This window comes from Porites lutea, chromosome 14 (genome assembly GCF_958299795.1).
Source record: "Porites lutea chromosome 14, jaPorLute2.1, whole genome shotgun sequence".
Taxonomy (NCBI): Eukaryota; Metazoa; Cnidaria; class Anthozoa; order Scleractinia; family Poritidae; genus Porites; species Porites lutea.
Window position 1 is genome coordinate 4,678,827 of NC_133214.1, and position 72,089 is coordinate 4,750,915.

General features: G+C 38.9%; 2 protein-coding genes and 1 long non-coding RNA gene across 4 annotated transcripts; all 3 read left to right on the top strand.

Moving 5' to 3' along the window:
• Positions 1-7,875: 7,875 nt before the first annotated feature.
• LOC140924798 (uncharacterized) lies at positions 7,876-15,281 on the top strand. 2 transcript variants are annotated; one of them, XM_073374804.1, is made up of 3 exons: positions 7,876-8,252; positions 8,652-8,833; positions 13,735-15,281. In XM_073374804.1, the coding sequence occupies exons 1-3, from the start codon at positions 8,126-8,128 to the stop codon at positions 14,047-14,049; spliced, it is 624 nt and encodes a 207-aa protein (XP_073230905.1). In that variant the 5' UTR covers positions 7,876-8,125; the 3' UTR covers positions 14,050-15,281. The 2 variants fall into 2 exon arrangements, 1 of the variants encoding a protein (XP_073230905.1); XR_012164347.1 differs by lacking the exons at positions 7,876-8,252; positions 8,652-8,833 and adding an exon at positions 9,558-9,920 and having other exon boundaries at positions 13,735-13,874.
• Positions 15,282-22,042: 6,761 nt separating this feature from the next.
• LOC140924616 (uncharacterized) lies at positions 22,043-28,491 on the top strand. The gene is made up of 7 exons (XM_073374636.1): positions 22,043-22,148; positions 23,097-23,177; positions 23,295-23,328; positions 24,566-24,703; positions 25,884-26,021; positions 27,202-27,342; positions 28,306-28,491. Exons 2-7 carry the CDS (start codon positions 23,106-23,108, stop codon positions 28,314-28,316), a joined length of 534 nt encoding a protein of 177 aa, XP_073230737.1. The 5' UTR covers positions 22,043-22,148; positions 23,097-23,105; the 3' UTR covers positions 28,317-28,491.
• Positions 28,492-62,481: 33,990 nt separating this feature from the next.
• LOC140924122 (uncharacterized) lies at positions 62,482-67,413 on the top strand. The gene is made up of 3 exons (XR_012164200.1): positions 62,482-62,616; positions 63,777-63,920; positions 67,215-67,413. It is a non-coding gene; the product is annotated as an uncharacterized lncRNA (long non-coding RNA).
• The last annotated feature ends 4,676 nt before the right edge of the window (positions 67,414-72,089 follow it).

Sequence of the window (72,089 nt, forward strand, 5' to 3'; positions counted from 1 at the left end):
GTTATAACAGCAACTTAAACAGCAGCTCGTAGGAATACAATCATGATTCTCTCTTTGACGGACACCTCTATAAGACAGACAACGAACACTTTTGAAACGGTCAAGAATTGCTTTATGTAGTGAAAAATACCACAAAACGGAAATGTAGGTACTCTACATGACAGTAAATTGCAAAATGTTTGATATTTTGTAGTCTAGCTCCAGTTTGCAGAGTGTATACTCTTACGCTTGTATACCCCATTGCCATGAACGTATGATGAACCGGTTTGATTGCACAACAGGAAAATAATTCCACTTTTCGGTTACAATGTTCCAAGGTAGGCTGAACAAGTTCAACAGACGTGTATTCATTGCGAATAGGTTCAGCTTTAAAATTACAGTACTTGTGTCACGTTACCTCGACTCTCTATAAGCCGGACACCTTTCTAAGACGGGTTACAGTCAGGGCGGGTTCAGAAAGTGTACGTCGTAGAGAGAGTTGTCTGTAAAATTAATAAAATAACTCGATATACTTCGGGAGCTTCGCATCGTTCCAAAATCCTGCAAGGTGACAAAGGTTTTTCCGTCTTCTTCTTCTCCTCAGGCATGAGACGGTTAAAATGGGGAGCTCCTCCATTTTTTTTTTTTGATGAGCTTAATAAAACATCCCCACGAAAGCTTTTTTAATAGTCGATAAAGCTAGCCGATATGAACAAGGTCGAACAACTCTGACGGGATCATGGCTGTCTTCGAGACCCCCGAGCTAGAACTAATTAATGGCAAAAATAAAATTGACTTTAGCTTAGCAACAAACAAAGAAACTGATTTGTAAAGTACTTTATTTGATTTACTTGAGTATCTATATAGAGTATTAAAATTGTTCACTAAAAATTGGCAATCCAATTTGGCAAGAAATAATTACCAGTCAAATAAATTACCATGATTTCCTTTTCTATTTCATTCCTCTCGGCACTCAGGTTGTTAACCTGTCCCGGCTGCTCTCCCAGGCTGTTATAACACGATTAGTAGTTTTGTCAGGTTATCTACCGCTCGCTGGGTTGATACCAGTCATGCATGGTGTATATAAAATGTGACGCAAGAGGCACGCGAGAGGAAGTTTGATATTTTTGCGCGTGCATTCCTTAATTACTTGATTTGGCCAGAGAGGTGAAAAATGGAGTCTGGCGTTCTGGTTAATAATGTCGCATTGCCGGGGAGGTACACAAATCGGTTACGGTAAGCAGCATAATTTCCCGGATTCTCAAGCCAAAAGTAGTTGCCAAAACAATCAAACCCAAGTTCTTAATAATTTACTACAGTGGAACCTCGATTTAACGAAGGCCAAGAGGCTGACAACACTTGTTCGCTATAACGAGGTTTCGTAGTATCGAGGTTCTTTTTCATATATTTTACTATCATCAAGGGGTCAAGAGAGAATGAATGATTCTCTCTTGCAGGGGTCAAGAAAATCGTTCGTTACATCGAGGTTCCATGGTAGTGACCAAATAAAATGATTAAACAGCAGCCTAAATAAAGGGGAGCGTAAGGTGCAGTTCCAGTTTGATAAGTACATTCCGTTAACTTGTTTGCGAGTCCTAAAATTAAGACCGGTCTCAACTAAAGACTTGCGTCGCTCAGAGTCGGGTCAGCCATAAAACAAAACAAGTCTTTGGTTCAAGCCTTGGGCATGCGGGCTAGTTTTATCTCTTTGTAAAAAATATTGATATCCTAAATTGGTTGCTATTTCCAAACGTCGTACTTTGCTGCATCAAAATTGAAATCCCTATGGAGGTTGACCTCGGAGCTTGAATATTGTAACGGCATCTTATTCTTAGTCAACATTTCTATACGTAAAACCTCTACAAAGGAAGGACGTGTTTGACTGATAACTTGAGCAATAAACTGATTGGTTTTACGCCTCCTTTAGGAGCCTGAGCAATGCAAAGCCGTGTGGTTCTAACAAAGTTTTGAGATTGGTCAGTACAATCTCAGAATTAAAACCGAACAGTTGCTGTGATTCTTCTTAACAATTGAGGTAGTGCCGGCCAGTCATTGGATAAGAATGTGTGAAATAGCAAGTGGTTACCCATTTCTTGTGGCACGGTACATACTTCCATGGGCTACGGGGTACTTTACAGCTAAAGAAAAGCTTGTACCCAAATGTAAACTCATGCAGCATACGCGGATTACGACCACAGGAGTTTAGACTGGTTTCCAATTATTAAACATTTGTTGGACCCCTAGAATACCTGAAATACTGAAACGTTCAACAATCTTAACAATTACAGTTTTCATGGAAACAACTGTTTACTGTGAATCGTGGAGACAATCAATGACTGACTAAAGTTCAAGTTTAAAACTCGTTTCCCGACTAAAATCGCATACCTTCACTACCGAAAGTTCAAATTGCTGGCAGGAGTATTTTTCAGCATCCGGCTGTGCGATATCATGGCGACCATACCGAAACCAGGCTTTACAAGTAGAGTGAAAACCCGCGAATAAGAACCCAACTTTTAAGAACCCCCTTTTCAAGAACCTGTTTAGCCTAAAATTTGAAACGAGTTATTATTTTCTAAAATCTACAAAAAATTCTTTACACCTGGGCAAATAAACTAAGTCAACATTCACCATCCTCTTTGCAGACATAGCTGCCTCATTACTCCACCTGCGATTGTATTAATGGTAAACAAGTTTTACCTAAGAAGAAATGAGCTGAATACCTCCTAATTAACACTCTTAGCCACAATGTACCTTTTCTTCAGAAAATAAGAACCTATTTTAAAAGAACCTAAATAGCCTAAATTTGTTCTAATGTAAGAGCCAGTTGAGGGTAACTTGGGAAAACGCAGGTTCTTATAGTAGTGGCGGGTGTTTACTGTAATTGTTAAGCAGTCTTCTCATGTCTTCTGCTGGCACGTCTCAACGTGGTGTACAAGTTGTTCCTAGAGATCACGACGTCACACACTGCTCAGGAGCCTAAGTAAAAGCTTTTTACTAGGCTGATCTTTCTCATACTCCACAAGGTAAAATTCTAGTGTTCTCTGGATAGCATCTGAAGAATGACCATGAATATGTGTAAAGACCTATTCTGCCTATTTTTACCTACAAAACAGTTTAACCGACTTTAACAAAAATGAAAATCGGGTGCTGTTAAACAGAAACTAAAATACTAACTTTTGCATAGGGCATGAGTTAGTCTAACTTTTAAACTTTGTTTCTACTATGCTAAATTTGCAGTCGATGAAATTAGTAAAACTGCGTTTATGAAGGAACAATTTTAAACCGTTATATATCATATGTAGTCTGATATTCTATAACGTAAAAAACCCGTGCGACGGGTGCGCTCGCACAGCCACCCCCCCCCCCCTCCCCCACCCCCTCACAGGCCCAGGAGGTACACTATTTTGGTGACCAACGAATTTTAAAACAAAGAAGTGAATTACTTAGATTTTTCAATTCTTATTCATTAATTGTGTAGCAAACTTGAATCACAAAACGTCTTTCAGCTTTCGTCAAAAAGTATAAGAAAGGGGATTTGGTATGCCTACAAGGCATACCCCTTGCTAATACGTCGCTTACTTCTACAAATTTAAGTCTGTTTTGGAGGATTCGTAGTGCAGATTGAGCAAATGTTTTCTTGCCTCTTTTCTTTTACTGGGAGGTCATGTGGTCTTTTACTGTTTAGCGGTTGCCTGTGGTTTCTTATCTTTGCTCCATCAGGCTAGCTGAAGGTGTTAGTTTTTTTCCTTTCTGTTTTTCAAAAGTGGCTAATAACCTTAAGGGTTTGTTTCCACAGTTTCCTGAGAGCTGGATCTGAATTATTATTTTTACAGTAAGAAGAGGTTCCCTGGTAGAGATTTGACACGCTGGACCCAGCTCTTTCACGTTACTTGCAGGATATTGAAACTCCTATATTGAAAGCTACCCTGCAACTCGGTCAACAGAGTTGCTTGTACCAATCAACTCCAACCCCTTTCATGTAAATTTGAACAAGCACGTCCTTAGACTGGAGCGCGATGATGTTATCATAATTTCTCCCTTTGCGGTTATTGTGACATTTGCTCGCTCAGGGGCAACATTATTTTGTTTTTGTTGGGAGAGCAGCACAACCGTTCCGACTGGCTTCAATGCTGACCTTAACTGAGGGCCTCATCGAGGATGTCAGACCACTAATGGGCTCCGGTCAATTACAAGGGGTGGGTCTGGATCCTTTTTTTTTTTTTTTGAAGGAGATAAAGGTATACATTGTTCCTTCTTGTGTGGCCCTTTATCTTTGAGGATAGCTTAAAATATCCGCTGTTTTCTTTGGCCAAAAAGCAGTATTTGCGGCACAAGGGAGGCTCTCTTAGCTGACTGTAATACATATCCACCTCTAATGAACGCTGAAGAAGTCTTTGATTGATCTGTTTCTAAGGTACACCCAGAGAAGCTTGAGCTTGACACACGAATGAAAGATCATGATGCAAAGATCATGCATCAAACCTAGCGAATAATACGGATTTACAACTTACTTTCTATTTTTTTTCTTTTTAATTTAAATAGTTACATCCCACATTGCCATTCTAAAAAACTGTAAAGTAATGTGCTCTTTACTTTTGAAGATAAAAAGTTTGAGAAATAACTAACCGCTCGAAATGCAGTCTCAGACAAGCTAACCCCCCTCCCCCGGCCTTGTTCGGTCCATCTTCTCGTTGGATCGCACCTCCCCGTAAAAAATCCTGGCTACGGGCCTAGGCTATAACCTCAGTTCTTGTAGCCCCTTTACGAGTTAACCAAACTGAATAGTTCTCGCCACTTTTTATCATGTTTTTCAGATGGAAAGCTCACTTTATCGTGGCCTTTTCGTTACCGCCGTAAAAGACCTTAACCTTGAGAAAGAATCAATGTCTGATAATCAGAGCTGATGTACCGCACTGATTTATGATTTCACGTATCATCATTTGCTTTCCGGGTTGATCTCAAAAATGTTATATCATAACAAACGGTTTCGATTATTAAAAATAAGGCAATAAAAATAGAAATTTGAGAGTCACCGACATGACGGCCAAATTATTTGCTTTTTTAAATATCACCCTGTTTTTATTGTCTAGAAAAAGTGTCTGAGCTCTTTCTTTTCAAAGTAAGTTAAAAGGTTTGCGGTTATGATTTTTGCGGGTACGGGTCATAGATTATCGTACTTCAAGCAAACCTCCGCTCCTTGAATCCTTCACATCCCTTTAGAACCTTTTGTTCCATTCAAGTTTTTGTCAAATCGGAACTAAAAGGGCGCTGAAGTTCCTTCCCGATTTTAAATTAGCTTGATATCGTATCTTCCGCGGCTGCTCAAACTGTTTCGTGGAGGATGAATTTGCAGTGATATCTTCTATACAAAATTGAACGTTTCTGATATCACGGCCAACATCTGCACTGGGACTCCAATGTAGTTACCAATTGATGGAGTATAATTACAATTCAACAGTCACTTGTATTATTCCATCCACAGCCAGGAGCCTCTATGTTTACTGCACTACACGCGATCTTGCCTTGCGTATAAACCGAAGAGGTGTTAACCACAACACAAAGCGCTACCCATTGTGTTCTTGTATCTTTCATCAAGCCAAATTTGCATTCACTAAAAAATAATTTGGTAGAGTAACAAGTTAACCACAAAAAGTCATTTTTTTTTTTACTAGAAAGATTGTTCGTTAAATTATTGTCACGGCTCCCATTTCATCTACTTTAAGCTAAGGGAACCCACATAATGAGGCAAATATCATCCAGCAAGCAAAATTCTGCTTAATGTTTTATGGGTGTCGGTTTTGAATATTAATATTTGCATGTCGGCTATCTTATATGTCTCAGAAATCGCCAACCTTACAGCAAAGTAACCACCTATTGATCAGAATATTATAAGTATAAAAAAATCTTCACACTTATTTTAGTTAAATAAACTTAAACCTTCCAGCCAAAAATTATACGGAACAACCGTTTTTGTATCGCTCTCCTACAAGTCGCATACTGTATCAGCAAAATAACAAATTTGAATAGTGCACATGTATTGGTTTGCTTCGATTTCCTGGGATTTGAGAAAAGAAAACCTTAAGTTATCAATTAAACAAAAAGATACAAAAAGAACACCTGAATTCTGAAACCTGCCCGCCCGTCCATTATCATAGTGTCCGCGGCTTGCAATGGACATCGCTTTACCCACGTTTTGTGTTGAAGTCAGTCTTGAGGCCGGGGAAACGGCAGATTGGCTTCAACTCAGTCCTCAGTAGTGAAACAAAACTACTGTGAGTTTCAATAACAAGCTTTCAGACGTAACGAAGTTGAGAATCTCCTCTCTCGTAGACAAAAGTTTATAAGATTCAAGACAACGCCTCGCAACATATGGTTATATGATGTTATGATGGGCAAACTTTTCATATAGACGCAACATTCCAAAAAATAACTGATTTAAAACCTTGTGTTCACTCTGAGGTTAGGATGAGAGGTAGCTGGTGTTGGACATATATCAAACGACTCCCCTGAAAGTTCCTCCATGTATTATCAAAAGCAGAGAATATTTTGCCACTCGGCAATACAGTAATAGACAACTCAATAAAGATGACCTAAAAATGATGGCGGGGGGGGGGGGGGGGGGGGGGGCATTTTAATTTGAAACGTAGCATATAGCAGAGCATATCTGGAAAGAACTAGCGATATTAAACTTGAAGAAAAGTGTTGTGGAGTGTTGGCAGATAAAAACAAACACAAGAAACTTCACTACACTAACAAAGACAAAGAATAAATGTATATTAAGCCCCGGACAAACAGGCACGTGTAAATATACCCCCTTAAAGAGGCATGAAATCAGAAAAACAAAGAACGTTATTAAACCAACATAACGTATTCGAGTTCCCCCACGTTGAAGGACAACAGAACTTTAAGAATTTAATAAAAAGTGCCGAATTACTGACAAGGAAACTAATGCATTTCTATGGTAATGTAATTTCACGTTTAATCAACTTAATTGAGGTTACTTTATTTCGTAATGAGAACATTTGAACATAGGGCAAGGGTTTATTTTCAGAGTGTAAAGTTCCTAAAATGGTTAAAGTACCGGAGACAGAATAAAGACAAAGGTAATTACAAAGACAATTAAGTAATTACACGTCAATTTATTTTCCTCGCCGAGTTTGCAGATTACAGCGAAAGTAACCGCCAAGAGATATAACAAAACCAACAAACTGTCACACGACGCGGTAGCACGTTTTACAAATCCCTTAATTTTGCGCAAAAATACAAGCCACTGGGCTTGAAATAGCCACAAATCAATTAGCTTGTACGAGCAAATCTTTTCACACAAATATGAACCCCTGGGCTTTTCAACGAGTCGACGAGAAAAACATAAGGTCACAGTGAGTAGCATGCTTAACTGTAGATATGCGGCTTGTGTAACTCTAGCTCGACAAGAGGTACTCTCGATACCTTGCTTAATGCGAATACGTTGACACTTTGCACGCACGATTAAGCCCCCGTATACATTTCAACTGTCGGAGAATGCTCCCCACAATTCAAGAGAATGTTTATCAAGGACAAAAGGGTTCAACCTAAGGTTAAGTCAAGGGTTGGACATGCTATTCACTGCAAGGATCTTGTAAACGTAAAATAACAAAGGATCAGTAAGTGCTACCGCCCGCGCTCCTTAAACTTCTAAATCGCTGGGGCGGGGCTTAGTAAGCTAGAGGTGTCAATCATGTCAGCGATGCCTAAGAGATTTGCGAATTACAGTAGCAGCGTTTACTAAAGAGACGTGACACCGTCAATAAACGGCATTACCTTCACACAATTTCGAGCTAATTGACTCGGCTCCCTGTGTTATTTTAATCAAAATTCAATTATCGATCTCGCGTGTGATTGGCTGATTCGTAATGATCCGTCCCCGGTTTCGGACTGGTTGCTGGCCGCTGACAAACACCTCTTGTGACGTAACGAATTAACACTGTAAGTAATTCGTAAATCCTTTTTGGATACAAAGCGCGTCGTATATTGGTCCCATTAGTCAGTCAGTGCGATTCAGTGACCCCGTTCGAGCGCTCCTCTTCCGGCTGTTTTGTCTAGCAAGCAGCGTTTTAAGTGCAGCGTTTAACGATTTTCTGTGGTGACTAATTCGGGTCAAAGGATTATGTCCGCCTCCTTCTCGTCCTCCTTTACGATAGAGAGCATTCTTTCACGGCCGACCCATCAACGATGCATGCCGTATTCAATTCCCCACCCGTACCCAATTATGCCCTTGGCACAGGGTTATATAGGTACAGTACTTTTGTGTCTTCACATTGCGACGCGTCTCAACAAGTAGATAGTTTTTCTCCCTTTTCACAGCAACCGATACCTGCAGATGTTGGACAGCTGTCGATCTAAGCCAGCTCTGTTGCAGATTATGGAAGGATACCTTCCTTCACGTGGTGCCATTTGAGAGACCATCAACACATCAAGGACTTTAACGACTTACAACTCTCACAATCTCGCTAACACCTTAATTCCTTCTACTCTTGATACTCTTACACCCACAGATTAAGGTTTCAAAAGCTTAGCGTACTCTCATAACAGATGCTTACTGTAACTGCAGGGCAACTACGTGAAGACAAACAGACTAAGTTATCCTTCCTCTCCGTTCTAATTTTTAATGTCTGCGTCAATCGAATTTTCAGGATTTCCACGCTTTGGCGATCTTCTACGCACGCAGCCGAAGCGTAAGAGAAGGCATCGAACGATATTTACAGAAGAACAACTCGACCTGCTGGAGGGTACCTTCCAGAAAACGCACTATCCTGATGTTCTCCTCCGAGAAGAATTAGCGATGAAGGTCGAGTTGAAAGAAGAACGCGTCGAGGTGAGTCAACTTCACTCCTAGCGAAAATTATGACCATAAGTAACGCTGATCTAACTTTAAAGTCCGTAAACGAAATCCTAAGGTATAGCCATTCACAAGAAACCTCTCCTAATGCACTTTCACAAGGTACTATAAAATAAATCTTTTATCCTAAGGGTTATACAAGTCGAAGTATTTAGTGCGTTTTGACTTCGGCTTTAATTATCATCACAAGAAACTCTAGGCCCGTGCGTGGTTATGAAGGCGTTTGTTTAAGCACTGCAAACAGGTTTTATTATTAAATATTGCTCAACCACTTAATCCTCGACTTCAAAAGGTAAAGAGGGTCAGCAAGTTAGTTTTTGTTATCATATAACGACTGCAATTTTTTAGTGAAGTGTTTGAGCTTAATAGGCACAGATCGCGGAAAACAGGTCACAAATGCCGTTTGAGGCACTCGCCGCCTTAAGCGGAGGAAACCCAAATATGTTCAAGAATATCTGTATAGAACTTGTAAAAAATAACATTAATATCAACAGATCTATATTTCCCCAGCACCGGCTAAGAATAAACATTTATAAATTATTACGATAACTCAGAATAGTTTTATTTTTCTCTATCTCTCTCTCAAAGAATACTTGGGCAGAGTTTTTGCACCCCGCCAAACTCAAAATAGTTCAGTTCAATGCCTACACGTTGTCAAATGTATCTCACATTACTCGATTCTATTGCCGGACTCGCTAAAAACACGCCGCGGCCTAATCTTAATAATTGTGGGGTAAATATGATAGCATATCGCTGTCAAACTGCAGAAGATTAATGATTTCAGGTGAACGCCACTAGCATCGCGGCCTGTCCAGAATTTTGAGTGACATGTATGTCCAAGCTTTGCTAAACACGCCCGTTATGGAATAGTTTTCCTACGTGGTACAGCCTTTTCATTTTCAACACGAAAATGTTGAAGTAAAGACGGCATCAATGGTCTTTAAAATGGCATTTGATAAATAATCAAGGCTTAAGCGAGAGTTGGTGCTTTTCAGTCTAAAAAGTGTTACCTCACACCATCTTGTGAAAACAATCTTGGAGCTGAAGCGTTTGAAGATAACAGGTATTTTTAAGTTATCAATTAAATCATTCTAACATTCTACTAAAATTAAGATTATATTTTTCACAATTTTCCATCAGTTTTAGGAGACCTGCTCTGCCTTTGCAAAAATAAGCCGAAAAGATTTTGAAAGAAAGGACCTGTCGCCGCCAAGATGGCACGCCATTTTGCGTTCGTAGAGTTACACCCTTTCTCGGCGCTAGCCTTGAACATAAACAGTTTCCTAGTACTGTTCGCCAAGGCCCATCGAAGCAATCTTTAATTTCAGAACGCCGTAGAAGGACATTGTGTTTTAAAACAAATCTGAGGTTTGAGATTAACACATTTACAGCCTTCGTGGTGTGATAAACGGATTTACACTAGTGGCGACCAGAAGTCTTGAAGAAGTGTGAATTCTCGCGCTTTATAAACCATAGGTATTAAGCATTTAATTTAATCATGAAAACCATACTTCGTGTTTGGCACTTCAAAGTCAACATAGGACGATGTTTTAGTTAATCAAAAAGAAAGACGTTTGTTACGATTTCAACTCGAAAGTTGACCTTAGCAAAGGTGCGTCTCCCTTTTGTCGTTCTAAAACAAAGTTTCGGCAGCTTGTAATGTTGGTCAAAGAAGTTGACATTGCTTAGTTTTTACAAAGTTTCTTGCACCTTTTTCATCAAGGAGAGGTTAATAACTTAAGGCAACAGAAATGTGTTGGTAAACATACGGTTCGGGATAGGCTTTTAACAACGAGTACTGGCTAACATTTCTCCTTGCTTGAAGTACTCTTTGCATGTGTTTCGAACAGTCGTTTTCTATTTCAAATCCAAAACGTTGTTTGTCTGTATTTCTTAAGAAGTGCTCTGATATCAGCAAGAATCATATTTTGACAGTCGCTTTTGTTCCGGTTAAACAATCCCAAGCTTCACTATTCCGACGGAGTTGGCGGCGATGGAAGTCCATAAACCTACGTGCTTCATCTGTGGCTGACATCGCATCACAACAGACAAGGCTTGACCTTCAGTTATATCAAAGCTAAAAAAGATGCAGTAGTCTCAATTTGAATTGATTTCCCCTGGAGTGAACTGGCTTTTCAGTAAAGTAAGTGATGTGTAGTTTTTTTTAGAATTAACCATCTTTTTGCAAGTTTCTACGCGTATAGAGTTAGATTCTAAAACGACCGTGTCGTTTTTTGGAATGTACAGTACTTTCTTTCGTTCAACCAAGTTTCTAGTAAAAAGGAAAAATGCCGGAAAATTTATGTTAAAGAAGCATGAACAGAAACTTTAACGAAAGGATCTGCACCAAATATGTTCAAGAACTAGAAAAAAACAAAACATTTTCGTGGCAACCTCTGGAAATGATGATGTAGGTGAAATTTTTCCAAATGAAACGGGTTATGTATACATATGCCAACATAATCAAACCCAACAGCCACTTTCAAACTAAAAGCTATACATAAAATAAAATAAATGCCGAATAACTTTCGACTCGTTGATTCTCCTTCTAATAGATAAATTTGAGTTATTAACTTGAATACAAACTTATTTGGTCAATTTATACGGACACTCTCTGATTGGCATGGCGCATATTCGTCTACCTATGAATAAAAGCGTGAAGTGTAGCCATTCGATTGATGTGCACTCGCCTTTGCCGGAGTACTTTTCTCTCGCATCTCAATATTTTGCCGGGTAAGATTTATTTTCTTTTGTTGAAGTAAAAGATTTCTCCGTCAGTCTAGCGTCTGTTGTGTATCATGTGAAAGCATCTACAAGTTCACACTACATTAATTATCCACCCATCGACTCGCGTCAAAGACCAGAGACAGGAATCCTCAACTCTCTAGGGCTTCTCTTAAAACAAATTGTGGTTTACCCTTCAAACTTAACAGACACGTACAGAAACTGTATTAACACTTGCATTGGAATGGGTGGATGAATACGAGACTTTGTAACATAATGAACTAAAAAAAAGGAAGCATTTTTCTGTTTACATACGCACTCGCATCAAAGACTAGAGACAAGAAGCAACTCTCTAGGGCTTCTCTTAAAACACATTGTGCATGGTTTACACTTCAAATAGACATGTACAGAAACTGTACTAACATTTGCATTGGATTGGATTAATGAATAAGGAGACTTTGTAACACAACGAGGCAAGCATTTTTCAAAACGATTTTCTGAGCTAGGTATTCCAAGATGAGATCAGATATTCATTATGAACGCCTGAGTAATTGTATGTGTTCCCTGGGGCTCTCTTGTAAAATTAACGGTATAATTCGCCTGCATTTTACCCGCGTGTCCATTTGCTCGTTGCCTTTGACTAATCGACTTTTATTGTTAAATTTGCTGTTACCTTTTTCTTGTAATGATGTGTATAGTTCATGAACAAGTCGCAAAGAGGACAAGAATTGTAACTTTTTGCTCTCGCTTGTAGGTTGTCGCTACAATGCGCATCTTGTGTCATATGATTTAGTTCGCCTTTGCACTCTAAGAACTGGCCAGACTAAAAACGAGACCAGAATTTCAAATTTCATTTTGTAGAATGCTGAAAACCAAATAGTACCCATGTGAAAGTACTGCCGATGAGGTTTTATATGAATGGTCACACCAAAGGATTTTGTCGATAGATTCAAAAGTTGAATGTGAAAATGGTTAACTAAAATTGGTCCCTTTCTATAAAAAGTACACGTAATGTAAAGCAGGATTTTTTTAGCCATCACTTCAGCCGCATGACAGTAAAATAATTTCCAGCTGACTAAAGAAACAGGCTTTTGACAGGTTTACAGGATATAGGGACATTTCGTGTAGTTTATAAAATTTAACTTCCTGTACTCCTTAGTGATTCTTCAGAATATAAAGGGCGAGTATTTAGCATGGATGTTTAAAAACAATATCATAGCAGTACATAGTTTCGTCAGGGGCATGTTCTAGAATTTGAAACGTCTGTAAGACTTTTCCTAAGTTAGACCTCGATCAAAACTGATGGTCGGGTCCGAATTGGCCGAAAAGTTGAAGAACAATTTGCAATGATTCAACTTTTTCTCTAAACGCATCCTCCGTGCAGAAACTCCTGCCTTCAGCTAGTGCAGCTATCATAAAACTAGCCTGTTCCAGGCTACAAGATAAGTATATGTGCATATGTGTATATATGTGCATAAGAAGATCATGAAAACTAATGCGAAAAACAGATCACGCTTGTCCCTACTATCTGGGAGCCTGGCAAAGGCTAGTAAAACACAGGAACGTTAAATAAATACAGATCTAGTGTACGGAATAGAAAATCTAGGAACAATTTAGAAGTGAAGTGACAATAGACCGAACATGTTATATATATCTTTCTTTTTTCTAAATGAAACATTAGCATTTTGAGGTTAAACACAAGACTCTGTAGGGAGTGCTCGGAATTTATTTTCAATTTTGCAAGCAGCCTGTGTCACTGACCGAAAAAAATACATGTATATATCCGTCTCAACTACGTCAGTTTTTAGAAAATGGCGAAACTGACCAGGTTTTTGGAGGTTTATTCAGTATAACCTTCAACAGAACTAGTTTGATGGCAGTGTACACTAACCCTAAGCTTAATGCTGGGGTTCCAAGTTTAGTTCTTTGTTTTATCTCTACGGTTGCGTTATTCGTTTGCAGCTTTCTAATTAAAACAAATCTATCATTGTACACTGATATTTGTCTCCAAGAGTCATAGCCGTAAAAAATCAACAACAAAAAAATAATAATAATAAGCTTGCCACTCAGCATAATCGCTATTCCATCTTTGCTACACAAGTAAACTAATAAGTGCCATTTTGAAAACTTATTGTGACGTGTTCCTTTGGTAGGTGTGGTTTAAAAATCGGAGAGCGAAGTGGAGAAAGCAAAAACGCGAGGACCAAGAGGCAAAGAAGAAAAAAACACAGGATTTAACACCAGATGAAAAAACAAGCCCCTTGGAAGTATTACCACAAAGATCCCCTTCAACTCTTAATGGACATGATAGAGACAATTCAAGTGATGAGCTACACCTGAGGAAAACAAGCGAGATAATAAATGAAACCTATGTAACCCAAGGGACCTTCGCTGAAACACCCAGACTTGAAGCTAAAACAAAAGGGCAACCATTACCCTCTACTGCAAGAACTGAAGGGAGACGTTAAGGAATAGATGATTAATTATTTTTTCTACTAACAATGTATAAACGGTCATGTTCAAAAATTAAGTATCAAATTCTATATTTAAGACATGAAGAAAAATTCAGTGCATCTGTTTAACACACTTAGGAGTTAAAGCACAGGATATAGGGCCACATTGTACAGTATATAGTGAAGAATTTCGTTCGCTTAGTAAAACAGAAATTTGAACAAGTACACATTGCGTTTTCCACACATTTGCAAAATTTAGCCAAGTTTTGCCTTGAAGATGCACAACATCATTCAAAAGGTCAGACCATTGGATTTCATCCACAGACTCAAAAGTTAAGAGCCACCTTGTACAGCATGATAAACAGTACCACAGGAAAGTACTGCTCATTAGCTTTTATTATGGTCACACTATTGGATTTCATCCACAGACTCAAAAGTTAAAACCACCTTGCTTGTACAGCATGATAAACAGTACCACAGGAAAGAACTGCTCAGTAGCTTTTATTGCAGTTGTACCCTTGGATTTCATCCACAGACTCAAAAGTTAGAACCACCTTGTACAGCATAATAAAAAGTACCACAGGAGAGTACTGCTCAGTAGCTTTCATTTCAAAGGTCACACCATTGGATTTCATCCACAGACTCAAAATTTTGAACCACCTTGTACAGCATAATAAAAAGTACCACAAGAAAGTACTGTTCAGTAGCTTTCACTGAATGGTCACACCACAGGATTTCATCCGCAGTGTCAAAAATTAAACCTTGTACAGAATAATTAACAGTACCACAGGAAGGTACTGCTCAGTAACTTTTATTTGAATGGTCACACCATAAGATTTCATCCACAGACTCAAAAGTTAGAACCACTTTGTAAAGCATAATTAACAGTGCAACCAGAAAGAAGTGCTCAGTAGCTTTTATTTCATTTACATTTGACAGGATATCAAAAGTTAAGAAACATCTAGTTGAAAGAGTAGGGTGATGTCACTGCATATAACGTGAAACTTCCAACTTATGGTAGCTTTTCCAAGAGAGCTGATCATATAGACAGCTAGTATAATGTATATTTACACTTTGTTTATTATTTTGTTTAGCAAAGATATATTAATATGTCCACAGATTATATTTATTTGTAATTTTTCCATGAAGCTTGTTAGATGATAGTTCTAACAAGAAATTGCTAGATTTATTTCAAAAGTGTTAATTCCAGTAATTACAGAACAAATACATACGCTTCAGATATAAAACTGAATTGTTCTTATTTCATTTTCTCTCTTTATCAGCAGAAGGGACATTCTTATATTACAAATGTTTGTTGCTTAATCTTTCTTTGTCTACATTTTTTTCCTTTTTTTCCTTCTTCTTTTTTTTTTACATCATCCTTTGTTGGAAGTCTACTTCTCAGTGTTACAAGAGCGCCAAACTTTAACAAACCTACCAAGAAGTTTGGTTTTTCTTCTCTCCAATCAAAGCTGTAAGGGCAGAGTTCACAATAGGATCAGCTAATAAGGACAATATAAAATTCCCCTCCTTAACTGATTCACCCTAAATTCCTCTCTTACTAATACAACACCATTCTCTAATATTTATTGATACCACCTTTTCTTTTTAAAACATATTTATCGCCATGCAACGCATGTAATCTTCGGCCCAGTTCACATGGTGGAAAGTCGCAAGAGGGACTCCAGTAATAAACTGAGCTTCCTTGGTGCAGGCTTTTTCCTATTATCATTTGATGCAAATATTTCTTTCTTTTCATTGGCCAAAAGCCCACCACGCGACATACAAATAACTGCCTACAAATAATGGCCTGCTCACGCACAATATCGTCCAACTGTGTTTGGCTGCAAATACCGTTAATCCTCTATTAAGCCCCCCCCGTGCGGGACTTATTTATTTCAAGCCCATTTGAGGTGGGGCTTAATAGAGTTGGGGGCTTATTTAATTTAGAAAAGACGATGGTATCAGTGCTCCATAGAAAACTTAGAATACAAAGGGGAGAAGCTCAAGAACAAGAGGTTGGAGGTCATGCAGCTGAGGCTCAGGATCAGGTCCGAATTTCCAGTTTGTGAATAAAAAATCCGGGACCAGTCCACACAAAGTTGATTGATTAATACGGTCTCTCATTTATTAGTGAAGAATAATTAGGGGAGGGGAGGGGGGGGCTTAATAGAGAGGGAGCTTATTAACTTTCTTCCCCTAAAAAGGGGGCACTTATTAGTGGGAGGGGGCTTATTTGAGACGCTGGGATTTATAGAGGATTTTTAACAATTATTCCTCGAGCCCGAAAGGGCTCTGAGTCATTGACTCAGAGGCCATGAGGGCGAGAGGAATAATTGTTTTAGTAAAATCCAACTAGTTGGTCAAAAATATCGAAACAAAACAACTTAAGCTGGTTAAAGCTAGACTGTAATCCTTTTCTTCCCGCCAAAAAGCCGGCGCTTTCGCTACTAGTGGGCTATAACATATAGCCCAGTTGTAGCTGAACCAATCAGAACGCAGCATTGATAATAGACCACTAGTTGGATTTTACTAAACGGTAATATTCTGCTCATCTGTTTTTAGCTCGTAGCACCGAGTGCAACATTTTTACCTGGGGCTTTTAGGCGCGCTTTCTGTTCGCTGTTTTCTAAAACGTACGATTTGGACGAGCCGCGAGGTACAAGGCGAACACTACGAAAATTATAATCCTGAAGAATTCCCTCGTTATTTTCACCTACCAGTATAATCTGCTGGGTAGAATGAGATGAAAGCCGAAGACATCAACTCTCCTCGGCGTCCGCCATCTTGTTTGTTGTGCTTAGCAGCCGCTCACAAATAGGCCGCTGACCGATCTCCTTTTATGCTGGCGTCATTGTTTCCGCACCGACCGCACCCATAGAGTGAGATTTCAGCTCTTGGCCAGCAAGCAAAAAACCTCGAAATTGCCGGGTGGCAAAAAAGTAAGTGAACCCACACATTCTTTGCAAAGGGATCTCTCCGAAAATATTGTGTTAAAATTTTCAAAAAATGAAAGTAGGATGCCGTTGTAATTTCGATAGCTATCAGATGAAGTGTGCATTTGAGTGATGCAAAAATGTAAAGAAAGATTCGCCTATAGAGAAAAAAAAAAAACATTGTTGGGCGCGGCGCCACGATAAAAAGTATCGCAGCTCTGGGAACAAGAATGTATCTCGTCATTGTCAGTCCAGCAGAGGCCTATCGGCTCCTTGTTCCATTGTACTCACATGCACAGTTTGGATAACGTCGAATTAACAATTATTCCACGAGTGCACGTTGAATATGAGATCACGGTAGATAGCCAACGAGGCACGTCGAGCCAAATATTGGTCCACTTTATTGGTCAAATACCGCTCTCCCCCCCCCCGCCCCGGGTTCAAGACCTCTAAAAAATGATTATGACGCAGATTTTTTTTGTCAGGGCTGAATGTTCAAGTGACCTACAAGTTCTCCAGGTAATCGTTTATTCATTTCCGAAATGTTACGTTATCCACATGATCCATATGTCTGACCCTTAAACCCTGGGCTCGATTTACTTTGACAAATACTTCCCGAACAGAATTTCGAAGTAGATACTTCTAGTGTTCGGATTGACACAAAAAAGTTCAGTAAGTTGTTCCATTCATTCCAACGGTTGAGATCACCTGTGCGGCTGTGTTTAAAAACAACAACATTGAAACAACCTTGGAAATACAAGTGTCCGAAAGACAAGTACAGGACTGGAAAGAGAGAGGGTTGGTCGAAACCCCGGGGGGGGCACTTGGGTATTTTTTGGGTGGGTATGTGCCGCCCGGGACTCCAAATTGGCAGCCCGTTCTAAAAAAAATTCCCCTAAAATTGATACCCCGTTGTAGAAATGGGCCAATTTTTTATACCCCGTCCTAGAATTCGCCCTAAAACTGATACCCCGTTCTAGAAATGGGCCAATTTTTTATACTCCGTTCTAGGGTGCAACAAGAGTATCACAGTTTGCTTGTTAACGCATTGAACCGTATTTTTAAAAGCAATCTGTCCTTGAATAATTTCAAATGGCTGCATACAAAACTGGAGCTTTCGAGCGTTCGAAATATTATACCCCGTTCTAGAAAACGCCTCTGAAATGGATACCCCGTTCTAAACCAGGAGCTTCAAAATCACGACCCCGTTGGGCGGCACATACCTGTATAGGCAATGTATGGGAGTACCCCCCCCCCCCCGGGGTCGAAACATAAATCATTTGGTGGACGGCCGGAACAAAATGAAGTACTTGGTCTGTAATTCTTCAGTAATCCTTTCAAATTTATAATAAATCCCAGACCTAATATGACCCTGAATTTACACTGCATTGCCGAGCTTTATAAAAAGCTTTGCTTGTATTGAACGCGACTTTAAGCTTTATATAGATACAGTTTATAGACGCAGTTTACTCAAATAAATACAGTTAATCAGGAAGAGGCATGAGGAGGCAACCGGTTAACTGTTTACAAGCAACAGAAGCCTGACTAGGACCGACGAACATGGAAGGGCCAGACCAATCCGCTGACCACTCGGCAACGGTTCCGCAGGCGATGTCACTTAGTCTTCAAACTACGTATTTCAAATAGCTTAGCGGCCTTCGGCAGAAATTTGCTGCCTAATTTATCGGTGCTCATCAGGAAGCGTTTAGATCGTGACCACAGCACTTACGTTTTGTTTACTCAAATAAGTAAAGTAAGTTAGATAATAGCAAGTCCTCTTTCTCAAACCCTTCCGACATTTTCCGAGACATTTTCAGGGCAGCTACTGACAGGAGAAGATTAATGATTTGTCTTGGGTTGCAAGTTTTACCGCACAAGGAGTAACGTGACACTAGCTAAAACATTCCCGAAACCTTGGAACCTTGGTAGAACCTTGGCCTTTCGCCGTTGTTTTATCAGAATTGCGGCAGATTTGTGCAGTTTTTTTTATCGGTTCTAATTTACGGGAAACATGCATACCTTTGTTCAACTATTTCTATGAATACGCGATAAAGATTGAAAAAATTCTTTCGTCGGCATAAGTAGCTTATAGGAAGATTTGTAACGATAGGCAATAAAAAGGGCAGACGGAGGGCAAAACGATTAAGGGTGTATGTGAAATTTGCTCCACAGAATTTGGCACAAGAGGTCAAAAGGAAAAAAGTCTGATTACGTGACCTGAAATAAGGCAATTAGCACGCATTGACTTAACAGGCGTAAACAAAAAAAGTAATCAATTTAATATTTTGTTTTGTCGTGTCATTTGGCTAAAGAAAATGAAAGGAATCTCAAGATATGAGCCAAAGAAAATAGTTCATTCCGATCTATCTATCTAAGTCAAACAGCGGTGGTTTAATTTCGACCCTTTTAGTTTACAAGATATCTTGTGAGTCACCATTCAAATAAAAGCTAATGGGCAGACTTTTCACATTATTTATCTGCTATACAAAGTCGTTCCAACTTTTCAGCCCGTAGATGAAATCCTATTCAAATGGCGGCTATTGAGCAGAACTTTCCCGTGGTACTGTTTACTATATGCTGTAAAAAGTGGTTCGGATTTTTGTATGTTTTATTTCTGTCACGATAAATAAACTGCCTAAATACAATATACACAGAAGAATACGGGAAAATGTAACCCTCAGACATAAAGTAGCCAGTGGGATAAGGACCGGAAGGAGGCACAGTACAAAAGAATAATCATGTTTGTTTTCTCTTAGTCTTGCACGTGTCTACTTAAACGGTGCTGGTTCTTGTTAGGTGTGGCTCTAACTTTGTCTAGTCCCTAGGCCTCATTATTGAGCGCGGCCGATGGGTTTCGGGTCACGTGGTCCGAGCGTTCGTCTCGGATACGTCACCGAAATGCATTGACCGAGAGGGCCTGGAAAGACGACGTACAGGAAGGAGGCAAGTTCTAACTTTTTTACCCAGTACATATACATAACAAAATCCGTTTGTGCGATCATCGAAGTGAAACCCCCTGGCAATACATTTGCAAAATACTGATTTTCTTTTCTATGATTGCAAAAGCGTTGTCATATGTAAAAAAAATGCGAAAAAAAAAAAAAGAAAATGTAAAAAAAAGCCAAATAGCAATTAACTCACTTACTAATAAACCACCCTCGGGTTCATCAATTTGCAACACAAGCGTACAGCCGTTGCATTTGTATTTGTTTTCATACCTTAAAAACGCCTACAAATGAATGAATCTTGATCAGATCTTCTGTAGATGACGATGATGATGAATGTAAATATACTTATAGTGCTCAGTACACTGCGGCCCCGTATCCGGATATTTTTGAATCAGCACCTTTTTTTCCGGATTCAAAAATTTCCACGTGCACACTTATCCGTATTCAAATCGTATTTGCCCGTCCACCGTATCCGACAAGTATCGGGATTCACTCTAGTACCCAAGACTCCTCTGGGAATATTGGCAAAAGAGCATGCGTCGTAAAGCGCCTGAAGTTTGCATCTTGCTCTACCTTGTGTTATATATGATTCTCGATTTTATCGCTAGAATTATGGCAGCATTCGCTCGGAAATCAAACAAAAATGCAAAGAGTAAGGGCGAAACAGCTGTCTTGACGGCTACGCCCCCGCTCTGTTTTTGGTTCTTTCGGTGTCGTGTTGATGTCTTGCAAAGTTAATTTTCACGTAGTACGATCAGCGTTGCAGAATTCAGTGCGGTCTACGCAGTGTATATTTTTGCTGGTCAGGTCTTTTAGAGATCCTACGTTTTTCGGCATATTCGTTTGCGGTCGTTTGCAGTTTCAATGTCTATTTAAAGAGTAAGGTTGACTCCATCATCTGGACGGATGATGAAGTTGACCTTACGGTATTCAAGGCAAAGAACTGGGCTCGATCTTGTGACGTCACTGGATAAAAATAATATCTGCATTTAGCGTCCACACGAATCTGGATTCATAACGTATTCAAAAATTTCTACTCCGGAGAGCGGAATCAAAAAGTTGCAGATTCGTATGTCGGATTCACCGGATACTTCTAGGCGGAAGCCGTATCAGGAAAGAAAAAGTTGCGAGTCAAAAATATCGGGATACGTGTGGACGGTTCTTTCTTTCATTATAAAAAAATGTTGTCTACCATGAATCGACTAACGAATTAAAAAGCAGGCCGTGGGGATACACTTATCTTATAATCTTCAGGAGCACGGTATTTGAGAGAATGAACTCTGCTTTTCTTTTAAATAGGTGTGCACTACAAATACTGAGAGTTTCATTGAAAAAAATTGCCGGCAATAAAAGCCTTGGAAAGAAGTCTTTCCTCCTTAGTTGCGTAATGACTAAATTTAGAGTGAAATTAAGTTGAGAGGTGTAAGAAAATGCAAACTAAAATTTCAAGCAAGCTGAAATGCAAATTTGTCTTCTTTTCTCCACATATCATAATACTGCAATAAGTGGCCACTCTCAAAAAGCCTGAAATATCGGTAGCTACTGTTAAGTTTCCATTGTAATCCTATATTCTTTCATGTTGAGCCACACTACAGATAAGGCTATCTTTGAGGATACTATTGTAAGGTGGAATAACATGCATGTGGACTTGGAACGTTGTTACTCCCAAAAGATCCCTAAGGTTTCAATGGGAAATTAAAAAATTCCTGGACCAACCGTTGACCCCTACGGCCGGTACGCTTGATTTGATTACCAACCATTGTTTCAACGTCGAAAGACGTTAATGCAGTGTTGTTTTACGTTTACGTGGATAATTTATTTTTTCTATTAAGGTTTTACGCAAAAAAAGGTGCATTTCGTTGAAAGGATCAAAAGGTAATAAGCGCCTCCTTGTTTAACGCCCTCCTTCAAATAAGAGCCCCTCCGTTAAGACGAAAGCCAGTTAAAAAAAGAGCCCGGACGGTTATTGGAGGAAATGTGGTAAATGTTTATATTTATTTTGGGGGAATTTTATGCCTTTTTTCGTGCTTCATGTCCGAGTCACTAAGAGTATATTAATTCACCTTTTCTTTGAAGACTAATATATATCTCTGATCTTGATAACTATAATGATAAAGTTGATATCTGATTCCTTTACACAACTGAACAATATAAACACATCTTAAAAAGCCATGCTACAAGTCATGAAAACTCACTTCAAACCATTTCAGTTTGGAGTTCTATTTGCAAGGTGAGTAATCAATCTGTAATCTGTAATCAACCATCCCTCTTAAGACATTTAAGAAACCATTCTTGCCGTAAAGTTAAGACTAGTTAATTAAACTTTTTAAAGTGCTGGGAAAAGTTTTTATGCTTGAAGTGTTTCCAACTTGGGCAAGAAACTAAACAAAAATTCTTAGGTTCATGAGTTTTTAATCCCCTGAAAGTTTGAATTCTCCTGAAACCGATGTTTGTTTCAGGTAGATACTTAACAATTTCAGGAAGAAAAAGAAATCGACACACGACAACGGCAAAGTTTAGAAAAAATGAAGTACGAAAACGCCTGATGCTTCTAATTGCTAGACATTAGGGGCTAGTCGACTTTAATTTTGACAAAAGACTCACGGTCAGCGTCGTAGTTGCTTGAATATAAGTTTACAAAACTTTATATATGATTTGACACGTTTAGCTTCATCTTCCCAGCACACAATCGAGGAAGGCAACAACATTTAGCAATTAATTTCAAGTCATAATAATAATGATGCTAATAATAATAATAATAACAATAACAATAATAATAATAATGTACAAAAAAGACACACCTAAAAAGTACTTCAAGCTTCAGCTTCTTGTGGATCCGTGCCAAAGAAAGATATATGGGCTTCTCGAACCTAGAGTGTACCTTAATAACTTAATGTTGTAAACGGGCCAGAAAACGTCCGACTTGTTCAAGTTCCAAAACTCTTGAAGAGCATTCCAGCATTTTCATGCCAGGGTAAATGTGACGCTTCACATTGGCATGCAAAGGACAGTATCCAAATAAAAATTTATCAGATGGATAGTGTGAAATAACCACAATTTGTTATTCATGGAGTTTGGGAGCTCGTTTGACTCGACAGTAGAGGGCTTAGTCTGTGTATTTATTCGGTGACTTAGCTGGTTTGCATATTAAACAGTAATTCCGTTTTTCTCTTGTTAGTTTACTTCGATGGACCATCTCAGAATGAATCGTCCAATAGTTGCCGCATTTTTGGTGTTCTTTGCGTGTTCGATTTTGACTGTAAGTAAAAAATATGGTTACTGAAACATAGCATTTAAGATGAGAACTCTTGTAAAATTTCTTATATAAACTGTTGAATTTATCGAAGTTTTAGAGATGAATTTATTGTTCTTTTAGGATCAAGTGTGGTCAGTTTATATAAAAGGAGTCGGTAAGCTTTTTGTACTCGAGTTAGTCAAGAAAAAAGAAATTAGGTCACTTCCGGGTTGCCCCAAGCCTCTGTTTTAAATTGAGTCTAAGTGCAAAGTCATTAATATAAAAATGATTTTCTACTCTCATACAAAGAGAACTAAGTAAGAAAGGTTTTGAATTGCTCTTAGCCTCAGTTTCAAAACGAGGGATTTTGAACTCGGAAATTACCTATTTCTTTTAGGCGTTTAAAGGGGCTGTGCCACGGCAGTCCAGTTCATTTTGTTTAATTTTGCCAGTTACTCGCCCTCAATCGCTATGGAACTTAAAGTAAGCAAAGAAATTACTTGTAAATGGCACAAGCAGAGATTCGAGACAAAAAAATATGTCTCCTGAGCATTATTTTTGAAGTTGCAAAGAGGAGAGATCAACTTTGAAAAACTGTTAGACTGGCATCTGCGTTGACGCCTACCAAGGAGATGACGATTGTTCAGGTTCCGAAAAATGCTGCTGTAGTGGATGTGGGCATGTTTGCATAAAAACCATTCGATATGTCAGTCAACATGGTTTCCTCATATTTAGACTTTGCTCGTATGAGTATGCGCAAGCAATCCCCTTGTCTCTTCACTATTAAATTTTACTATACACCGTGTAGAATTGTTGGCTTTGAAATCTAGCTAGAGTTCGAGGGGCTATAGTTGCTGGTTTTGACCGGACAATGCATGGAAACGAGCTTTACGCGACAGGAGTAGCTCAGAGAAATAGTGGATGAACGATATTGACATGCTGGTTACAATTGGAGTGAGGTCATAGAAACAACATAGAATTTAGCCATACTTTTCTAAGAGTAGTGGAACACTTCAGGATGAAATCTCTAGAGGGGTGATGCAAACTGTGGCCAAGTATAGTAAAATTCGTATTATTTTCTGAAAATATATAAACTAAAACAAGTAAATAGAGGGAAATTGTTCAAATTATGAACAGATTCCTTGTATTTTCTAGTATAAATTAGAGAAAAACGGTTCTCCTGAGACAGCATAGCAGAGACTTTGTATAAAACACCATACGCTACTTCCACATTTCCCATAATGCACCTTATTTATAAATTTTCACCCCAAATTTCGCATAACCTTTGTTTTTCATTTCTCCTGGGTATTACAGCCGTCCAAAGAAAATGAAAACAATTCTTATGCAAAATGTTGGGGGGCAAACAAGGTGCATTATGGAAATGTGGAAACGGCGAACTAATTATGTTACAGCACAAGAAAAACCTGGTTTGTGTCCCAAGCCCAGTGGGCCTGGTATCTGTGTTGAGGCCTGCTCTGTGGATGGCGATTGTAAAGGTGCCAAAAAATGCTGCTCTAATGGCTGTGGACATGTTTGCAAGAAACCAGTGGGTATGTACCTTAACTATCAACATCCCTGAAGAAATATTCGAGTCGTTTTCTCTTTTAACGCATGCGCAATCTTTTTGCCTGTTGACTCTTAATCTTTCTTTATTATGCATTATGGGCGTTACTACTGTGCAAAACTGGCAGGTTTGTTCTTGTTTAAAGTGACACCAATAGTAAGAACCTGCATAACTAGTATTTCATGGAAAAAAAAATCGATAATGATAATGATAAAAATAATGATGATGATGATGATGATAATGATGAAAACCGTTGCGCTAACACGGAATAGCAGAAAATCACCATAAAAGTAATGTTAAAATTTGCTGCAACGTAAGGGAAAGCTGAGTTTTGTCCCAAACCCAAACCTGACCAGATTGGCATCTGCGCTGTGACGCCTGCCAAGGAGATGACGATTGTTGAGGTTCCGAAAAACGCTGCTTTAATGGATGCAGGCACGTTCGCATCAAACCACCCGATACGTCAATCAACATGGTTTCCCCATATTTAGGCTTTGCTCGTATGAGTATGCGCAAGCAATCCCCTTGTCTGTTCACTATTAAATTTTGCTATACACCGTGTAGAATTGCTTGCTTTGAAATCTAGCTAGAGTTCGAGGGGCTATAGTTGCTGGTTTTGACCGGACAATGGAAACGAGCTTTACGCGACAGGAGTAGCTCAGAGAAATAGTGGATGAACGATATTGACATGCTGGTTACAATTGGAGTGAGGTCATAGAAACAACATAGAATTTAGCCATACTTTTCTGAAAGTAGTGGAACACTTCAGGATGAAATCGCTAGAGGGGTGATGCAAACTGTGGCCAAGTGTAGTAAAATTCGTATCTTTTTCTGAAAATGTATAAACTAAAAGAAGTAAATAGAGGGAAATTGTTCAAATTATGAACAGATTTCTTGTATTTTCTCGTAGAAATTAAGGAAAAACGGTTCTCCTGAGACAGCATAGCAGAGACTTTGTATAAAACACCATACGCCACTTCCACATTTCCCATAATGCACCTTATTTATAAATTTTCTCCCCAAATTTCGCATAACCTTTGTTTTTCATTTCTCCTGGGTATTACAGCCGTCCAAAAAGAAAATGAAAACAATTCTTATGCAAAATGTTGGGGGGCAAACAAGGTGCATTATGGAAATGTGGAAACGGCGAATTAATTATCTTACAGTACAAGAAAAACCTGGTTTGTGTCCCAAGCCCAGTGGGCCTGGTATCTGTGTTGAGGCCTGCTCTATGGATGGCGATTGTAAAGGTGCCAAAAAATGCTGCTCTAATGGCTGTGGACATGTTTGCAAGAAACCAGTGGGTATGTACCTTAACTATCAACATCCCTGAAGGAATATTCGAGCCGTTTTCTCTTTTAACGCATGCGCAATCTTTTTGCCTGTTGACTCTTAATCTTTCTTTATTATGCATTATGAGCGTTACTACTGTGCAAAACTGGCAGGTTTGTTCTTGTTTAAAGTGACACCAATCGTAACAACCTGCATAATTAGTATTTCATGGAAACTAATCGATAATGATAATGATAAAAATAATGATGATAATGATGATGATAATGATGAAAACCGTTCCGCTAACACGGAATAGCAGAAAATCACCATAAAAGTAATGTTAAAATTTGCTGCAACGGAAGGGAAAGCTAAGTTTTGTCCCAAACCCAAACCTGACCAGATTGGCATCTGCGTTGACGCCTGCTGCCAAGGAGATGACGATTGTTCAGGTTCCGAAAAATGCTGCTTTAATGGATGCGGGCACGTTTGCATGAAACCACTCAATATGTCAATCAACATGGTTTCCTTATATTTAGACTTTGCTCGTATGAGTATCCGCAAGCAATCCCCTTGTCTCTTCACTATTAAATTTTGCCATACACCGTGTAGAATTGCTTGCTTTAAAATCTAGCTAGAGTTCGAGGAGCTATAGTTGCTGGTTTTGACCGGACAATGGAAACGAGCTTTACGCGACAGGAGTAGCTCAGAGAAATAGTGGATGAACAATATTGACATGCTGGTTACAATTGGAGTGAGGTTATAGAAACAACATAGAATTTAGCCATACTTTTCTAAGAATAGTGGAACACTTCAGGATGAAATCTGTAGAGGGGTGATGCAAACTGTGGCCAAGTATAGTAAAATTCGTATCATTTTCTGAAAATATATAAACTAAAAGAAGTGAATAGAGAGAAATTGTTCAACTTATGAACAGATTTCTTGTATTTTCTCGTAGAAATTAGGGAAAAACGGTTCTCCTGAGACAGCATAGCAGAGACTTTGTATAAAACACCATACGCCACTTCCACACTTCCCTTAATGCACCTTATTTATAAATTTTCACCCCAAACTTTGGCATAACCTTTGTTTTTCATATCTCCTGGGTATTACACCAGTCCCAAAAGAAAATGAAAACAATTCTTATGCAAAATGTTGGGGGGCAAACAAGGTGCATTATGGAAATGTGGAAATGGCGAATTAATTATGTTACAGCACAAGAAAAAAAACCTGGTTTGTGTCCCAAGCCCAGTGGGCCTGGTATCTGTGTTGAGGCCTGCTCTGTGGATGGCGATTGTAAAGGTGCCAAAAAATGCTGCTCTAATGGCTGTGGACATGTTTGCAAGAAACCAGTGGGTATGAACCTTAACTATCAACATCCCTGCTCTGATGTTAGGCGTTGCACGGTTGTTATACGCAAGCGCAATTATCTTCCCTGTTGACCGTTAATCTTTCTTTATTATGTATTATGGGCGTTACTACTGTGCAAAACTGGCAGGTTTGTTCTTGTTTAAAATGACACCAATCGTACGAACCTGCATAATTATTATTTCATGGAAAATAATCGATAATGATAATGATAACAATGATGATGATGATGATAATGATGAAAACTCCGTTCCGTTAACACGGAAAAGCAGAAAATCAGTATAAAAATAATATTAAAATTTCCTGCAGCGGAAGGGAAACCTGAGTATTGTCCCAAACCCAAACCTGACCAGATTGGCATCTGCGTTGACGCCTGCCAAGGAGATGACGATTGTTCAGGTTCTGAAAAATGCTGCTCTAATGGATGCGGGCACGTTTGCATGAAACCACTCGATATGCATGTTTTCCCCATATTTAGGCTTTGCTAGTATGAGTATGCGCAAGCAATCCTCTTAGCTTGAATGTTCACTACTAAATTTTGCTGTACACCGGGTAGAATTGCTTGCTCCGAAGTCTAGCTAGATGATGATGATGATGATGAAGATGATAGTGATAGTGATGAAGGAGATGGTAGTGGTGGCAATTAAGACGATTATCTAGGGAAAGCCCAGGAAGCTCAGGCTTTTAAACACTCCTTTAAGGGCCCGCGCGTAAGAACCTACATTTTTTCAAGTCTGGCGAAATGGTTTTTGGTTTTTTTTTGGTAGCTACCTCCTGTTTAGGCTAAGTTGGTTCTTGATTAGAAGTATTTGACAGAATGTACTCTCCTTCTCACTTTTGCTATGTATGTTTTTACCAATCAGATTAACATTTAGAGACAGAGGACACTCTTTTGTTACCAATATTGAGACGCATAGTTGACAGAATGTACTCTTCTATTCTTTTATACAGTGCTAGGCTAGCCTCTTCCACGAAGACATTGGTCGAGCTAATTTCCAGCAAAAAAGGCCTTGGAGAGATGTTTTCCGTTCTTCATTGCATAATGGCTACATTTATTTTAAAATTAGAATAAATTTAAAGTTAATCGATGTAAGAAAAATAAATGCAGTATGAAAATAAAGTCAAGATGAAATACAACTTCTTATTCCTATTTTTTCTTGATTTATCACACTCTCTCAACTTATTCTTTATGGCAATGTATGGAGATCAGTCTGCAGAATTTGTACGTGAATATTAGGGCTAAGTCGGTTGACAAGAAATAACACTCACATTTCGGTTCGGCAAACATAAGGCTAAAACGCACTATTATTCATTCAAAACATTTTGCCGTTTCTTGTTAGCTTTATTCCCCGGTCGGCTAATTCGGATTGAGGTAATGAAAAAAGTAGGTTGCAGGTTTAATGCTCGAATTAAATTCGGCACATGTGAAATTCGACGTTTGAACTGGGCCTAATTAGGCATTGCAACTTTTGTTGTACCAGGTCCAATTGTTTCGGCCACTTGCTCTCAATCTTTACTAGTCTCCACGTTACCGTGGAAAGTCTGCGTGTTCAAAAAATAAGGAGTATAAAGAGTCTCTTCGGTAAAATCACTAGTTTGACAAAGTAAAACATGCTTTATCCCGACAAGGAAGACTAAAAGTATGTTGCTTCTCTTGACCGAGTGATTAACGGGATTAAAAAAATGCAGCTCAAGACAAAAATAATTCCGTTGTTTTTCGTCTTCTAAATGAGCGTAGAAGTTTCAAATCTCGAGGTACCGGGGAAGGCAGGTATAACTTGGGTGCTAGGGGTACCGTGGATACCGGAGATGACGGGTGTGCCGGGTCCGGATCCTCGTGCTAAAGGATTAAAGCACCTGGGGGAACTAAACAATGTACTTTCCAAGCTCGGAGAGAGGGGGTTACAATTTATCCCGATGTCTTATTATTAACGCTTCATTGATTTTTACCAAAACGAAACACAATTATGTCACACAGATTGGTCTTTATCCCCAATTGGAAAGCAAACTGCGAAAATAACCTGAAATATATCCCTGTTGAGGGTAGGCATGTTGCGATTGCGCTGGAAAATTCGCCAAAAGGTGCTCAAAACATGGCAAAAAGTTCTCAAATAATGCTCAAATTTTTGAAAAAAGTGCTTGAAATTTAGAAATAGTGCTCCAAAGTTGCTCGTAGTTTTTAATTATTTCCAAGCAGATGTTCATAAATATTCTTAGTTTTATCGAGTTCAACCCTCGATTTTTTAATAGCTGACCAAAGAAGTGTAACACCAATGTTTTTCGAATAAAAACTCTTTATTAAGATATAAACCCAAGATCTACTCAGTCAAGGTCTTCAACCCCTAAGTCAACATAGTTCTTAAAGGACTCCCACAGCAGCACACTGAGAACCGTATGGACTTCAACGGCTTACTGAAAACGTTTTGAAGACAAAACATTGCATTAAACAGTGTGGAAAATTGTAAAAAAAAAGTGCTTCAATGTTGCCCAAAAAGCCAAAAGCCGGCTCTTTGTGCAGACCATGATCAGCACTGATATGGAAAAGCTAAGCAAAGCTAAGTCCCTGATGAAAACTAGTTTTGTCTACTCGAAATATTGGGCAAAATGTAATCCTTACCTGTCCGATCATCATTGCCTTCAATTTTAAGTAAAATAACGGTACTTATGTTTCCATGGTAGCACTAATCGTTCATGTTAAGTCACCAAGCCTAACTTCTCGTGCCCACTCTGTCTGATTAGTCGAGGAAGATCTGGGAACCAGATAACCAAAGGCCATCTCAAAATCTTATAAGGTCCCAGTGTTTTTATCAGCCTTAGCTTCGCTCACCCCACCGCTTCTATCATGATTTGATCACGTGCTTTTGCCGTGACCCCGAGCGGGTTGCTATGGCTGAATTGCTACGATCGGGATTTATTCAAATGTAGTCAAGGCTCCGTGGGACCAAGAATCAACCAATGAGAGTCCCTTTTCAGTTGAGTGAAAGCAAGTCTTTAGTAGCAACCGCCAAAAAGTACAAATTAAAGAGGAACCTTGTCCCTTAAGTTGATTAAGCCCTCGGGACGAGATTGAGCGTATCCACGTATTTAGTTGTCATGGTAAAAACAGTGCAGAATGATAAGCGTCATGAAAGAGCTTCTTAGGTTTGTTCAGGTTGTTTTCGACATAATTATTAAGTAAACATTTCAATATCAAAATCATTTATCCACTGTATTTTTTCCTTTAACCCTTCGTGGTTCACGCACGGAGTCTCACTGAAATGCAATACGTTAATTGATGACTTCAGAGAAGACTATAGAGTCTTTTTATAATTAATAGCAAACGGCAGTTGATGACCCCTTTGACCATCTTAGCTTAATACTTTAAGTTCCAAACTTGATCAATAGCAACGACTTCGTAGTTCACGACGTCTCAAATGCAATGCGTTAATTCATGACTTCAGTGGAGACTATATAATGTTTTAATTAATTAAAAGCAAACGGCAGATGAAGACGCCTTTGGCCATCTTAGCCTCCAAAGTTGATTAACATGAATAGCCTTCTAGCAGTTAGACACAACAAATAGAGTTCTAAATTGTGACGTCATAAAAAATTAAATTTGTGACATTATGGGATTTGTCGGGACATTCTGAAAGAACAACATCCAAGAGGCCTACTACCACCTACTTGCCAAAAACTAGCATTGTGAGGCAAATTGCTTTTGACATATTAGCCCCTTTCTGCTCTGATGACTCCATATAAATCCTTCTTAATTTGACTCGGGTCATAACGTTATGACCCAAGTCAAATTTAGAAGGATTTCTATGAGTCGTCAGGGCATAATTGGGCTAATATCTCAGAGCCAATTTGGCCCGAAATGTTAAGTTTTGGCAAGTAGGCCTGTTGGATGTTGTCCTTTCAGAATATCCTGACAAATCCCATAATTTCTCGAATTTACTTTTATGACGTCATCAATTTAGAACTCTATTGGACAGAATCAAGAGAGAAGGTTACGAGAATTAATAACATGGTCACCAAGGGCCAAATGATCCTTCAAACAATTCTTTAAGGAAGTAAGATAAATTCAAGTGATACACGATCGCCAATTGCATATAAATCAAACAATAAAACTAATAAAAAATAAAGGTTTTCACGGTTAACCCAAAATGAAAAAGGTTATTGAAAATCTTCTTTTTAATACTGAGTTTGCGTGTTTAATTTTTAGGCATATTTTCCTTTCATCTGTCACCATATTGTCGCTTTCATATAATTAAAAAAAGTTGCTTATCTTACTTTTAAATGAACTTGTCGTTGCGTCGTAGTTAGTGATTACTTCTGAAGTTGTATATCCAGGTTTTGCATCAAAGGAATTTTTCCTTTCATTAACTACCTAACGCAGTTTGCGTGTAAACTTTATATAAATTAATCATTCTATTTTCTATAACCTTTCAAATGATCTAGATTGTAGAGTTTCAATGATATTTCAGTAACACAGCTGTATTTACTGAGCATTGGACACAATCGTAAAAGTCATTTTAGCAGTGTAAATCTCATTTGAATTCGAAGACTTTAGTTTGGCAAAGGTAAGTAAGGACTTCCCTTGTTTTTCACAGTTTTAGTTTTGGTTGCAAAGCGAGTCCAGTATTTCATGTATTTAAAAAATTTAGCTGCCAACAATTTTTCTGCTTGAGTTTTCAGATTACTAGCAGGGAAGATAACTTAGCTTCTCTACGCAAAGTTCCGACGGTTCTTAAAAATTGCCGCATTTTCTAAAGCAAAGTCGTAAGACTGTTATATTTTTTCGAAGTATGCTGTAAATTCATTTGTGTTGCTGTTGTCACATTCCGATAAAAAGAACATACAATTAATGGGAAAAACTTACCAGAATAGATAAATAGATAACTGATAAGCTTGGTGCTTGCAATTTTTTGTTTTCAAAGGTGCTTATCAAGATTCAAAAAACATCATAGTCTGAATGAGCTTGTAGAGACTATTATTTCTTTTCAAGTGACATGGCTACAGTTAAAAGGCATTTCTAGAAATTATATTATAAACACTTCCAAGTTTCTGTCATCAAAGGCACTCCATTCCGTTCGAGGGACAGCAGGTAACATTTCGTTGGACTAAGTTGTGGGTATGGGAAAACTCAAATAGGTTAGGAGTTATCTGACTGAGGTCATTATATTGGTTATTAGTGGACGGCTTATATTGTCTGTATATATGTTATATTAATTTGGTGGTTTCTTAATTGGGTAGTGTATTTGACAGCTATTTTGTTTTCCTTTTCTTAGTTTAGGTTGACTGACCATTCCAAAATGAATCGTGCATTTGTTGCTGTATTTTTGGTGTTCATTGTTTGTTCTGTCTTAACCGTGAGTAAATTAACCTTAGGAAACTGCCGACATTTTGAGATGCCACAACAAGTTCCCCGCGTAACGACAACTGAGAAACCAGCGCAGAAGAAAATCCCGTACTGATGACGTGTCACTTCCCAGATCTGGATAGTGAAACATCATCAGCCTAGAACTTCTGCGCTCCTTCCTCAGACGTCATTTCGCGGGGAAAGCAGAAGTGTCATCGCGAAATGTGGGTTGTTTTCTCCAGCTTGATTTTATGACAACATTAAACGAAAAACCGCTCCCAATTAGTCTTTCGTCACATTTCCTTACACCTTTTCATAAATACGATGTGTATTCTTTAACTTACAGTATTAAAAGTTATATATTTTGCTTTTTAGGCTCAGGTCTGGTCAGCTTCTTATTTTAAGCGAGACCGTAAGTAGTTTATCATTTTAGTGTAAAATAAATACGTTTGCAAGAAACCATTCGGTATGTACCTTAAACAATCAACATGTTTTTTCCATCTTTAAGCATTGTTCGTTTGTTATAAACACGCGCAATCTTCTTGCCTGCTCATATTATACTTTGGATCCCACAGCCACTCACTCTTAACCTACGCTCTGCACAGTGCACGTTACGGTTGAATCGCTAGCTCCAAAATTTAGCATGAATTTGAGAAAGTATGGGCGAATCCTTTTGCCTTTGTTTACATTTTTGCCTTAGTGACATATGCTTATCATTATCTGCCGAAAAAATCTCTGAATATCAAAAAAGAGATGTGTAAAGGAATAGCACATTTTCAAAATAACCGCCATCTCTGCAGGCCCTTTAGGACTGATGGGATAAAAGCGATGTCACGTGCTATTTCAGGGTAATGGGTTCATGATAACCGTCACGAATATAGAGGCATTAAGTGACCACTAAGCCCACTATGAGAATGTTGATGTAATTGCTGTAGTTACTGTAGTTGGTGTAGTAGCTGTAGTTGGTGTAGTAGCAGTAGTTGGTGTAGTAGTTGTAGTTGGTGTAGTAACTGTAGTTGGTGTAGTAGCTGTAGTTGGTGTAGTTAGTGTAGTTGGTGTAGTAGCTGTAGTTGGTGTAGTAGCTGTAGTTGGTGTAGTTGGTGTAGTTGCTGTAGTTGCTGTAGTTGGTGTAGTTGGTGTAGTAGCTGTAGTTAGTGTAGTAGCTGTAGTTGGTGTAGTTGGTGTAGTTAATGTAGTTGGTGTAGTTGGTCTAGTTGGTGTAGTAGCAGTAGTTGGTGTAGTAGCTGTAGTTGGTGTAGTTAGTGTAGTTGGTGTAGTACCTGTAGTTAGTGTAGTAGCTGTAGTTGGTGTAGTTAGTGTAGTTGGTGTAGTACCTGTAGTTGCTGTAGTTAGTGTAGTAGCTATAGTTGGTGTAGTAGCTGTAGTTAGTGTAGTAGGTGTAGTTAGTGTAGTTAGTGTAGTTGGTGTAGTAGCTGTAGTTGGTGTAGTAGCTGTAGTTGCTGTAGTTGGTGTAGTTGGTGTAGTTAATGTAGTTGGTGTAGTTGGTGTAGTAGCTGTAGTTAGTGTAGTAGCTGTAGTTGGTGTAGTTAGTGTAGTTGGTGTAGTAGCTGTAGTTGCTGTAGTTGGTGTAGTTAATGTAGTTGGTGTAGTTAGTGTAGTTGGTGTAGTAGCTGTAGTTGGTGTAGTTGGTGTAGTTGGTGTAGTTGGTGTAGTTGGTGTAGTTTCTGTAGTTGGTGTAGTTGGTGTAGTAGCTGTAGTTAGTGTAGTAGCTGTAGTTGGTGTAGTTGGTGTAGTTAATGTAGTTGGTGTAGTTGGTCTAGTTGGTGTAGTAGCAGTAGTTGGTGTAGTAGCTGTAGTTGGTGTAGTTAGTGTAGTTGGTGTAGTACCTGTAGTTAGTGTAGTAGCTGTAGTTGGTGTAGTTAGTGTAGTTGGTGTAGTACCTGTAGTTGCTGTAGTTAGTGTAGTAGCTATAGTTGGTGTAGTAGCTGTAGTTAGTGTAGTAGGTGTAGTTAGTGTAGTTAGTGTAGTTGGTGTAGTAGCTGTAGTTGGTGTAGTAGCTGTAGTTGCTGTAGTTGGTGTAGTTGGTGTAGTTAATGTAGTTGGTGTAGTTGGTGTAGTAGCTGTAGTTAGTGTAGTAGCTGTAGTTGGTGTAGTTAGTGTAGTTGGTGTAGTAGCTGTAGTTGCTGTAGTTGGTGTAGTTAATGTAGTTGGTGTAGTTAGTGTAGTTGGTGTAGTAGCTGTAGTTGGTGTAGTTGGTGTAGTTGGTGTAGTTGGTGTAGTTTCTGTAGTTGGTGTAGTTGGTGTAGTAGCTGTAGTTGGTGTAGTTGGTGTAGTTGGTGTAGTTGGTGTAGTTGGTGTAGTTTCTGTAGTTGGTGTAGTTGGTGTAGTAGCTGTAGTTAGTGTAGTAGCTGTAGTTGGTGTAGTTGGTGTAGTTAATGTAGTTGGTGTAGTTGGTCTAGTTGGTGTAGTAGCAGTAGTTGGTGTAGTAGCTGTAGTTGGTGTAGTTAGTGTAGTTGGTGTAGTACCTGTAGTTAGTGTAGTAGCTGTAGTTGGTGTAGTTAGTGTAGTTGGTGTAGTACCTGTAGTTGCTGTAGTTAGTGTAGTAGCTATAGTTGGTGTAGTAGCTGTAGTTAGTGTAGTAGCTGTAGTTGGTGTAGTTAGTGTAGTTGGTGTAGTAGCTGTAGTTGCTGTAGTTGCTGTAGTTGGTGTAGTTGGTGTAGTAGCTGTAGTTAGTGTAGTAGCTGTAGTTGGTGTAGTTAGTGTAGTTGGTGTAGTAGCTGTAGTTGGTGTAGTAGCTGTAGTTGCTGTAGTTAATGTAGTTGGTGTAGTTAGTGTAGTTGCTGTAGTTGGTGTAGTTGCTGTAGTCGGTGTAGTAGCTGTAGTTGGTGTAGTTGCTGTAGTTGCTGTACTTAATGTAGTTGGTGTAGTTGGTGTAGTTGGTGTAATAGCTGTAGTTAGTGTAGTAGCTGTAGTTGGTGTAGTTAGTGTAGTTGGTGTAGTAGCTGTAGTTGGTGTAGTAGCTGTAGTTGGTGTAGTTGGTGTAGTTAATGTAGTTGGTGTAGTTGGTGTAGTTGGTGTAGTGGGTGTAGTAGCTGTAGTTGGAGTAGTTAGTGTAGTTGGTGTAGTAGCTGTAGTTGCTGTAGTTGGTGTAGTTAATGTAGTTGGTGTAGTTGGTGTAGTTGGTGTAGTAGCTGTAGTTAGTGTAGTAGCTATAGTTGGTGTAGTTAGTGTAGTTGGTGTAGTAGCTGTAGGGTAATGGATTCATGATAACCGTCACGAATATAAAGACATTAAGTGACCACTAAGCCCACTATGAGAATGTTGATGTAATTGCTGTAGTTACTGTAGTTGGTGTAGTAGCTGTAGTTGGTGTAGTAGCAGTAGTTGGTGTAGTAGTTGTAGTTGGTGTAGTAACTGTAGTTGGTGTAGTAGCTGTAGTTGGTGTAGTTAGTGTAGTTGGTGTAGTTGCTGTAGTTGGTGTAGTAGCTGTAGTTGGTGTAGTTAGTGTAGTTGGTGTAGTAGCTGTAGTTGCTGTAGTTGGTGTAGTAGCTATAGTTGGTGTAGTAGCTGTAGTTGGTGTAGTAGCTGTAGTCGCTATAGTTGGTGTAGTTAATGTAGTTGGTGTAGTTAGTGTAGTTGGTGTAGCTAGTGTAGTTGGTGTAGTAGCTGTAGTTGCTGTAGTTGGTGTAGTTGGTGTAGTTGGTGTAGTAGCTGTAGTTAGTGTAGTAGCTGTAGTTGGTGTAGTTAGTGTAGTTGCTGTAGTAGCTGTAGTTGGAGTAGTAGCTGTAGCTGGTGTAGTTGCTGTAGTTGCTGTAGTTGGTGTAGTTGCTGTAGTTGCTGTAGTTGGTGTAGTTAATGTAGTTGGTGTAGTTGGTGTAGTTGGTGTAGTTAATGTAGTTGGTGTAGTTAGTGTAGTTGGTGTAGTTAGTGTAGTTGGTGTAGTTAGTGTAGTTGGTGTAGTAGCTGTAGTTGCTGTAGTTGGTGTAGTTGCTGTAGTTGGTGTAGTTGGTGTAGTAGCTGTAGTTAGTGTAGTAGCTGTAGTTGGTGTAGTTAGTGTAGTTGGTGTAGTTGCTGTAGTTGGTGTAGTTGGTGTAGTAGCTGTAGTTGCTGTAGTTGGTGTAGTAGTTATAGTTGGTGTAGTAGCTGTAGTTGCTGTAGTAGCTGTAGTTGGTGTAGTTGGTGTAGTAGCTATAGTTGGTGTAGTAGCTGTAGTTGGTGTAGTAGCTGTAGTCGCTATAGTTGGTGTAGTTAATGTAGTTGGTGTAGTTAGTGTAGTTGGTGTAGCTAGTGTAGTTGGTGTAGTAGCTGTAGTTGGTGTAGTAGCTGTAGTTGCTGTAGTTGGTGTAGTTGGTGTAGTTGGTGTAGTAGCTGTAGTTAGTGTAGTAGCTGTAGTTGGTGTAGTTAGTGTAGTTGCTGTAGTAGCTGTAGTTGGAGTAGTAGCTGTAGCTGGTGTAGTTGCTGTAGTTGCTGTAGTTGGTGTAGTTGGTGTAGTTGCTGTAGTTGGTGTAGTTGGTGTAGTTGCTGTAGTTGCTGTAGTTGGTGTAGTTAATGTAGTTGGTGTAGTTGGTGTAGTTGGTGTAGTTAATGTAGTTGGTGTAGTTAGTGTAGTTGGTGTAGTTAGTGTAGTTGGTGTAGTTAGTGTAGTTGGTGTAGTAGCTGTAGTTGTTGTAGTTGGTGTAGTTGCTGTAGTTGGTGTAGTTGGTGTAGTTGGTGTAGTAGCTGTAGTTAGTGTAGTAGCTTTAGTTGGTGTAGTTAGTGTAGTTGGTGTAGTTGCTGTAGTTGGTGTAGTTGGTGTAGTAGCTGTAGTTGCTGTAGTTGGTGTAGTAGTTATAGTTGGTGTAGTAGCTGTAATTGCTGTAGTAGCTGTAGTTGTTGTAGTTGGTGTAGTAGCTGTAGTTGGTGTAGTAGCTGTAGTTGGTGTAGTAGCTTTAGTTGCTGTAGTTGGTATAGTTGGTGTAGTTGGTGTAGTAGCTGTAGTTAGTGTAGTAGCTGTAGTTGGTGTAGTTAGTGTAGTTGCTGTAGTAGCTGTAGTTGGAGTAGTAGCTGTAGCTGGTGTAGTTGCTGTAGTTGCTGTAGTTGGTGTAGTTGGTGTAGTTGCTGTAGTTGCTGTAGTTGGTGTAGTTAATGTAGTTGGTGTAGTTGGTGTAGTTGGTGTAGTTAATGTAGTTGGTGTAGTTAGTGTAGTTGGTGTAGTTAGTGTAGTTGGTGTAGTTAGTGTAGTTGGTGTAGTAGCTGTAGTTGCTGTAGTTGGTGTAGTTGCTGTAGTTGGTGTAGTAGCTGTAGTTGGTGTAGTTAGTGTAGTTGGTGTAGTTAGTGTAGTAGCTGTAGTTGGTGTAGTTGCTGTAGTTGGTGTAGTTAGTGTAGTTGGTGTAGTTGCTGTAGTTGGTGTAGTTGGTGTAGTTGGTGTAGTAGCTGTAGTTGCTGTAGTTGGTGTAGTAGTTATAGTTGGTGTAGTAGCTGTAGTTGGTGTAGTAGCTGTAGTTGGTGTAGTAGCTGTAGTTGGTGTAGTAGCTGTAGTTGCTGTAGTTGGTGTAGTTAATGTAGTTGGTGTAGTTAGTGTAGTTGGTGTAGTTGGTGTAGTTGGTGTAGTAGCTGTAGTTGGTGTAGTAGCTGTAGTTGGTGTAGTTGGTGTAGTAGTTGTAGTTAGTGTAGTAGCTGTATTTGGTGTAGTTAGTGTAGTTGGTGTAGTAGCTGTAGTTGCTGTAGTTGGTGTAGTAGCTATAGTTGGTGTAGTAGCTATAGTTGGTGTAGTAGCTGTAGTTGGCGTAGTAGCTGTAGTTGCTGTAGTTGGTGTAGTTGGTGTAGTAGCTGTAGTTAGTGTAGTAGCTGTAGTTGGTATAGTAAGTGTAGTTGGTGCAGTAGCTGTAGTTGCTGTAGTTAATGTAGTTTGTGTAGTTAGTGTAGGTTGTGTAGTTAGTGTAGTTGGTGTAGTAGCTGTAGTTGGAGTAGTAGCTGTAGCTGGTGTAGTTGCTGTAGTTGGTGTAGTTGGTGTAGTTGCTGTAGTTGGTGTAGTTGGTGTAGTTGCTGTAGTTGCTGTAGTTGGTGTAGTTAATGTAGTTGGTGTAGTTGGTGTAGTTGGTGTAGTTAATGTAGTTGGTGTAGTTAGTGTAGTTGGTGTAGTTAGTGTAGTTGGTGTAGTTAGTGTAGTTGGTGTAGTAGCTGTAGTTGTTGTAGTTGGTGTAGTTGCTGTAGTTGGTGTAGTTGGTGTAGTTGGTGTAGTAGCTGTAGTTAGTGTAGTAGCTTTAGTTGGTGTAGTTAGTGTAGTTGGTGTAGTTGCTGTAGTTGGTGTAGTTGGTGTAGTAGCTGTAGTTGCTGTAGTTGGTGTAGTAGTTATAGTTGGTGTAGTAGCTGTAGTTGCTGTAGTAGCTGTAGTTGGTGTAGTAGCTATAGTTGGTGTAGTAGCTGTAGTTGGTGTAGTAGCTGTAGTTGGTGTAGTAGCTTTAGTTGCTGTAGTTGGTATAGTTGGTGTAGTTGGTGTAGTAGCTGTAGTTAGTGTAGTAGCTGTAGTTGGTGTAGTTAGTGTAGTTGCTGTAGTAGCTGTAGTTGGAGTAGTAGCTGTAGCTGGTGTAGTTGCTGTAGTTGCTGTAGTTGGTGTAGTTGGTGTAGTTGCTGTAGTTGCTGTAGTTGGTGTAGTTAATGTAGTTGGTGTAGTTGGTGTAGTTGGTGTAGTTAATGTAGTTGGTGTAGTTAGTGTAGTTGGTGTAGTTAGTGTAGTTGGTGTGGTTAGTGTAGTTGGTGTAGTAGCTGTAGTTGCTGTAGTTGGTGTAGTTGCTGTAGTTGGTGTAGTAGCTGTAGTTGGTGTAGTTAGTGTAGTTGGTGTAGTTAGTGTAGTAGCTGTAGTTGGTGTAGTTGCTGTAGTTGGTGTAGTTAGTGTAGTTGGTGTAGTTGCTGTAGTTGGTGTAGTTGGTGTAGTTGGTGTAGTAGCTGTAGTTGCTGTAGTTGGTGTAGTAGTTATAGTTGGTGTAGTAGCTGTAGTTGGTGTAGTAGCTGTAGTTGGTGTAGTAGCTGTAGTTGGTGTAGTAGCTGTAGTTGCTGTAGTTGGTGTAGTTAATGTAGTTGGTGTAGTTAGTGTAGTTGGTGTAGTTGGTGTAGTTGGTGTAGTAGCTGTAGTTGGTGTAGTAGCTGTAGTTGGTGTAGTTGGTGTAGTAGCTGTAGTTAGTGTAGTAGCTGTATTTGGTGTAGTTAGTGTAGTTGGTGTAGTAGCTGTAGTTGCTGTAGTTGGTGTAGTAGCTATAGTTGGTGTAGTAGCTGTAGTTGGCGTAGTAGCTGTAGTTGCTGTAGTTGGTGTAGTTGGTGTAGTAGCTGTAGTTAGTGTAGTAGCTGTAGTTGGTATAGTAAGTGTAGTTGGTGCAGTAGCTGTAGTTGCTGTAGTTAATGTAGTTTGTGTAGTTAGTGTAGGTTGTGTAGTTAGTGTAGTTGGTGTAGTAGCTGTAGTTGGTGTAGTAGCTGTAGTTGCTGTAGTTGGTGTAGTTGTCGTAGATGGTCTAGTAGCTGTAGTTAGTGTAGTAGCTGTAGTTGGTGTAGTTAGTGTAGTTGGTGTAGTAGCTGTACTTAGTTTAGTAGCTGTAGTTGGTGTAGTTCCTGTAGTTGCTGTAGTTGCTGTAGTTGGTGTAAATGCTGTAGTTGCTGTAGTTGGTGTAGTTAATGTAGTTGGTGTAGTAGCTGTAGTTAATGTAGTTGATGTAGTTAGTGTAGTTGGTGTAGTTAGTGTTGTTCGTGTAGTAGCTGTAGTTGGTGTAGTAGCTGTAGTTGCTGTAGTTGGTGTAGTTGCGGTAGTTGGTGTAGTTGGTGTAGTAGCTGTAGTTAGTGTAGTAGGTGTAGTTGGTGTAGTTAGTGTAGTTGGTGTCGTAGCTGTAGTTGGTATAAGAGCTGTAGCTGGTGTAGTTGCTGTAGTTGCTGTAGTTGGTGTAGTTGCTGTAGTTGCTAAAGTTAATGTAGTTGGTGTAGTTGATGTAGTTAATGTAGTTGGTGTAGTTAGTGTAGTTGGTGTTGTTAGTGTAGTTGGTGTAGTAGCTGTAGTAGCTGTAGTTGGTGTAGTTGGTGTAGTTGGTGTAGTAGCTGTAGTTAGTGTAGTAGCTGTAGTTGGTGTAGTTAGTGTAGTTGGTGTAGTTGCTGTAGTTGGTGTAGTAGCTGTAGTTGGTGTAGTTAGTGTAGTTGGTGTAGTAGCTGTAGTTGCTGTAGTTGGTGTAGTAGCTATATTTGGTGTGGTAGCTGTAGTCGGTGTAGTAGCTGTAGTTGCTGTAGTTGGTGTAGTTAATGTAGTTGGTGTAGTTAGTGTAGTTGGTGTAGTTGGTGTAGTTGGTGTAGTAGCTGTAGTTGGTGTAGTAGCTGTAGTTGCTGTAGTTGGTGTAGTTGGTGTAGTTGGTGTAGTAGCTATAGTTGGTGTAGTAGCTGTAGTTGTTGTAGTAGCTGTAGTTGCTGTAGTTGGTGTAGTTGGTGTAGTAGCTGTAGTTGCTGTAGTTGGTGTAGTAGCTGTAGTTAGTGTAGTAGCTGTAGTTGGTGTAGTAGCTGTAGTTGCTGTAGTTGGTGTAGTTGGTGTAGTAGCTGTAGTTAGTGTAGTAGCTGTAGTTGGTGTTGTTAGTGTAGTTGGTGTAGTAGCTGTAGTAGCTGTAGTTGGTGTAGTTGGTGTAGTTGGTGTAGTAGCTGTAGTTAGTGTAGTAGCTGTAGTTGGTGTAGTTAGTGTAGTTGGTGTAGTTGCTGTAGTTGGTGTAGTAGCTGTAGTTGGTGTAGTTAGTGTAGTTGGTGTAGTAGCTGTAGTTGCTGTAGTTGGTGTAGTAGCTATATTTGGTGTGGTAGCTGTAGTCGGTGTAGTAGCTGTAGTTGCTGTAGTTGGTGTAGTTAATGTAGTTGGTGTAGTTAGTGTAGTTGGTGTAGTTGGTGTAGTTGGTGTAGTAGCTGTAGTTGGTGTAGTAGCTGTAGTTGCTGTAGTTGGTGTAGTTGGTGTAGTTGGTGTAGTAGCTATAGTTGGTGTAGTAGCTGTAGTTGTTGTAGTAGCTGTAGTTGCTGTAGTTGGTGTAGTTGGTGTAGTAGCTGTAGTTGCTGTAGTTGGTGTAGTTGCTGTAGTTGGTGTAGTAGCTGTAGTTAGTGTAGTAGCTGTAGTTGGTGTAGTAGCTGTAGTTGCTGTAGTTGGTGTAGTTGGTGTAGTAGCTGTAGTTAGTGTAGTTGCTGTAGTTGGTGTAGTTGGTGTAGTAGCTGTAGTTGGTGTAGTTAGTGTAGTTGGTGTAGTAGCTGTAGTTGCTGTAGTTGGTGTAGTAGCTGTAGTTGCTGTAGTTGGTGTAGTAGCTGTAGTTAGTGTAGTAGCTGTAGTTGGTGTAGTTAGTGTAGTTGGTGTAGTAGCTGTAGTTGCTGTAGTTGGTGTAGTAGCTGTAGTTGCTGTAGTTGGTGTAGTAGCTGTAGTTAGTGTAGTAGCTGTAGTTGGTGTAGTTAGTGTAGTTGGTGTAGTAGCTGTAGTTGCTGTAGTTGCTGTAGTTGGTGTAGTTGCTGTAGTTGCTGCAGTTGCTGTAGTTGGTGTAGTTGCTGTAGTTGGTGTAGTTGGTGTAGTAGCTGTAGTTAGTGTAGTAGCTGTAGTTGGTGTAGTTAGTGTAGTTGGTGTAGTAGCTGTAGTTAGTGTAGTAGCTGTAGTTGCTGTAGTTGCTGTAGTTGCTGTAGTTAATGTAGTTGGTGTAGTTAGTGTAGTTGGTTTAGTTGGTGTAGTTGGTGTAGTTGCTGTAGTTGGTGTAGTTGATGTAGTTGCTGTAGTTGCTGTAGTTGCTGTAGTTGGTGTAGTTGGTGTAGTTAATGTAGTTGGTGTAGTTAGTGTAGTTGCTGTAGTTGCTGTAGTTTGTTTAGTAGCTGTAGTTGCTGTAGTTGGTGTAGTAAGTGTAGTTGGTGTAGTATCATTAGTAATTTTTTTTTCTGTGGTATTTTTGCACATGTTTCATCACTCACAAACAATCATAAAAGCTAATTGTGATGGTCTGTACCTCGTGTAAGACTTTATATAATGTCCTAAGCCTATTAGGGACTGGATGGAATTGTGCTTATAGGAAGGGGGGGGGGGGGGGGGAACGGGGGGTTTGATCATTGATAGTCGGGGAGTAATGCAAAAGAAAGAGTCTCCAGAATTCAGATTTCCAGAGTTTGGCATCTCTGCTGTAGTTAATAGTAATAATAATAATAATAATAATAATAATAATAATATTTGTTTATTTCCACCATTCGCAGATTTCTCTGAATTACAGATAGGGTCAGGCAAAGACTTACAAACATTCAGTTATACATATAAATATATAAATATAAAAACATAAATATAATAAAGTAGTAACATGGTAGAAATCGCATACACATTATTACACACAATCGATATACGGCGAATATTTAACTGACACGAATTCTGAGAACCGGTCAGTTCGGCCGGGTAACACATGGCATGATGGTCCTGACCTCAGTGAATACGAGGTTTGTGACGAGATGACCCTGCTGGATATTAGGCGGTAAAGCGGGCTACCGTGCATAGTTTCCGTCACAAATTTCTTGCACGCCAGGTGGCGTCTGGCCTGTAGAGACAGAAGCCCGGAACGCGCGAGGGTGTCCTCGTAGCTCAAGTCAGGACCAAAGATGATTCGTAGGGCTCTCTTTTGCACTCTTTCTAAAGCCATGCAGAGATACTGCGGTAAATCTGCAAAAACTACCGATGCATACTCTAGAACAGATCTTAGTAGGGAGCAATACACAGCCACCAACTCCCCATCTTGCACCCCACAATGATGTTCGATGTAGTTTGGTGTAGTTTCGATGTAGTTACTTTTTTTTTAGTTGGTATAGTTGTAGGAATACTATGACGAGATTGTAATGTACATTCGATCACTTTTTTCCCCCTGTTTAAAGTTTTTTTTTTACGTTCTCGCTAAAGAACGTAGTAGATTGACGACGGCCAACTAGTTTTCTCGCTAAAATGACACTTGTTTATGTACTTAGTAATTGGGAGGATCTCGAAAACGTTCTGGTGATTCTTGAAACTTATTCTCTCTAACGGGTAATTAATCTTATATAATGATGATATTTGATATAATTTCATTGAAATTATATGATGTCTTCACCTTTATTTCCTTTCTCTTAATATTTATGTAATTACGCTACACAATGTCTGACTGCATCTAGCACTTGACATTTACGTATTATCTTCATTTTAGCGCCGTTTTTCCTATTTCCCTAAAATCTATGGTCATTAAACCTCAAATAGTGACCTCACCGTAAATACTTTAAAGCATTGTCATTATGTGAAAGTTTTGGTGAATCGAGAGTGCGATTTAGTATTCGTCTATTTTTGCCCGCATAAATAAAGAGCCCCTGGATCACATATATTAAATGACCATTGCGACTTACACGATTAACCCTTGTTTTTTACTTCATTGTTACATGTAAGTAAAGATTTGAAATAAAACTATTTTTTGTTGTTCTTGCTACTTTTGTGTTTGTTCATTTCCTTTTTTATTTCAATAATCGACCTCCGAGTTAATTTGTGTGCTGTAGAGCGGTTATAAAAATCAATACATGAGTTGTAGAGCTATGCGACTTTTTCTGGTTTCTTTTTACAAGATTTGATTCCCAACGACAGTATCACAGTATCATAAACGTATCACCACTTTGGTGATTAAGAGGCCAAAGAATATGTAGCAGCCCTGGGTCCCTTTAAAAACTGCAAACAAACGACGTGATTGGTATCATATAATAATTAATAACTTAGATTACGAAATAAGGCATGGTTGCAATTAAATAATTGTTGAATCAATGGTACATTAGTAACATCTTTGATGATTAAACGTTATTACATCGAAGTCTTAAAAAGGAAGGTTTTTTAATTTGGTACTGCGCGCATCATGTATCTTAGCGTGTGTCACCATTCAAACAATTATTTGGTTTTTGAGCATTATGCAAAAAGAAAATTCATACACATATACATATATGAATACATTTTTTAAGTCGTTCGAATCTTGACCTCGACCGCTTCTCAGGTTTTTGAAAAGGTTAAAATCGCATCTGATGCTGCTGTTGCTCTCAGTGCAATAATATGGCGGGAACACAAGATGAAGTCGGCCGCAACAGAGTAAGATCATGTGATTTAACTTCCAAGACCTATCACAACAATAGGTGAAAATACAGTACAGGAGAAGGAGTTACGGTGAGGTTCTTGGAATTAACAACTTATCCTATCATTGCCGTCAGACAGTTGCTAATTTTAGACAGCTAAAACCTGTACCGTACACATACACAGATCGGCTTTCAGTTAATTGTGAGCATATGCATATGTAAAGACTAGTTGCCTTAAATATATCGTTTACTAGTTTTGTTCTTGGAAAAAGGATTTATTACGGTATCCCTCTAATTATGTACGGATATCTAGGAAAGAACAAGAAAACACTTTCGGGAAAAAAATGCAATGTACAATCAGTTTATGGTAGTTACATGTATGTATTTTCCTTTGAAATGGAAAATCAAAAACCAATAAAGTCATAAAAATAAAACACGAATCAGTTAAATATAGCTTGTGGTGTCAAACTTTTTTCGTCATTTCTGGCATAAAGGGAAAATTAATTTTGAGGTCGCTACTTTTGGGGCTCGTTAATTTCCGGCAGTGGGGGTTTGCTAACACCTGTGAAATCTTAACGCAACTTTCTGGGGGTTGCTTCTTTGGGAGGCTCGTTACTTTCCGAAACTTTACGGTAATATACCAATGAACTGTTTATTGCTGCGATCATCTAACCAAAACAATGCAAAACAAATCTACGAAATAATTTTACCGGTTGAAAGCTTTATAAGAAAGTTAATCAATTATGATAATATTCAAAATAAGCGAGATAACAAAGAGACATTATTTCATCAAACAAACAAAAACAACAATAACAAAAATAAAAATCTGTATTAACCAGGCAAGAACAACCGAAGAACACCAAACAATTTTTTTTGGTGTTCACGTAAGTTACGATTTACGTATTTTTGGTTAATATCTGTCAGAATAAAATCTTGTATAACTACAAAAACTACAGGAACTATGACAAACTACACCAACTACACCAAAATACAGCAACTACACCGAAATACACCAACCACAACAACTACAACATGCCAACTACAGCAAATACCCCAAACTACAGTAACTACACCAACTACAGCTACCACACCAACTACTCCAACTACAGCAACTACAGCAACTACAGCAACTACACCAACTACAGCTACTACACCAACTACACTAACTACACCAACTACAGCTACTACACCAACTACACCAACTACACCAACTACAGCAACTACACTAACTACACCAACTACATTAACTACAGCAACTACAGCTACTACACCAACTACAGCTACTACACCAACTACACTAACTACACCAACTACAGCTACTACACTAACTACAGCTACTACACCAACTACACCAACTACAGCAACTACACCTGCTACACCAACTACAGCTACTACACCAACTACAGCTACTACACCAACTACAGCTACTACACCAACTATAGCTACTACACCAACTACACTAACTACACCAACTACAGCTACTACACCAACTACACCAACTACACCAACTACAGCAACTACACTAACTACACCAACTACATTAACTACAGCAACTACAGCTACTACACCAACTACAGCTACTACACCAACTACACTAACTACACCAACTACAGCTACTACACTAACTACAGCTACTACACCAACTACACCAACTACAGCAACTACACCTACTACACCAACTACAGCTACTACACCAACTACAGCTACTACACCAACTACAGCTACTACACCAACTATAGCTACTACACCGACTACAGCAACTACAGCTACTACACCAACTACACTAACTACACCAACTACAGCTACTACACTAACTACAGCTACTACACCAACTACACCAACTACACCAACTACATTAACTACACCAACTACAGCAACTACAGCAAATACAGCTACTACACCAACTACACTTACTACACCAACTACAGCTACTACACTAACTACAGCTACTACACCAACTACAGCAACTACAGCTACTACACCAACTACAGCAACTACAGCTACTACACCAACTACACTAACTACACCAACTACAGCTACTACACCAACTACATTAACTACACCAACCACAGCAACTACAGCAACTACACCAACTACAGCTACTACACCAACTACAGCAACTACACTAACTACACCAACTACATTAACTACAGCAACTACAGCTACTACACCAACTACAGCAACTACAGCTACTACACCAACTGCAGCAACTACAGCTACTACACCAACTACACTAACAACACCATCTACAGCTACTACACCAACTACATCAACTACACCTACTACACTAACTACAGCTACTACACCAACTACAGCTACTACACCAACTACACCAACTACATTAACTACACCAACTACAGCAACTAATGCAACTACAGCAACTACACCAACTACAGCTACTACACCAACTACAGCAACTACACCAACTACAGCAACTACACTAACTACAGCTACTACACCAACTACACCAACTACATTAACTACACCAACTACAGCAACTACAGCAACTACAGCAACTACACCAACTACAGCTACTACACCAACTACAGCTACTACACCAACTACACCAACTACATTAACTACACCAACTACAGCAACTACACCAACTACAGCTACTACACCAACTACAGCAACTACACCAACTACAGCAACTACACTAACTAAACCAACTACATTAACTACAGCAACTACAGCTACTACACCAACTACAGCTACTACACCAACTACACTAACTACACCAACTACAGCTACTACACTAACTACAGCTACTACACCAACTACACCAACTACATTAACTACACCAACTACAGCAACTACAGCAACTACAGCTACTACACCAACTACAGCTACTACACCAACTACACTAACTACACCAACTACACCTACTACACTAACTACAGCTACTACACCAACTATAGCTACTACACTAACTACAGCAACTACAGCTACTACACCAACTACACTAACTACACCAACTACAGCTACTACACTAACTACAGCTACTACACCAACTACACCAACTACACCAACTACATTAACTACACCAACTACACCAACTACATTAACTACACCAACTACACCAACTACAGCTACTACACCAACTACAGCAACTACAGCAACTACAGCTACTACACCAACTACACTAACTACACCAACTACAGCTACTACACTAACTACAGCTACTACACCAACTACACCAACTACAGCAACTACAGCAACTACACCAACTACAGCAACTACACGAACTACATTAACTACACCAACTACACCAACTACAGCTACTACACCAACTACAGCTACTACACCAACTACACTAACTACACCAACTACAGCTACTACACCAACTACAGCTACTACACCAACTACACCAACTACATTAACTACACCAACTACAGCAACTACAGCAACTACACTAACTACACCAACTACAGCTACTACACCAACTACACCAACTACGCCAACTACAGCAACTACACTAACTACAGCAACTACATTAACTACAGCAACTACAGCTACTACACCAACTACAGCTACTACACCAACTACAGCTACTACACCAACTACACTAACTACACCAACTACAGCTACTACACCAACTACACCAACTACGCCAACTACAGCAACTACACTAACTACACCAACTACATTAACTACAGCAACTACAGCTACTACACCAACTACACTAGCTACACCAACTACAGCTACTACACTAACTACAGCTACTACACCAACTACACCAACTACATTAACTACACCAACTACAGCAACTACAGCAACTACAGCTACTACACTAACTACAGCTACTACACCAACTACACCAACTACAGCAACTACACCTACTACACCAACTACAGCTACTACACCAACTACAGCTACTACACCAACTACAGCTACTACACCAACTACATTAACTACAGCAACTACAGCAACTACAGCTACTACACCAACTACAGCTACTAAACTAACTACAGCTACTACACCATCTACACCAACTACACCAACTACATTAACTACACCAACTACAGCAACTACAGCAACTACAGCTACTACACCAACTACACTAACTACACCAACTACAGCTACTACACTAACTACAGCTACTACACCAACTACAGCAACTACAGCTACTACACCAACTACAGCAACTACAGCTACTACACCAACTACACTAACTACACCAACTACAGCTACTACACCAACTACACCAACTACAGCAACTACACCAACTACAGCTACTACACCAACTACACCAACTACATCAACTACACCAACTACAGCAACTGCAGCAACTACAGCAACTACACCAACTACAGCAACTACAGCAACTACAGCTTCTACACCAACTACACTAACTACACCAACTACAGCTACTACACTAACTACAGCTACTACACCAACTACAGCAACTACAGCTACTACACCAACTACAGCAACTACAGCTACTACACCAACTACACTAACTACACCAACTACAGCTACTACACCAACTACACCAACTACAGCAACTACACCAACTACAGCTACTACACCAACTACACCAACTACATCAACTACACCAACTACAGCAACTGCAGCAACTACAGCAACTACACCAACTACAGCTACTACACCAACTACAGCAACTACACCAACTACAGCAACTACACTAACTACATTAACTACATTAACTACAGCAACTACAGCCACTACACCAACTACAGCTACTACACCAACTACACTAACTACACCAACTACAGCTACTACACTAACTAGAGCTACTACACTAACTACAGCAACTACAGCTACTACACCAACTACACTAACTACACCAACTACAGCTACTACACTAACTACAGCTACTACACCAACTACACCAACTACACCAACTACAGCAACTACACCACTACACCAACTACAGCTACTACACCAACTACAGCTACTACACCAACTACACTAACTACACCAACTACAGCTACTACACCAACTACTGCTACTACACCAAGTAGACCAACTACACCAACTACATTAACTACACCAACTACAGCAACTACAGCTACTACACCAACTACACTAACTACACCAACTACAGCTACTACACTAACTACAGCTACTACACCAACTACACCCACTACACCAACTACACCAACTACACCAACTACATTAACTACACCAACTACATCAACTATAGCTACTACACCAACTACACTAACTACACCAACTACAGCTACTACACTAATTACAGCTACTACACCAACTACACCAACTACAGCAACTACAGCTACTACACCAACTACTGCTACTACACCAACTACAGCTACTACACCAACTACAGCTACTACACCAACTACACTAACTACACCAACTACAGCTACTACACCAACTACAGTTACTACACCAACTACAACTAATGCACTAACTACTGCTACTACACCAACTACAGCTACTACAACATTCTCATAGTGGGCTTAGTGGTCACTTAATATCTCTATATTCGTGACGGTTATCATGAACCCATTACCTATTTCAGGGGGCAAACAAGTGATAAGATTTGTCAATACTTGAATCGCGGTCGAACAAACTGCTCAACTCAAATTAACCAGCTCTTTACACTTTTGAACATATTTTGTGTATACGGTGACGCATTCTATGGGTTTACCATTATGTAATAAGAAAAAATGTAAACAATGACGCCAGCATTAGTTGGCAAGGGAAACTTAATGTTCCAAACCCAAACCTGAACAGACTGGCATCTGCGTTGACGCCTGCCGAGGAGATGACGATTGTTCAGTTTCCGAAAAATACTGCTTTAACGGATGCGGGCACGTTTGCATGAAACCACTCGATATGTCAATCAACATGGTTTCCCCATATTTAGGCTTTGCTCGTATGAGTATGCGCAAGCAATAACCTTGTCTGTTTACTATTAAATTTTGCTATACACCGTGTAGAATTGCTTGCTATGAAATCTAGCTAGAGGTAGAGGAGCTATAGTTGCTGGTTCTGGCCGGACAATGGAAACAAGCTTTACGCGACAGGAGTAGCTCAGAAAAATAGTGGATGAACAATATTGACATGCTGGTTACAATTGGAGTGAGGTCATAGAAACAACATAGAATTTAGCCATACTTTTCTTATAGTAGCGGAACACTTCAGTATGAAATCTCTAGTACTCAAACTGTGGTCAAGTATTGTAAAATTCGTGTCATTTTCTGAAAATAGATAAACTAAAAGAAGTAAATAGAGGGAAATTGTTCAAATTATGAACAGATTTCCTGAATTTTCTCGTAGAAATTAGGGAAAAACGGTTTTCTTAAGACAGCATAGCAGAGACTTTGTATAAAAACCATACGCCACTTCCACATTTCCCATAATGCATCTTATTGATAAATTCTTCCCCAAAATTTACCTTAGGTTTTCATTTCTCCTGGGTATTACAGCCGTCCCAAAAGAAATTAAAAGTAATTCTTATGCAAAATTTTGAAGGCCAAACAAGGTGCATTATGGAAATGTGGAAATAGCGAATTAATTATGTTACAGCACAAGAAAAACCTGGTTTATGTCCCAAGCTCGGGGCTGGTTGGTGTGTTGAGGAATGCTCTGGGGATGGCGGTTGTAAAGGTGCCAAAAAATGCTGCTATAATGGCTGTGGACATGTTTGCACGAAACCACTGGGTATGTACCTTAACTATCAATATCCCTGCTCTGATGTTAGGCGTTGCACGGTTGTTATACGCAAGCGCAATTATCTTCCCTGTTGACCGTTAATCTTTCTTTATTATGTATTATGGGCGTTACTACTGTGCAAAACTGGCAGGTTTGTTCTTGTTTAAAGTGACACCAATCGTACGAACCTGCATAATTAGTATTTCATGGAAAATAATCGATAATGATAATGATAACAATGATGATGATGATGATGATAATGATGAAAACTCCGTTCCGTTAACACGGAAAAGCAGAAAATCAGATTAACATTTAGAGACAGAGGACACTCTTTTGTTACCAATATTGAGACGCATAGTTGACAGAATGTACTCTTCTATTCTTTTATACAGTGCTAGGCTAGCCTCTTCCACGAAGACATTGGTCGAGCTAATTTCCAGCAAAAAAGGCCTTGGAGAGATGTTTTCCGTTCTTCATTGCATAATGGCTACATTTATTTTAAAATTAGAATAAATTTAAAGTTAATCGATGTAAGAAAAATAAATACAGTATGAAAATAAAGTCAAGATGAAATACAACTCCTTATTCCTATTTTTTCTTGATTTATCACACTCTCTCAACTTATTCTTTATGGCAATGTATGGAGATCAGTCTGCAGAATTTGTACGTGAATATTAGGGCTAAGTCAGTTGACAAGAAATAACACTCACATTTCGGTTCGGCAAACATAAGGCTAAAACGCACTATTATTCATTCAAAACATTTTGCCGTTTCTTGTTAGCTTTATTCCCCGGTCGGCTAATTCGGATTGAGGTAATGAAAAAAGTAGGTTGCAGGTTTAATGCTCGAATTAAATTCGGCACATGTGAAATTCGACGTTTGAACTGGGCCTAATTAGGCATTGCAACTTTTGTTGTACCAGGTCCAATTGTTTCGGCCACTTGCTCTCAATCTTTACTAGTCTCAACGGTACCGTGGAAAGTCTGGGTGTTCCAAAAATAAGGAGTATAAAGAGTCTCTTCGGTAAAGTCACTAGTTTGACAAAGTAAAACGAGCTTTATCCCGACAAGGAAGACTAAAAGTATGTTGCTTCTCTTGACCGAGTGATTAACGGGATTAAAAAAATGTAGCTCAAGACAAAAATAATTCCGTTGTTTTTCGTCTTCTAAATGAGCGTAGAGGTTTCAAATCTCGAGGTACCGGGGAAGGCAGGTATAACTTGGGTGCTAGGGGTACCGGGGATACCGGAGATGACGGGTGTGCCGGGTCCGGATCCTCGTGCTAAAGGATTAAAAGACCTGGGGGAACTAAACAATGTACTTTCCAAGCTCGGAGAGGGGGGGCGGGGGGGGGGGGGGGGGGTTACAATTTATCCCGATGTCTTATTAATAACCCTTTATTGATTTTTACCAAAACGAAACACAATTATGTCACACAGATTTGTCTTTATCCTTAATTGGAAAGCAAACTGCGAAAATAACCTGAAAGATATCCCTGTTGAGGGTAGGAATGTTGCGATTGCGCTAGAAAACCCGCCAAAAAGTGCTCAAAACATGGCAAAAAGTTCTTAAATAATGCTCGAATTTTTGAAAAAAGTGCTTGAAATTTAGAAATAGTGCTCCAAAGTTGCTCGTAGTTTTTAATTATTTCCAAGCAGATGTTCATAAATATTCTTAGTTTTATCGAGTTCAACCCTCGATTTTTTAATAGCTGACCAAAGAAGTGTAACACCAATGTTTTTCGAATAAAAACTCTTTATTAAGATATAAACCCAAGATCTACTCAGTCAAGGTCTTCAACCCCTAAGTCAACATAGTTTTTAAAGGACTCCCACAGCAGCACACTGAGAACCGTATGGACTTCAACGGCTTACTAAAAACGTTTCGAAGACAAAATATTGCATTAAATATGGTGGAAAATTGTAAAAAAAAAGTGTTTCAATGTTGCCCAAAAAGCAAAAAGCCAGATCTTTGTGTAGATCAGGATGAGCACTGATATAGAAAAGCTAAGCATAGCTAAGCCCCTGATGGAAACTAGTTTTGTTTCGTCATGAAAGAGCTTCTTAGGTTTGTTCAGGTTGTTTTCGACATAATTATTAAGTAAACATTTCAATATCAAAATCATTTATCCACTGTATTTTTTCCTTTAACCCTTCGTGGTTCACGAACGGAGTCTCACTGAAATGCAATACGTTAATGCATGACTTCAATGAAGACTATATAGTCTTTTTATAATTAATAGCAAACGGCAGTTGATGACCCCTTTGACCATCTTAGCTTAATACTTTAAGTTCCAAACTTGATCAATAGCAACGACTTCGTAGTTCACGACGTCTCAAATGCAATGCGTTAATTCATGACTTCAGTGGAGACTATATAATGTTTTAATTAATTAATAGCAAACGGCAGATGAGGACGCCTTTGGCCATCTTAGCCTCCAAAGTTGATTAACATGAATAGCCTTCTAGCAGTTAGACACAACAAATAGAGTTCTAAATTGTGACGTCATAAAAAATTAAATTTGTGACATTATGGGATTTGTCGGGACATTCTGAAAGAACAACATCCAAGAGGCCTACTACCACCTACTTGCCAAAAACTAGCATTGTGAGGCAAATTGCTTTTGACATATTAGCCCCTTTCTGCTCTGATGACTCCATATAAATCCATCTTAATTTGACTCGGGTCATAACGTTATGACCCAAGTCAAATTTAGAAGGATTTGTATGAGTCGTCGGAGCATAAGTGGGCTAATATCTCAGAGCCAATTTGGCCCGAAATGTTAAGTTTTGGCAAGTAGGCCTGTTGGATGTTGTCCTTTCAGAATATCCTGACAAATCCCATAATTTCTCAAACTTACTTTTATGACGTCATCAATTTAGAACTCTATTGGACAGAATCAAGAGAGAAGGTTACGAGAATTAATAACATGGTCACCAAGGGGCAAATGATCCTTCAAACAATTCTTTAAGGAAGTAAGATAAATTCAAGTGATACACGATCGCCAATTGCATATAAATCAAACAATAAAACTAATAAAAAATAAAGGTTTTCACGGTTAACCCAAAATGAAAAAGGTTATTGAAAATCTTCTTTTTAATACTGAGTTTGCGTGTTTAATTTTTAGGCATATTTTCCTTTCATCTATCACCATATTGTTGCTTTCATTAAAGAAAAGTTGTTTATCTTACTTTTAAATGAACTTGTCGTTGCGTCGTAGTTAGTGATTACTTCTAAAGTTGTATATCCAGGTAAAAGTTAGGTTTTTGCATCAAAGGGATTTTTCCTTTCGTTAACTACCTAACGCAGTTTGCGTGTAAACTTTATATAAATTAATCATTCTATTTTCTATTACCTTTCAAATGATCTAGATTGTAGAGTTTTAATGATATTTCAGTAACACAGCTGTATTTACTGAGCATTGGACACAATCGTAAAAGTCATTTTAGCAGTGCAAATCTCATTTGAATTCGAAGTCTTGAGTTTGGCAAAGGTAAGTAAGGACTTCCCTCGTTTTTCACAGTTTTAGTTTTGGTTGCAAAGGGAGTCCAGTATTTCATGTATTTAAAAAATTTAGCTGCCAACAATTTTTTTTGCGTGAGTTGCTCAAATTACTAGCAGAGAAGATAACTTAGTTTCTCTACGCAAAGTTCCGACGGTTCTTAAAAATTGCCGCATTTTCTAAAGCAAAGTCGTAAGACTGTTATATTTTTTCGAAATATGCTGTAAATTCATTTGTGTTGCTGTTGTCACATTCCGATAAAAAGAACATACAATTAATGAGAAAAACTTACCAGAATAGATAAATAGATAATTGATAAGCTTGGTGCTTGCAATGTTTTGTTTTCAAAGGTGCCTGAGCTTGTAGAGACTATTATTTCTTTTCAAGTGACATGGCTACAGTTAAAAGGCATTTCTAGAAATTATATTATAAACACTTCCAAGTTTCTGTCATCAAAGGCACTCCATTCCGTTCGAGGGACAGCAGGTAACATTTCGTTGGACTAAGTTGTGGGTATGGGAAAACTCAAATAGGTTAGGAGTTATCTGACTGAGGTCATTATATTGGTTATTAGTGGACGGCTTATATTGTCTGTATATGTGTTATATTAATTTGGTGGTTTCTTAATTGGGTAGTGTATTTGACAGCTATTTTGTTTTCCTTTTCTTAGTTTAGGTTGACTGACCATTGCAAAATGAATCGTGCATTTGTTGCTGTATTTTTGGTGTTCATTGTCTGTTCCATCTTAACCGTGAGTAAATTAACCTGAGGAAAATGCCGACATTTTGAGATGCCACAACTAGTTCCCCGCGTAACGACAATTGAGAAACCAGCGCAGAAGAAAATCCCGTACTGATGACTTGTCACTTCCCAGATCTGGATAGTGAAACATCATCAGCCTAGAATTTCTGCGCTCCTTCCTCAGACGTCATTTCGCGAGGAAACCAGAAGTGTCATCGCGAAATGTGGGTTGTTTTCTCCAGCTTGATTTTATGACAACATTAAACGAAAAACCGCTCCCAATTAGTCTTTCGTCACATTTCCTTACACCTTTTCATAAATACGATGTGTATTCTTCAAATTACCGTATTAAAAGTTATATATTTTGCTTTTTAGGGTCAGGTCTGGTCAGCTTCTTATTTTAAGCGAGACCGTAAGTAGTTAATCATTTTAGTGTAAAATAAATACGTTTGCAAGAAACCATTCGGTATGTAGCTTAAACAATCAACATGTTTTTTGCATCTTTAAGCATTACTCGTTTGTTATAAACATGCACAATCTTGTTGCCTGCTCATATTATACTTTCGTCCCCACAGCCACTCACACTTAACCTACGCTCTGCACCGTGCACGTTACGGTTGAATCGCTAGCTCCGAAATTTAGCATGAGTTTGAGAAAGTATGGGCGAATCCTTTTGCCTTTGTTTACATTTTTGCCTTAGTGACATATGCTTATCATTATCTGCTGAAAAAAATGTCTGAATATCAAAAAAGCGACGTATAAGGGAATAGAACATTTTCACAATACCCGCCATCTCTGCAGGCCCTTTAGGACTGATAGGATAAAAGCGATGTCACGTGCTATTTCAGGGGGCAAACAAGTGATTTGTCAATACTTGAATCGCGGTCGAACAAACTGCTCAACTCAAATTAACCAGCTCTTTACACTTTTGAACATAATTTGTGTATACGGTGACGCATTCTATGGGTTTACCATTATGTAATAAGAAAAAATGTAAATAATGACGTCAGCATTAGTTGGCAAGGGAAACTTAATGTTCCAAACCCAAACCTGACCAGATTGGCATCTGCGTTGACGCCTGCCGAGGAGATGACGATTGTTCAGGTTCCGAAAAATGCTGCTTTAATGGATGCGGGCACGTTTGCATGAAACCACTTGATATGTCAATCAACATGGTTTCCCCATATGTAGGCTTTGCTCGTATGAGTATGCGCAAGGAATCAACTTGTCTGTTCACTACAAAATTTTGCTATGCACTGTGTAGAATTGCTTGCTATGAAATCTAGCTAGAGTTCGAGGAGCTATAGTTGCTGGTTCTGACGGGACAATGGAAACAAGCTTTACGCGACAAGAGTAGCTCAGAAAAATAGTGGATGAACAATATTGACAGGCTGGTTACAACTGGAGTGAGGTCATAGAAACAACATAGAATTTAGCCATACTTTTCTTATAGTAGCGGAACACGTCAGTATGAAATCTCTAGTACTCAAACTGTGGCTAAGTATAGTAAAATTCGCGTCATTTTCTGAAATAGAGGGAAATTGTTCAAATTATGAACAGATTTCTTGAATTTTCTCGTAGAAATTGGGGAAAAACGGTTTTCTTAAGACAGCATAGCAGAGACTTTGTATAAAAACTATACGCCACTTCCACATTTCCCATAATGCATCTTTTTTATAAATTTTCTCCCCAAAATTTAGCATAACCTGTGGTTTTCATTTCTCCTGGGTATTACAGCCGTCCCAAGAGAAATTGAAAGCAATTCTGTTGCAAAATTTTGGGGGCCAAACAAGGTGCATTATGGAAATGTGGAAATGGCGAATTAATTCTGTTACAGGACGAGAAAAACCTGGTTTGTGTCCCAAGCCCAAACCCGGTAAGGTTGGTCCCTGTGTTGAGGCCTGCTCTGGGGATGGCGATTGTAAAGGTTTCAAAATATGCTGTTCTGATGGCTGTGGGCATGTTTGCACGGAACCAGTCGGTATGTACCTTAACTATCAACATCCCTGCTTTTGAAATTAGCGTTACACGGTTGTTGTACGCATGCGCAATCTTCTTGCATGTTGACTCTTAATCTTTCTTTATTATGTATTATCGGCGTTACTACTGTGCAAAACTGGCAGGTTTGTTCTTGTTTAAAGTGACACCAATCTTAAGAACCTGTATAATTAGAATTTCGTGGAAAATAATCTATAATGATAATGATAACAATAATGATGATGATGATGATAATGATGAAAACCGTTCCGCTAACACGGAATAGCAGAAAATCACCATAAAAGTAATGTTAAAATTTGCTGCAGTGGAAGGAAAACCTGATTTTTGTCCCAAACCCAAACCTGACGTGATTGGCATCTGCGTTGACGCCTCCCAAGGAGATGACGATTGTTCAGGTTCCGAAAAATGCTGCTTTAATGGATGCGGGCACGTTTGCATAAAAGCCATTCGATATGTCAATCAACATGGTTTACCCATATTTAGGCTTTGCTCGTATGAGTATGCGAAGCAATCCCCTTGTCTGTTCACTACTAAATTTTGCTATACACCGTGTAGAATTGTTTGCTTCGAAGTCTAGCTAGAGTTCGAGGAGGTATAGATGCTGGTTTTGACCGGACAACGGAAACGAGCTTTACGCGACAGGAGTAGCTCAGAAAAATAGTAGATGAACGATATTGACATGCTGGTTACAATTGGAGTGAGGTCAGAGAACAACATAGAACAACATAAAACAACATAGAATTTAGCCATACTTTTCTTATAGTAGCGAAACACTTCAGTATGAGATCGATATCTCTGGTATTCAAACTGTGGCCAAGTATAGTAAAATTCGTGTCATTTTCTGAAAATATATAAACTAAAAGAAGTAAATAGAGGAAAATTGTTCAAATTATGAACAGATTTCTTGTATTTTCTCGTCATGAGAAATTAGGGAAGAACGGTTCTCCTAAGACAGCATAGCAGAGACTTTGTATAAAAACACCATACGCCACTTCCACATTTCGCATAATGCACCTTATTTATAAATTTTCTCCCCAAAATTTGGCATAACCTTTATTTTTCATTTCTTCTGGGTATTACAGCCGTCGCAAAAGAAAATGAAAACAATTCTTATGCAAAATTTTGGGGGGCAAACAAGGTGCATTATGGAAATGTATAGAAATGGCGAGTTAATTATGTTACAGGACAAGAAAAACCTGGTTTGTGTCCCAAGCCCCGACCCGGTCAGATTATATCCTGTGTTGAGGCCTGCTTTGGAGATGGCACTTGTAAGGGTGCCGATAAATGCTGCTCTAATGGCTGTGGACATGTTTGCACCAAACCACTGGGTATGTACCTTAACTATTAACATCCCTTCTCTGAAATTAGGCGTTCCACGGTTGTTATACGCAAGCGCAATCTTCTTGCCTAATTACTCTTAATCTTTCTTTATTAGCATTATGGGCGTTACTACTGTGAAAAACTGGCAGTTTTGTTCTTGTTTAAAGTGACACCAATCGTAAGAACCTGCATAATTAGTATTTCATTGAAGATAATCGATAATGATATTGATAACAATAACGATGATGATAATGATAATGATGAAAACCGTTCCGCTGCCACGGAATACCAGAAAATCAGCATAAAAATAATATTAAAATTTCCTGCTGCGGAAGGAAAACTTGAGTTTTGTCCCAAACCCAAACCTGACCAGATTGGCATCTTCGTTGACGCCTGCCGAGGAGATGAGGATTGTTCAGGTTCCGAAAAATGCTGATTTAATGGATGCGGGCACGTTTGCATGAAACCACTCGATATGTCAATCAACATGGTTTCCCCATATTTAGGCTTTGCTTATATGAGTATGCGCAAGCAATCCCCTTGTCTGTTCACTATTAAATTTTGCTATACACCGTGTAGAATTGCTTTCTGCGAAATCTAGCTAGAGTTCGAGGGGCTATAGTTGCTGGTTTTGCAGAACAATGGAAACCAGCTTTACGCGACACGAGTAGCCCAGAAAAATAGTGGATGAACGATATTGACATGCTGGTTACAATTGGAGGGAGGTCATAGAAACAACATAGAATTTAGCCATACTTTTCTTATAGTAGCGGAACACTTCAGCATAAACTCTCTAGTATTCAAACTGTGGCCAAGTATAGTAAAATTCCTGTCATGCTTAAAAATGTAAACTAAAAGCAATAAATACAGCAATTCTTCAAACAATGAACAGATTTCTTGTATTTTTTCGTAGAAAATAGGGAAAAACGGTTCTGCTAAGACAGCATAGCAGAGAATTTGATTAAAACACCATACGCCACTTGCACATTTCCCACAATGCACCTTATTTTCCCTTCCGCCCCAAATTTCGCATAACCTTTGTTTCTTATTTCTCCTGGGTATTACAGCCGTCCCTAGAGAAAAGGAAAACAATTCTTATGCAACATTTTGGGGGCGCAAACATGGTTCATTATGGAAATGTGGAAATGGTGAATTAATTATGTTACAGCACAAATAAAACCTGGTTTGTGTCCCAAGCCCCGACCCGGCCAGGTTGGCACCTGTGTTGAGGCCTGCTCTGGGGATGGCGATTGTAAAGGTGCCGATAAATGCTGCTCTAATGGCTGTGGACATGTTTGCAAGAAACCGCTGGGTATGTACCTTAACTATTAACATCCCTGCTCTGAAATTAGGCGTTGCACGGTTGTTATACGCATACGCAATCTTCTTGCCTGTTGACTCTTAATCTTTCTTTATTATGCATTATGGGCGTTACTACTGTGAAAAACTGGCAGTTTTGTTCTTGTTTAAAGTGACACCAATCGTAAGAACCTGCATAATTAGTATTTCATGGAAAATAATCGAGAATGATAAGTAATGGTAACAGGACTGAGTGGAGTCCAATTCGGTCTGTAATCATACGAGTGATTAACAAAATCGGACGACCGTGTAGCGGGGTCCGATTTGTTTAATCACGAGTATAATTACAAACCGAATTGGACGACACGAAGTTCTGTTACCAATTAATCGTAACTTTAACAAAATTTGTGATATAATAGGCTATTTTTTAAATCAAAACACAAGAAATTTGAAATTTTGTTTTGCTAGCAGTGAAAAAAAAAAAGCCATTTAAGCGCGCGCGTGATGGCGCGTACTGTCCAATTACTTAGGCATGACGCGTACTGTCCTATTAACTGTCCAATTAAGGCTGAAATCAGGGCAGTTGATAGCCAATCAGATTTGACAATTTTGTTATAGTTATGATTATGATATCAATAACGATGATGAAAACCGTTCCGCTAACACGGAATAGCAGAAAATCAGCATTAAAATAAAATTAAAATTTCCTGCAGCGGAAAGGAAACCTTAGTTTTGTGCCAAACCCAAACCTGACCAGATTGGCATCTGCGTTGACGCCTGCGAAGGATATGAGGATTGTTCAGGTTCCGAAAAATGCTGCTTTAATGGATGCGGGGACGTTTGCATGAAACCACTCGATATGTCAATCAACACGGTTTCCCCATATGTAGGCTTTGCTCGTATGAGTATGCGCAAGCAATCCCCTTGTCTATTCCTACTAAATTTTGCTATACACCGTGTAGAATTGCTTGCTTCGAAATCTAGCTAGAGGTAGAGGAGGTATAGTTGCTGGTTTTGACCGGACAACGGAAACGAATTTTAAGCTGGGGGCAAACAGACGCAACAACTCCCAACATTGTTGGCCAACAATGTTGGGAGTTGTTACGTCCGTTTGCTCGCAGCTAAAAGTTTGACCGGTTTCAAACTTTGCGCAACAACTCCCAACAACACGCAACAACATGCAACAGGGTGTGCAAACGGACGCAACATGTAACATCCAACAATGTTGGAAGTTGTTGGCCAACGCTGTTGCTTCCGTTTGTACGGGGCTTTACGCGACGGGAGTAGGTCAGAAAAATAGTGGATAAACGATATTGACATGCTGGTTACAATTGGAGTGAGGTCATAGAAACAACATAAAATTTAGTCATACTTTTGTTATAGTAGCAGAACATTTCAGGATAAACTCTCTAGTATTCAAACTGTCGCTAAGTATATGTCATGTTTTAAAAATATGTAAACTAAAACCAGTAAATAGAGGGCAATTGTTCAAATAATGAACAGATTTCTTGTATTCTTTCGTAGAAAATAGGGAAAAACGGTTCTGCTAAGACAGCATAGCAGAGAATTTGATCAAAACACCAAACGCCACTTGCACATTTCCCACAATGCACCTTATTTGCCCCCACTCCTGTCCCAAATTTCGCAAACCCTTTGTTTTTAATTTCTCCTGGGTATTACAGCCGTCCCAAGAGAAAATGAAAACAATTCTTATGCAACATTTTAAGGGGCAAACAAGGTGCATTATGGAAATGTATAGAAATGGCGAATTAATTATGTTATGTTAATTATCTTCATTTTTCTGATTATCCAAGATATTTAAAAGATATGTTTCGTTTACGCTCTAGCACCTATTTTTTAAGAGGACATAATATGCTCTGTTTGCCCAAACCATTGACCACTTCTATGGTATCAATTCCTTTAGTTACTTGGCAGCAACATCTTGGAATTCTCTCCCTGACCATTACCGCACTATTTCTGATTTTACTTTTTTTCGACGACTGATATCTACTGGGAACAATAATTTTCTTAAAAGGGCAGGAACTGCAAACCTTTCTACATCATGACAATTTGCAAGTTAGTTGTCCAGGTAGTTAGTTATCTTATTTGTTATATGGAATTAACTTTTCATTATAATTGTTTATTAATGTAGTTGGCTCGAAGATATTAGCACTTCAGTGCTACACTGTAAATTCGAGGGTAAATAAAGTTTATTGATTGATTGATTGATTGATTGATTGATTGATTGATTGAAGAAAAACCTGGTTTGTGTCCCAAGCCCCGACCCAGTCAGAAGATCTTCTGTGTTGAGGCCTGCTTTGGGGATAACACTTGTAAGGGTGCCGATAAATGCTGCTCTAATGGCTGTGGACATGTTTGCACGAAACCACTGGGTATGTACCTTAACTATCAACATCCCTCCTCTGAAATTAGGCGTTGCACGGTTGTTATACGCATGCGCAATCTTCTTAGCTGTTGACTCTTAATCTTTCTTTATTATGCATTATGGGCCTTACTACTGTGCAAAACTGGCAGGTTTGTTCTTGCTTAAAGTGACACCTATCGTAAGAACCTGCATAATTAGTATTTCATGGAAAATAATCGATAATAATAACAATAATGATGATGATAATGATGATGATGAAAACCGTTCTGCTGACACGGAATAGCAAAAAATCAGCATAAAAATAATATTAAAATTTCCTGCAGCGGAAAGGAAACCTGAGTTTTGTCCCAAACCCAAACCTGACCAGATTGGCATCTGCGTTGACGCCTGCCAAGGAGATGCCGATTGTTCAGTTTCCGAAAAATGCTGCTTTAATGGATGCGGGCACGTTTGCATGAAACCACTCGCTATGGCAATCAACGTGGTTTCCCCATATTTAGGCTTTGCTCGTATGAGTATGCGCAAGTAATCCCCTTGTCTGTTTACTATTTAATTTTGCTATACACCGTGTAGAATTGCTTGCTTTGAAATCTAGCTAGAGTTCGGGGAGCTATAGTTGCTGGTTTTGACCGGACAATGGAAACGAGCTTTACGCGACAAGAGTAGCTCAGAAAAATAGTGTATGAACAATATTGTCATGCTGGTTACAATTGGAGGGAGGTCATGGAAACAACATAGAATTTAGCCATACTTTTCTTATAGTAGCGGAACACTTCAGTATGAAATCTCGAGTACTCAAACTGTTGCCAAGTATAATAAAATTCGTGTCATTTTCTGAAAATAGATAAACTAAAAGAAGTAAATAGAGGGAAATTGTTCAAATTATGAACAGATTTCTTGAATTTTCTCGTAGAAATTAGGGAAAAACGGTTTTCTTAAGACAGCAAAGCAGAGACTTTATATAAAAACACCATACGCCACTTCCACATTTCCCATAATGCATTATTGAAATTCTTCCCCCAAAATTTAGCATAACCTTAGGTTTTCATTTCTCCTGGGTATTACAGCCGTCCCAAAAGAAATTTAAAGCAATTCTTGTGCAAAATTTTGGGGGCCAAACAAGGTGCATTATGGAAATGTGGAAATGGCGAATTAATTATGTTACAGGACAAGAAAAACCTGGTTTGTGTCCCAAGCCCCGATCCGGTCAGGTCGGCACCTGTGTTGAGGCCTGCTCCGGGGATGGCGATTGTAAAGGTGCCAAAAAATGCTGCTCTAATGGCTGTGGGCATGTTTGCATGAAACCACTGGGTATGTACCTTAACTATTAACATCCCTGCTCTGAAATTAGGCGTTGCACGGTTGTTTTACGCATGCGCAATCTTCTTGCCTGTTGACTCTTTATCTTTCTTTATTATGTATTATGCATGGGCGTTACTACTGTGCAAAACTGGCGGTTTTGTTCTTGTTTAAGGTGACACCAATCGTAAGAACCTGCATAATTAGTATTTCATGGGAAATAATCGATAATGATAATGATAACAATAATGATAATGATGATGATGATGATGAAAACCGTTCCGCTGACACGGAATAGCAGAAAATCAGCATAAAAAAAAATGTTAAAATTTGCCGCAGCGGAAGGGAAACCTGAGTTTTGTCCCAAACCCAAACCTGACCAGATTGGCATCTGCGCTGACGCCTGCCAAGGAGATGACGATTGTTCAGGTTCCGAAAAGTGCTGCTTTAATGGATGCAGGCACGTTTGCATGAAACCACTCGATATGTCAATCAACATGGTTTACCCATATTTAGGCTTTGCTCGTATGAGCATGCGCAAGTAATCCCCTTATCTGTTCACTACTAAATTTTGCTATACACCGTGTAGAATTGCTTGCTTCGAAGTCTAGCTAGAGTTCGAGGAGCTATAGTTGCTGGTTTTGACCAGACAATGGACACTAGCTTTACGCGACAAGAGTAGCTCAGAAAAATAGTGGATGAACGATATTGACATGCTGGTTAATATATAGATTTAGCCATGGCTAAAAGCGAAGCTCCAATTAGTAAATTCATAATTTAAATCAAACAATAAACTTTTGATCCAAAAATCAGTTAACTTAAGGGCACATTCATGTGACTTTTGAGGTAAAGGCTAAGTTATTTTAGAGTGAAACATCTTACATCGAATTGATAACCTTATATGTACACCCAAAAAACAGCAAACATCTTCGATCACTTTCAAGATCACAGTAGATTAAGCCTCGAAAACAAATTCTTGGAAAACAAATCACGCCGAATTTTTTTGCGTTCGACAGGTTTACTTTACAAATTGTTGCCAACAAATCTGGGGGTGTTTAAACCAACCTTTTATAATTTTTATACATCACATTTGAGGTGAAACAGCACTATTTATCATACAGACCTCGGACAGAATGCGGTATTTCACAATTTTTCAAGACAAATTGCACTCAGTCAATATTTAGGACGATCAATCGTAGGCTTTAAGCGAAACCGTTCAAAATTTTTCCAAAATCACCCATACGGCCAGCTGGTTCTCGTTTCTATAAAGCGAGCTGTCAGTGTGGTCGAGTGTTTGAATGAACTTTAATAGAGTTACGCTTCAACATAATAGCGAATTTATTTATTTATTTTTTTGTTATTTAATAGTTTTAGTTATAACGATGTGTAATCTTATAAAGCGTTTGATACGCGCGACATTTTTGAGTACTCCTGCAAGCGATGTTCGTGAACGACGAAAACAAACGGCACGGAGAAGCGATTAAAATTGCAAGAGAGACTACTAACAATCAAAAAAATATATATATAATTCGGTGAAACATTTACAGAGACAACAATTTTCATTCACGAAAGACAAGTATTAAAGAGTCTCTAAAAATCCTGAGTCTTTAAGCGTAAAGCTTAAGCTGGCTTCCTGGTGCGGTGTTTACTGTTTTCGAAGGTGAACTCCTCGAAGCAAGAAAATCGCTCAAAGTTTTCTTTCTAAAGCCAAATTTATAACTAAATATTCTTCGGATCGTTTTCTTTCTATTTGTGGTGAGCAAATATATCTGAAGGCTTTTTGAAGTTCTGTAAGCTTATATCAAACCTGATACTAGGTCAGATCATTGACTCAAATCCTACAAAGGTACATAAACTTGCCGCATAAACTGTCAGCGTGAATTGTGCAAGACTTCATGAAATTAGATATAACAAAAACAAACATCAAATACAATAATTACTCAGGCTTACCATTCGAGATTCAGTTTTCTGAAAGCTATCAAGGAAGGCCACAGTTGCTTGAGACTTTTAAACCCTCTTACGCATTAAGCAAGGTGAAAAACGAAAACGATGCCATCCGAAATCGAATTACCGAATTTTGACAAGCGACGCATTTCTCAACCAAAAACCCAGTAAACAAACCAGCCATGAATAACAGAAGACTCTTGATAGCAGCTGTATTTCATTTTGCACATCCAGAGGAAAAAGACAGTTAAAAACATCACAAGTTGATACAAAACTCTGTCAGCTTCAGCTGTGAAAGTAAACAACTTTCAAGATGCTGCATATTTTTTCCGCATGAACTCACCTGTCAAATTTTGACCAATCAGAGTATAAAAATTGGACGTAGAGCGTGACCAACGCGTGACCATGGTAAGATAAGGTCTTCCCCGCCTGTACTTTTAAAAAAGCTTGCTGAATTTTCGCTTTCGAGGTCAGTTTGAAATCAAAATCCTAATAGTACGGGGCCATAGTGACATAAACGCAACATATTTGATATAAATCCTTGGAAAAAATAAACTTGAGCCTTCAATCATTTGACACTGGTAATTTGTCAGCGGATAACTTCAAAACAATACTCGACCTCGATGGGTCGACACTTGAGCCCGCAGAACGGTCAGGTGATACTGGTCAGCGGATGCCCTGTTTTGATAGCTGTCAATTGATCACATCACAGTTTTCTGTTGGGCTCCCAAACTAGCTAAAAGTGTGAGAGTAAACATTGGTTGTTCTGTGGTGCGGACGGACGGTCGCTCGCTCGCTCGCTCGGTTTACGGTCACGTGATTGCCAAATTTTCCGGGATGGGTAGATTACCACATTTCCTTAGCTATGGGGCTCCGCCCACGCGCGCGCAAAGCGCGCGCGTGGAGCTCCGCTACAATTGGAGTGAGGTCATAGAAACAACATAGAATTTAACCATACTTTTCTTATAGTAGCGGAACACTACAGGATGAAATCTCTAGTACTCAAACTGCGGCCAAGTATAATAAAATTCGTGTCATTTTCTGAAAATATATAAACTAAAAGAAGTAAATAGAGGAAAATTGTTCAACTTAAAATATATGAACAGATTTCTTGTATTTTCTCGTAGAAATAAGGGAAAAACGGTTCTCCTGTATAAAACACCATACGCCACTTCCACACTTCCCATAATGCACCTTATTCATAAAATTTCTCCCCAAAATTTTGCATAACCATTGTTTTTCATTTCTCCTTGGTATTACAGCCGTCCCAAAACAAAATGAAAGCAATTCTTATGCAAAATGTTGGGGGGCAAACAAGGTGCATTATGGAAATGTGGAAATGGCGAATTAATTATTTTACAGCACAAGAAAAACCTGGTTTGTGTCCCAAGCCCAGTGGGCCTGGTATCTGTGTTGAGGCCTGCTCTGGGGATGGCGATTGTAAAGGTGCCAAAAAATGCTGCTCTAATGGCTGTGGACATGTTTGCACGAAACCACAGGGTATGTACCTTAACTATCAACATCCCTGATCTGAAATTAGGCGTTGCACGGTTGTTATACGCATGCGCAATCTTCTTGCCTCTTGATTCTTAATCTTTCCTGAGTTTTGTCCCAAACCCAAACCTGACCAAATTGGCATCTACGTCGATGCCTGCCAAGGAGATGACGATTGTTCAGGTTCCGCAAAATGCTGTTCTAATGGATGCGAGCACGTTTGCATGAAACCACTCGATATGCATGTTTTCCCCATATTAGGCTTTGCTAGTATGAGTATGCGCAAGCAATCCTCTTGTCTGTTTACTACTAAATTTTGCTGTACACCGTGTAGAAAAGCTTGCTTCGAAATTTAGCTGGAGTTTGAGGAGGTATAGTTGCTGGTTTTGACCGGACAATGGACACGAGCCTTACGCGACAGGAGTAGCTCAGTCGGTAGAGCGCTTGACTACAGAACAGGAGGTCGCTGGTTCGATCCCTTTGGCCCGACCAATACTCAGATATACTGAGATATGAAGGTACTGCCTTTTTCAAATTGCCCTGCAAACGGCTAGACCCTTCGGTTGACCAAGTGAAATGGCGGTCCCGTCTGTAGTAGGAGACGCCAAAAAAGTGTCTCAAATTAGTACTTTCGTGCTAAATACATTGACACTCAAATAAAGTGCTTATAATATTTTTTCGACAAGGCGGAAGGTAATTAATTCTAAGAAAATTGCAAGGTACGGGTAAATAGAATCCTTTTGAGTGTATATCATTTCCCCGCTCTTTCATTTTTCTTACGTACGTTTAATCAATTGTTCGTGTGTTTGGCTTTTATAGACCCTTTTGTGGTCCTTCATTCTGATCGCTGCCCTAAGCCCGGCCGTTTTGGCCTCTGTGCTGAGCTTTGCGGTGTAGGTGGTGGATGCTCAGGAGGAAAAATATGCTGCTCTAACGGGTGCGGTCACCAATGCATGTCTCCTGGTAAGTAGTGAATCTGCTTCTCCTTAAAACATTGACCAGCATTGAATATCTCCCCATAACAGTTATTTATTACTTTGGAACCTTGTACTACCCTCTACTTTTGATGCGTCTTAGACACCTAGATAATATGGACAGCATGGCATGTCTCCTTCGTGTCCGTATTTGTCCACTGTAGTTAATTGAACCAGAGGGTTGTGGGTTTGGTCATTGGTCCCATAAAATTGTGCGAAAAATATGCATTTTGTTTTTGTTGAATTGTAATTCGGTGGATGAGTTTTAATTGTCAAGAGTGAGATTTTCTCAAATGGTTTTATTCAAGATCGTAGTTAAACAATGATGACGATGTGATTGTCATGATCACAATGAATATGATACGATGACAACTGGACCCTAGCAATGACAATGACCACAATAATAACTATGAATTAATATAATTACAAACATATATGATGATGGTGATGGTGATGACGATGATATTGATATGATGATGATGATGATGATAGTGGTAGTGATGAAGGAGATGATAGTGGTGGTAATTAAGACGATTATTTAGGGAAAGCCCAGGAAGCTCAGGCTTTTAATCACTCTGTATTGAACATTAATGGCCTGCGCGTAAGAACCTACATTTTTTCAAGTCTGGCGAAAAGGTTCTTGGATTTTTTTGGTGGGTAGCTCCTATTTAGGCTAAGTTGGTTCTTGATTAGAAGTATTTGACAGAATGTACTTTCCTTCTCAATTTGGTATGTATGTTTTTACCAATCAGATTAACATTTAGAGACAGAGGACACTCTTTTGTTACCAATAAAGAGACGCATAGTTGACAGAATGTACTCTTCTATTCTTTTATATAGCGCTACGCTAGCCTCTTCCACGAAGACATTGGTCAAGTTAATTTCCAGCAATAAAGAAAGGCCTTGGAGAGATGTTTTCTGTTCTTCATTGCATAACGGTTACATTGATTTAAAAGTTAGAATAAATTTAAAGTTAATCGATGTAAGAAAAATAAATGCAGTATGAAAATAAAGTCAAGATGAAATACAACTCCTTTTTCCTATTTTTTCTTGATTAATCACACTCTCTCAAATTATTCTTTATGAATGTATGGAGATCAGCCTGCAGAATTTGTACGTGGATATTAGGGCTAAGACGGTTAACAAGAAATAACACTCACACTTCGGTTCGATAAACATAAGGCTAAAACGCAGTATTATTCATTCAAAACATTTTGCCGTTTCTTGTCGGCTTTATTCCCCGGCCAGCTAATTCGGATTCAGGCAATGAAAAGAGTAGGTTGCAGGTTTAATTCTCGAATTAAATTCGGTACGTGTGAAATTCGACGTTTGAACTGGGCCTGATTAGGCATTGCAACTTTGTTGTACCAGGTCCAATTGTTGCGGCCACTTACACTCAATCTTCACTACTCTACACGTTACCGTGGAAAGTCTGCGTGTTCCAAAAATTAGGAGTATAAAGAATCTCTTCGGTAAAGTCACTAGTTTTGACAAAGTAAAACGAGCTTTACCCCGAATAGAGAAACTAAATAAAAGTATGTTGCTTCTCTTGACCGAGTGGTTAACTGGATTATAAAAATGCAGCTCAAGACAAAAATAATTCCATTGTTTTTCGTCTTCTTAATGAGCGTAGAAGTTTCAAATCTCGAGGTGCCGGGGAAAGCAGGTATAACTTGGGTGCCAGGGGGTACCGGGAATACCGGAGATGACGGGTGTGCCGGTTCCGGATCCTCGTGCTAAAGGATTAAAACACCTGGGAGAACTAAACAATGTACTTTCCAAGCTCGGAGAGAGGGGGTTACAATTTATCCCGATGTCTTAATGTTAAATCTTCATTGATTTTTTCCGAAACGAAACACAATTATGCCACACAGATTTGTCTTTATCCCCAATTGGAAAGCAAACTGCGAAAATAACCTGAAAGATATCCCTGTTGAGGGTAGGCATGTTGCGATTGCGCTGGACTGATTGCGCCAAAAAGTGCTCAAAACATGGCAAAAAAGTGCTCAAATAGTGCTCAAATTTTTGAAAAAGTGCTTGAAATTCAGAAATAGTGCTCGAAAGTTGCTCGTAGTTTTTAATTATTTTCAAGCAGATGTTCCTAAATATTCTTAGTTTTATCAAGTTTAACTCTCGATTTTTTAATAGCTGACCAAAGAAGTGAAACACCAATGTTTTTCGAATAAAAACTCTTTATTAAGATATAAACCCAAGATCTACTCAGTCAAGGTCTTCAACCCCTAAGTCAACATAGTTTTTAAAGGACTCCCACAGCAGCACACTGAGAACCGTATGGACTTCAACGGCTTACTGAAAACGTTTCAAAGACAAAATATTGCATTAAATATGAGGATGAGCACTGATATAGAAAAGCTAAGCATAGCTGAGCCCCTGATGGAAACTAGTTTTGTCTAGTCGCAATATTGGGCAAAATGTAATCCTTACTTGTCCGATCATCATTGCCTTCAATTTTAAGTAAAATAACTTTTTTTAAATTTTTTTTTATTTATATAATTCTTTATTGAAACAAATAATGTTACAACTAATATTACTAATACTAAAAATATAATACAAAAAAAAAAAAAAAAAACAATATCACTAACAATAGACGGTAACCAAAAAAAAAGAAAAAAAATACAGAATTGAAACAAACTAGAAATGTGGATGCATATTAAAACCTTTAACTGAATAGTTAAGCATTTACAAGAGGCGACACTATCCATTTAGCTTCAAAGAAATCCTTTGTTTTTTTACTATGCAGACTGATATATTTTTCCGTTTCATATTTTACAGCAATTTTCTTTTTAAATCCATATATATTCGGAAGAATTTGACTTCTTCTACAATCCCATAAGTACAATCATAATTAGATAGTTTAGAAGCTTAGCAGAAGGGGAGTTTTGTCGTATCATTCCCTTTTCTGAAATTGCTTAGTCCCCTCGCATAAAGAGATAGTAGATTAAGAGAATGATCGGTCATTAGAGCTGAATCGGGGAAGTGGTATTATAGAAGAAGTCATATAAAACGAAAATGAAATCGATGGTATAGCAGAGTGCAAGAAAATATAGTGCACATAAACGATAATATTCGCCCTAAAACAAATTATTAATCTACAGAAAAACATACAGTAACATATCAAGTAAGAAGTTTCCAGTGCACTCACTTTTCTAATTAAACAAGGAGGGTTAAATAGTTTAACACTTATTACACACATAAACCTTAAACTAAACTTAACTATTGATGTGCTGTCGCGCTGTGACCGCTTTGGCTTTAGTTTCCGCTGTTTCTTGTGTCCATAATGAGACCGTAGTATGGGAGATTGGTTGTTTCTTCACCTCTGTAGATTTGCCCGTTTATAATTAGCTTATCAACTTTGAAATAGGCTGTTTGCTTTTTCTGTTTGGCCTTTTTCAAGATGGGATATAACGTTTTCTGTATTTCATCAATTTCTCGGGGGAAATCATTCGCGATTGAAATGTTAGTGTTTTTCAAGTTTTTAACAAAAGACCAAACATACTCCTTGTCTTGAAAGAAGCTAAATTTAGCTATAATAGGCCTAGGTTTGGAGTTCTGTCCTTGACTGGTATTCTTCTTAGTAGGGATGTGGTGAACGCGTTCGAAACGGATCTGTTCGATATCTTCCTCTGGGATCTTAAGTTTATCGCGCATCACTTTTTTCAATTGATCTTCAGCAGAAGTTGACTCACCTCTTCCTTCTGGAATATTAAACACTTTTAGATTTTCACGTCTTGTGTATGCTTCTAACTTG

Bases quoted from the DNA above. Each gene is read 5' to 3' on its own strand.
- LOC140924798 (XM_073374804.1), top strand. From the start codon at position 8,126: ATGTCCGCCTCCTTCTCGTCCTCCTTTACGATAGAGAGCATTCTTTCA. The intron at 8,253-8,651 runs GTACAGTACTTT...TCGAATTTTCAG, and splicing joins CTTGGCACAGGGTTATATAG to GATTTCCACGCTTTGGCGAT. The intron at 8,834-13,734 runs GTGAGTCAACTT...TTCCTTTGGTAG, and splicing joins TGAAAGAAGAACGCGTCGAG to GTGTGGTTTAAAAATCGGAG.
- LOC140924616 (XM_073374636.1), top strand. From the start codon at position 23,106: ATGGACCATCTCAGAATGAATCGTCCAATAGTTGCCGCATTTTTGGTG. The intron at 23,178-23,294 runs GTAAGTAAAAAA...TTGTTCTTTTAG, and splicing joins TTGCGTGTTCGATTTTGACT to GATCAAGTGTGGTCAGTTTA. The intron at 23,329-24,565 runs GTAAGCTTTTTG...ATTATGTTACAG, and splicing joins AGTTTATATAAAAGGAGTCG to CACAAGAAAAACCTGGTTTG.